Below are 72,089 nucleotides of genomic sequence, written 5' to 3'. Positions count from 1 at the left end.
CACAATTTTAGAAATGGAGCTAAAGAATAATGGTTGCCATATATCCAGACAAAACTATAATTTGAAAAGCTACATGCATCCCAGTGTTCATAGCAGCACAATTTACAATAGCCAAGACATGGAAGCAACCTAAATGTCCATCGACAGATAAATGGATAAAGAAGATGTGGTATATATGTATATACACACACAAGGAAATATTACTTAGCCATAAAAAAGAATGAAATAATGCCATTTGCAGCAACATGGATGGACCTAGAGATTATCATACAAAGTGGAGTAAGTCAGAAAGAGAAAGACAAATACCATATGATATCACTTATATGTGGAATCTAAAATACAACATAAATGAACATACCTATGAAACAGAAACAGACTCATAGAGGACAGACTTGTGGTTGCCAAGGGGGAGCAGGGGAAGGATTGGGAGTTTGAGATTAGCAGATGCAAACTATTATAGAATGGATAAACAACAAGGTCCTACTGTATAGCACAGGGAACTATATTCAATATCCTGTGATAAACCATAATGGAAAAGAATATGAAAAAGACTATATGTATAAATGAATCACTTTGCTATACAACAGAAATTAACACAACACTTTAACTCAACTATACTTCTATAAAATTTTTTTAAAAAGAAGAAGAATGGTTGCCTGAGGTCAGAGATAGAGGAGGGGGCAAAAGGGAAGTGGGATGGGTCTTTGTGGTGATGGATCTGTTCTGTATCTTGACTGTGGTGGTGGATACATGAACTTACACATGTGATGAATATTGACAGAAATAAATACACACATACACACAAGTGAGTACCAGTAAAATTGGGGAAATATGAATAAATTTGGTAGATTGTGTAGATTACATCAATGTCAATCTCCAGGTTGTGATATTCTACTAGAGTTATTTCAATATTAACATTAGGTAAAACTGGTTAAAGTTTCACAGGAGATCACTCTGTTTCATTTCTTATAACAACATATGAATCAACAATTATCTCAATAAAAATCTCAATTTAAAAAACCACTATGGTTCTGTATTATAAAGTAACTGAGGTTTCCTTTAACATAATTTAGGGATATTTTTAGTTCTTTTTATTCTGTAAGGATTTATTGAGTCCATAATTTCAATTGCAGCCTGATATTTGCCATTTATATCTCATGTCAGCTTACCCTGCTGGGGTCAACCTCTCCTTCCTTCGGCCACTACCATGCATTGTAGTCTATCTCTTTAATAGTAACTATGTGCTGATTGGGGTCCCTTTTCTTCCTATGCTATGGCAGACACCAAGTGTGTTTATGAGAATGTGTTTCTGTTACCCCCTAGGCACAAGGCTGCTCCACGTTCCCCGGCTTCCCTGGCAGTTAAGTATGACTTTGTGACCAAGTTCTGGGCCATGGAATGTGGGCAGAAGTGATGTATGTCACGCCCTGTCCTGACCCATAAACTCTTCTGGTGTGATCCTCTGCACTCTGTTCTGATTAGATACCAGGAGCCAGCAGAGGACCCCACAGTCCTAGGAGAAAGCAAGCCCTCAATGCAAGAAGGCTGAGACTCTGAATGACCACCCAGAAGGCCACTCACCAATAAGAACTAAATTTATATTGTGTTAAGCCATTGAATTTTGGGTGTTTGTATTAGAGAACATAATGTTATTTACCCTGATAAATAACGTATGCTTGGACCTCCCTGGTGGCTCAGTGGTTAAGAATCCACCTGCCAATGCAGGGGACAGGGGTTTGATCCCTGGTCTGGGAAGATCCCACATGCCGCAGAGCAATTAAGCCCTTGTGCCACAACTACTGAGCCTGCACTCTAGAGCTCGTGAGCCACAACTACTGAGCCTGCAAGACACAACTACTGAAGCCTGCATGCCTAGAGCCCACGCTCCACAACAAGAGAAGCCACCACAATGAGAAGCCCGCGCGCTGCAATGAAGAGTAGCCCCTGCTCGCCACAACTAGAGAAAGCTCGCACGCAGCAACGAAGACCCAACGCAGCCAATAAATAAATAAATAACATTAATAATAATAATAATAATGTATGCTGGTCTCCACACTAGACTCTGGACTCATTGCGAGTAAGAACTGTGTTTTGTTCACCTTTATATTCCTGGAGCCCAGAACAGTGCCTGACACAGAGAAGCTGCCTCATAACTGCTTGCTGACAATCATGCTTCCATCAGTAACAGACTTCTCATCCTTGAATGTGATAGGAAAGCCTAGGATTTCATTCCCAGGTCCAAATTCTCACGAATGGCTTCGAGAAGAAGCAGGGCTCAGATGAGCAAAGGTGCGAATTACTACTTGGTTACTTCATTTCCTGCTCTTCAGCACATTTCATTCCGTAAGTGAAAAACACATCTGGCTTATCAGAACCTAACTGATTTAAATATAATTTATTCTCAAATTCAGTAAGTTTCACTAAATAAATGTTTCTGTAAAAATTTAACAGCAAAAACTCTAGTGAGAGCTCATGTATAGAGACCTTCATTATTTTTTAGAAAAATACCACAAGACACTTACTGCACTATGAAATTGTATAAATAATTAAAATCAAACCTCACATATCAAAAAAAGTTACCTAAATACTTTTCATGATATATTATCCTTTTACTTTGTGGGTTGGCTTGCTTATTAGATAATTTGCAAAAAAAAATCCACCCATCAAAAATAGGTCATCAGGTCATTGGGGTGAATTTATGACTGTGGAATTCTGGAGTTTTGCTTCAGTAAAGAAATGACATATTTTCTTTGTACCTTATCTAAATATGCACACACTTCATATATTCAAATCCCAAGAGAAAAATGCGACTATACTTTTATAAATATGTTTTCCCTTTAACCAGCTTGTTTTGTGTACTATTTAATATCCCCTTATTATAATATTTTCTTAATATTTTGATTGCTGTGGATAGCTACACTATTCACCGTGATAACTACATTGTCACAGTATTTGACAGGTGGAAAAGTCCGGGGCTTCCCTGGTGGTGCAGTGGTTGAGAGTCCGCCTGCTGATGCAGGGGACACAGGTTCATGCCCCGGTCCGGGAAGATCCCACATGCCGTGGAGTGGCTGGGTCCGTGAGCCATGGCCGCTGAGCCTGCGCATCTGGAGCCTGTGCTCCGCAACGGGAGAGGCCACAGCAGTGAGAGGCCCGCGTACAGCAAAAAAAAAAAAAAAAAGATCTCTAGTCCAATACATTTATTTACAGAGAAAAAGAAACCATCTTCCAGAGGTTATGTGACTGTAGGAGTTCACATTGCTGATAAGTAGAAAAGCCAAGTCAAGAACCCACACTCCTAACTCTGGCCTGTGATGCCTTGGATTCTAGAAAATGAATTCAATGTTGATTATAAGACCTTGTAAGCTAAAATATGAGTTTTGCTAAGAATAAATTATTTGTATGACTTTATTCTTCTGATTAAAACTCATATATAATTACATATGAGTGGCAATTGAATAGATTTTGGTTTCTTAATATTTAATTCAACATTTATTAATTTGAATTTTATGGGGCTTTCTCTGGGTATTAACTTTTGTCAGGTCCAAACTCTTTTTAAGACCCTCCAAAACATACAGTCCTATGCAGAGTTTTAGTAATCACCCTCATTATTCTTTGTATTTTTAAGGCTTGAGCTTTTACATTTAACTCTTTAATCCACGTGTATTTTTTTCTATAGTGTAAGGTGAGAATTAAAATTTCTGTTTGTCTAATTAACTAATCTTTGTGCTTTCCCCACTTATCTGTGATGCCTCTTTATCACATACAGTATTCTTTTGGATAATGGGTCTATTTTTCAAGTTTTTTTCTATGCTGTTGAGTATATTTTTATAGTACTGTATTATCAATCAAGATAGACTAGATAGTTACAAACGACCTCAGATATCAGCAGTTTAACAAAACAGAAGTTTATTTCTCACTCAAGTAACGTATTCTGGGGTCAGTAGGGGGCTCTGTTTATCATAGTCACCAGGAATCCAGGCTGATCAAAAACCATCTTCACATGTGCTTCCAGGATCACCGAAGTCACCCTAGTGTCTGCCAAATGTACATCACTTTTTCTCTGTACCTTTAATCCTCAATGAATTTTGCAGATTTTCTTATTATAGGCTGTACAATTATCTTGATTTTTTTCTTGCTTTTTATCATTTAAAAAAAATTTTTGCATGAGTGCTATTAAGTCGCTTTTGTGCACGTATTTTTTTCCTCAAAGAATCATACATTTGACTTAGACTCAAATTATTAATATAAAATTGTACATAGTATGCTCATGAAGCCATTATTATAACTTTTTTCTTATTTCTAATTTCATGCACTTGTATTTTCTTTTTAATTATTCATTAGCTTTGCTAAGTGTTTATCTAGTTTGCTGAATTTCTTAAAAAGTAAACCAGTTCTTAGATTCATTTTCTAATCATGCATTTTGTTTTCTAATTCACTAATTTCTACCATTAGTTTTTATTATTTTCATCTTTTTACTTTCCTTGTGGGGTTTTCTTTGCTTTCTTCTAACTGTTGAGTTCAACGATTCAATGATTCACATTCTCTCTTTTAATAACTAATATGTTTCAGAGCATATCTTTAAATTCGTCACATATTTTGATACATAATATTATCATATTTGTGTGTTTGAAGTAACCTACAGCTTCATTGTGCTCTACATTAACTAAGTTATTAGGAAAGCAATTATTTTAGCTTTTCAGGGCCTGGACATTTCTATTTAAACTGTTTAAAATAAACAATTTAACAATTCTCTTCTTGAGAGAATGTGGCCTGATAACCTTACAAATTACAATTCCCAAATTCTCCAAAATTTCACTAAGGGCACATGTGCACATGCACACACACACACACGTGTGTGTGTGTGGGGGTATATGTGTACCTAACCTTTACCTATAACAACATATGTTCCAGGATTCCAGAATGCTTCAGTCCATTGTTCAACTCCAGATGCATTGGATACTAGAAGTAATAGCAGATACAAAAAGAGAAGCCGCTTCTGTTTTGGCCAAAGAGGAAGATAGCTCCCAACCATCACATGACAGTTGCCCAGTCATCTGCCCATACTTCTTTACCCAAGAGGCAGGCTGAAGAAAAGAGTCAGCATGGCCCCCATCCTACTTACTAGCCAGCCGTGCTGTTCACGTTCAAAGTGCATGCGTGGGCTACAACTGGGTTCTTCAAACCAGTGTCTTCAAGCCACAGGTGGCAAGACCCCCTCCCCTTCCTGAGCTCTGCCATATGGTTGAGTGTTAGCTTTACTTTTCAAGCGCATTCAAATTTTCTGTCTACATTCCCTTTAATATACTTTTAATTTTGATTAAAATACATGCATCTTAACCCCCCTTCCCCTTGTTTATTGAAGTGTCAGTCAGTAGTTATTTTCTTCTGGAGTTCTTCCCGCCTCTGTACATTTCACTTCCCCACGACACATTTTGGAAGTTTACAAAAGCCTGTGTTTTCTAAAGGATACAGAGCTCACTGTGGGTATTTTCATGGCAAGTTGGGAAAGTTCACCTTAGGGACTTTCTAGCTTGTCACCATCTTATTACAGAACGTGTGTTGTTTTTTTTTTTTTAACATATGGAACAAATACAATAAGGTAAGCAGATTTTGTTCTTATACCTGCACTTCCAAATTCTCATAGCTAAGAGGAGTAATTACACAAATAAACAAAATATGTCCAGGGCTTATTATCGGAAACACTCTTCAGCCTTTAAATAATGCTTGATACTTTCCCTTAGTAAAATTCAGGACCTGGTAATAAAAAGAGCCAGTGCAATCCTCAGTATTAGAGATGGTAACCAAGTGTTCATGGAAATTCAAGGTCTTACTCCATAGAATTATTGAAAGATCTCTAGCATTAATAGTTTTCATTACAGGCTACATAGAAACTTTAAAAGTAACTGCCAAATTCTATGCCTGCTTATTTAAAGCCTTTACAATATTTTGAGTGTTGAAGCAATCATAAATTTCATGTAAATTAGTAAATTGTCATCTATGGTATTGTTCCACCTGTTAACATCTTACTCAAGTGATATTATCTGGGATATTTTGAACACATAAGCATGTTTAAAGAACTATGTAATTCCTTAAGAAAAGCAAAAATGTTTCACAAAAGGTATGCCTATAATTTTCAAAACTTAGTAAAGGAGTGGGGATCACACATTTTAAAATTTAAAATAAAAGTCTGCTCAGAGACCTACAGGATAGCAGCATTTGATTCAGACTTAGCTCCTCGATGGCCCCAAACTTCTACATCTATGAAGGAGGGCAGAAAATCTAAAAAAGGTGAATTACACCACAAAGTTTTATACCTGGACTACAATTCACAAAATATAAAAATTTTAAAAGGATACTGATACAAAACAACATGTTAGAAGTTTTCTTTTTTTGGTAACATTTTGTGTCATGTTTTATTCTCAAGTACACAAAGCCCCGGTCCAGGGGCTGGGACCAATACAAACACGGGTAAGACTTCATGTCAGCTCTTAAGGACTAGAAATAGACACAAAAACAAACAACTCCAAAACAAAGTCGCTTAAGACAAATGGTATAATAGGAAAACCTTAAAATTTCTATGAAACTCTAGGAAAGGGAGAGAGAAATTCTACCTCAAGGGACCTGAGAAAGAAATTATGATTTAAATTAGGGCTTGAAGGACAGGGAGGGCTGTTTAGGGCACACAACTCCGTACCGATATCGTCGAGTACTAAGTGCCTCTACCAACACCAGGAGGCACGGCTGCAAAGGACACTGATGTGGTGCAGCAGTGGTCCCAAATTTGGGGCCAGTCACCACCACAGGGTTCCATCCACTGGCCCTCCCCTTTTCTGGAAAATGTGCAGTGAATGTGGACCCTGCTTCACTCAGCGATTCCCAGAGGCCAAAGGCACAGTTGGCCTCCAACAAATAGAGTCAGCCTTATAGAAAACCATGTATAGAGCCGAAGCCCTGCCCCAGCAATAGCCAGACGGTCCTCTCCTTCAAAGACCAGTGATCACTCTGCTCACTTTCCATATCGGAGAGAATGCCATACAGATCAAATGCTTTACAGATCAAATGACATCAAGCACGTGTTAAGAGCCTTTCAAACCGTAAAATCCCACATACGTGTCAGGTGCTGATATTACCATAAGAAACCTGGGTGAAAAGAAACACAGTAAGAAGGGAAGTAAGGAGGTGCTTCTCACCTCCGCCCGGAGCTCCCATTTGATTCCTGGGTCTAAGGGAGATGGAATACCTTAATGACCTGGTGTTTTTTCCACGTCCCTCCCCTCCTCTCTAAGACTCCTACATACATTGAAAATAGTAGATGAGCCTTTGGCTCCTTGGAAAACTTGCAAATTTTGAACTAAGAGAGCGTTTCTCAAATTTTAATAGTTCACATACTCACTCTATGATTTTTTGCTATATCTTTGTACAGCCTGTAACATTACTTACTTAACAATTTTCTCTGCCTTGACTCCCTTTTTTTAAAAAATGCATTTTTTAAAAATGAAATTTTGTATTTTGTATTGCCACCATAAATGGAAATAATAGTTCCACGGGTCATAATATAAGCTGGACATGTAACATATACAATGAAAACCAAAAAAAAAAAAAGTTATAAAACTCTTGTAAAATACAGTTGGTTTGCAATGGCTTTGTGAAGACAGTCACATGGGAGAGCCCAGGTGAAACCAGCAGAGCAATGGCCTGGGCAACCCAGAGCATCATGAGAAATAATAAATAGTTGCTCATTTAAACATTAAGTTAGGGGGTGGTTTTGAAGGCAAACTGAACAATTCACTGGGGCTTTTCTCACACCTTAACATGCACACACATCACTTGGGGATCCTGTTAAAAGGCAGATTTTCATTCCAAAGGTCTAAGTGAGGCTTGAGAGTCTGCAGTGCTTACAGGCAAAGGTGATATGAATGCTGGTGGCCTATGGACCACACTTTGAATAGCTAAATTTTGTAAGAGCATAATCTTTTTCTTTAATTACTTTTTGGCTATTATATTAGTCTGCTAGGGCTACCATACTAAAGTACCACAGACTGGGTGGCTTAGATAACAGAAATTTATTTTCTTACAATTCTGGAGGCTAGGAGTCCAAGATCAAGGTGTCGGCAGGGTTGGTTTCTTCTAAGGTCTCTCTCTTTGTCTTGTAGATGGCTGTCTTCCCCCTGTGTCCTCACATGGCCTTCCCTCTGTGCCTGTCTGTGTCCTAATCTCCTCTTCCTATAAGGACCCCAATCATACTGGACTAGGGCCTACCCCAAGGACCTCATTTAACTTTAGTTACCACTTTAAAGACCCTGTCTCCTAATACAGTCACATTCTGAGGTACGGGGAATCAGAACTTCAACATGTGAATATTGTGGGTTAGGGGAATCAGAACTTCAACATGTGAATATTGTGGGTTAGGGGAATCAGAACTTCAACATGTGACTATTGTGGGTTAGGGGAATCAGAACTTCAACATGTGAATATTGCAGGGGACACAATTCACTCATAATAGCTATTTAGAAAAGCTTAAAGAGAAAATCATGGTATCTACGCTGGGGCTTAAAAGATAACTTGAATTTTGTAGCAGCCAAGAAGGATGAGGCTTATTTGGGGGCACTGAGAGGACAACTGGAGCTCAATCTGGTCAGCTTGGGAGGTGCATTTATTTATTCATTTGTTTGTTTGTTTGGGGCCACGCTGCTTGTCATGTAGGATCTTAGTTCCCCCACCAGGCATCGAACCCACGCCCTCTGCATTGGAAATGCGGAGTCCCAACCACTGGACCACTGGGGAATTCCCTGTGCATGCATTTTTTTTTTTTATTAGCTTGGCACAATGATGCCACTTTTGTTTTTTTAAACATCTTTATTGGAGTATAATTGCTTTACAATGGTGTGTTAGTTTCTGCTTTATAACAAAGTGAATCAACTATACATATACATATGTCCCAATATCTCTTCCCTCTTGCATCTCGCTCCCTCCCACCCTCCCTATCCCACCTCTCTAGGTGGTCACAAAGCACCGAGCTGATCTCCCTGTGCTATGACGCTGCTTCCCACTAGCTATCTATTTTACGTTTGGTAGTGTATATATGTCCATGCCACTCTCTCTCTTCATCACAGCTTACCCTTCCCCCTCCCCATATCCTCAAGTCCATTCTCTAGTAGGTCTGTGTCTTTATTGCTCTGCATGCCTTTTATCAATACAAATAGAATCGGGCAGAACTCGACGGACTCCGGCTCAGATGCTACTGCACTGAGCACTTTGTTTTTAAGAGTGCTTCATTACTGCCAGATACTCAAAATCCATCCCCTGTCCCCCACAAACTTCAATTCCCAAGGTACAGAGCACAGCTTCTGGTCAACAAGAGAGAGTGCCCTGGGCAGACTCAGTCCCAGACTCTGTCCCTCCTCACCTGTGGCACCGTCCCTAGAGTGCTCCCAATGCAGCCTGCTTCCTTTCAGTCCAAGCTTGCAGGTGCTGGAACATTCCCCCAGCTGAAATCTACCTAAGCCACTGCACTGCTGTAGCCAGGGAAGGACACAGAGGCACTTCCTGCCCGTGCTTTACTCTCGGGCTGATATAATACATAATAATACATGGTATTGACGTAGCACCTTTCTCAAAGGAGCTCAAAGTGCTTTCCAGACATTACCTCACAACATCCCTATGATGCTAACCCGAGAAGTGGCTCCTACAAGTACAGCCCTATTCAATCAGCACAAGAAATCTAGAAACCAGCAGGTAATATATATTCTTTTAAGGATAAAAGTGGAACTACTTAAATACCACTGAGAGTTTTTTTTTTTTTTTTCAGAGTGCTTAGGTAGCACAGGCAATAAGCATCTTGGACTGAATGATTATATATACTTTGTGCATCACATGTGCCAGTCTGGGGCACAGGAAAGATGAACAGGCTCTGCAGGCTTGACTCAGACAGCTGTGGACTTTGGAAAACTATCTGATTGACTCCGTACTTCCTATTTAGCCTTTCAGGTATTTGAAAGAGATCACACAGAGATCCCACATTCACAAGAGCCAGCAGCAGTGATGAACATGGAAAGGTGTGTTAGCCTCAAAATCCCTGCTGTTGAGCAGCTCCTGTGCCTACTCTTTTCCTTACCCCTGTGCTGCAGGAAATACACACTTTCACATTCACGTCAGAGGACAATCCTTCTTCCTCCTGCTTTCTTTTCAAGTCTTTCTAGAGGTGAGGCTTTAAGGTTGTTTAAAGACAGAGTAATAACTCTCTCCAAGAGACCAGCGCTATCCCCTCAGGCCATTCATGGAAAAGAGCACGAGTCCCCGAGTCCCACAAACCCAGTTCACATTTCCATTGTCACTCACAAGCAGTGTGACTTGGGAAAAGTAGTTTTAATCCTATGTCTCCATTTCTCATCTATGAAACTGAGATAATGACGATCTCTACACCAGAGGGCTAGTAAGAGTATTAACAAAAACCACATGTAAAGAACTTAATGTCATTCCTGGCATGTCTTCAGTTTTCAACAAACATACAATTGCACGCAATAGTAATCACAATGATGACTATTTCCCATTTTATCCATGAAATTAGAAAGGGCTGGAGGGAGAACAAGATTGTGAGAGAATCTGGGAGCCCATGTGCTCAGAATTCCATATTCCCATATCCCCAGATAAGAAGTATCTCTGAGTCCACATCCCTCAGGATGTCAAAAAGAATTTCATTTTGTTTTATTTTGCTACACACTTCAAAAGTCTTCTCAGTCCTCTCACTGGAGTTTTACACAAGGTAAGGTTCTTTGACATACAGTTTAGAGAATTAAAAACGGTAAGTGCAATTTTAGGCAAAATTTTATTTTTAAATAAAATAGAGAATAGCTAAACTTTCTGTGTAGTTTAAAATGAGAACCCCTTTGTAGCTGCTGATTCTGATCAATAGAGAACTTGAGTTCCCATCTACTCTAACAGGCTGAGCTAGCTATTTTTCTATTCCAGGGTTATACACGTTCTAAATAATGGAAAGTGGCCTGTGTAATGATACATATATATCCGAATTAGAGACTATTATTTTCTCTGTCTTGAAAACCCTTGATGGTATTTACATTCTAAATTAAACTGAACACTGCATATTGATTTTAATATGTTAAGATGAAATTCAATTTCATGACGACTACTAACATCACAGAACATGAAGGATCAATGTGTTTGCTGATTTCCTGCTTACGACCAATACCTCCCTAAGGGTTTGATACAAGATTTACAAGAATATTGTTTCTGAAGATGTGTGCATAAATACGCTATCAAATAAGCTACAATGCATTGCACATTAGGCAATGAATGATTTGCTTGCTGCATTTTAATCAGCCTGGCATAAATGCTGACACATCTGTTGACGAGTTCACTGTAGTCGGGCCACCGCGTGGAGCTCAGTTCCTTTCCCAAGGAGCAGGGCTGGCGGGAGAGGTCTCCCTATGACTGCTCTTGGAATTCACCCTGCCTGAAAAGGAGGAAGTGTGCTTCAGCTAAGATAGAGCTAGGGGTGTGCAAGATGCAACTGCTGAGATGGCAGCAGACCCGATGGCTAATTAAGTACCAGTAAGTATATGTGTGTGTGTGTGCATTGACTTAGCTCCTTAAAGCTTTCCTTTGACAATAAGAGAGGCACTTTAATGCGGTGGAGATGAGTATGGGCTTGGAGTTGACCAGCAATGGGGTCAAGTCCAGATTACGTCATTTACTAGCTGGCTGACCTTGGACAAATTACTGAACCTATTTGTGACTCAATATTCTCCTCTAAAAAATGGGAAGAAGAAGAAGTACTTCATAGGGTCATGAAGATTGAATGAGACAATACACATCAAACCCTCCTCACGGTACTTGGCACAGAGGAAGAGCTCAATAGATGGTAACTATTATTATTAGATAAAACTCACATCCCAGTCATTCAAACACAATTTTTATCGAATTCTCATTATGAGCAAGACACTGTAGAGACACTTAGGGAAATGCAGAGATTAACACAGCATAGTCTCTACTTTGGAGGGGCTTAGATCCTGGTTGGGTAGATGAATACGTAAATAACTATAATTGATGGGAAAACATGCTGAAGTGCTGAAAGAGAGGTATAATAAATTGCTATGGGAGTCTACAAGGTAAATAGATTACTTCCCGCTGGGAGGGTCGGGGAAGCCCTCTTGAAAAGGATGCCACTGGGTTTTGAGACTTGAAGAATAAATGGAATTAGAATGCGTGGGAAGTGGAATGTGCAGAGCAATAAAGATATGCAAGCAAGCATATGAGACACAGAGGCTGTCTAGCAGCTCTTGCTGGCTGGGGGTGTATGTGGTAATCTAATGGAAAAGAAGTTTGTAAAATAGACTGGAGGAAAACAACAGAGAACACTGAAGGCCAAGTTCAAGAGTTGGGTCTTGGGCTTCCCTGGTGGCACAGTGGTTGAGAGTCCGCCTTCCGATGCAGGGGACACAGGTTCGTGCCCCAGTCCGGGAAGATCCCACATGCCGCGGAGCAGCTAGGCCCGTGAGCCATGGCCGCTGAGCCTGTGCGTCTGGAGCCTGTGCTCCACAACGGGAGAGGCCACAACAGTGAGAGGCCCACGTACCGCAAAAAAAAAAAAAAAAAAAAAAAAGAGTTGGGTCTTTATCTGGTACAAAATGGGGAAGCTTGGAAGTTTGCTTCACTAAGAAACAAGCTGATCTGAACTCTGAGTAGGAAAAATGAGCTAGCAGCTAACACCTATTCAGCGCATGCCTGGCACCATCTCAGATGCTGTATGTGCATGAATTCCTTTCGTCTCCATAAAATCCTATGAGGTGAGTACTAGTATTGTCGCCATTTTACCCTTGAGGAATCAGAGACACAGAGAAATTCAATCAATTGTCCATGATTACATAGTCAGGAATTGACAGAGGCAGGATTTGAATCCAGGGAATCTGGCTGCAGCCTCCATGCCCTTGACCACTAACCCCACAGTCTGCTGCTCCAGAAGAAGGTGAGCGTAGCATAAGGAGGGCCAGGGAGAATGCTGGCGCAGCAGCAGCCGCTGAGACACAGGAGGAGCCTGAGGTCATATAGTTGAAGTAGGATCACGGTGCAGGGAGACAACCGTGAGGATTAGGACAAGGGTAGAATGGATAACATTTAGGAACGAGTTTCCTTTCATGCAGTGAGAACATGAGAAAGAGGATTCAAAGGCAGCCAACTTTGCCTCTAGAAAGAAGACCATCGGGGCGTTCCTGGGATGAGGCAGGACAGCACAGAGCAATACAAAGGCATTAATGTTGGAGTCTGACAGACCCTTGGGTGACCTTGTGTAATATCCATTTATCTATCTACAGAAGTAATGATTTGTAAGGTTATTTAGGAATAAATGAGATATGTAATGTTTATATCAATAGAAGTGGCTGGAACATAGGAGACATTCAATAAACATTCATTTTCTTTCCTGCTGAAAAGAACAATGATCCTGGGAGAGAGGAGGGTGGAAGAGCTGGACGGTTCTGCTACGCCAGAGGCTTAACCCCACTGCCTCTGGCCAAAGTCGCTCTGTCTTTAGAGATTCCACGGGGGACTTGCACGGCAAAGCAAGAGGAAGAAGAAGACACTGAGGTTGGAGGTGGCCCCAGGCAATGCTGGATATCCATCTGCATGGAGAGGGAGGGTAGAGAGGAAGAGAGAAAGGAAAATGGTAGGGTTCTACCTTGGGGCTGACAGGCTGATAGCAGAGCAAAGCCATGTTGAATAAGAGGATGATGCCTGTATGCAAACTTCCTTTACCACCAGCCAACCCCCCGGGAGATGTCTTTGGCCTCACACCACAATTGTGACCTTGCCATTAATCTGGAATATAAACCTAAAATCTCGAAAAGGGCCAATGGATTTTAAACCCATTTGAGCGAAGCTCTGGAGCCTCATGCCGAAGGGAGTCCTTCCTTAATAGACTTTACAGCTGAACCAGTTGGCCATTTTAATTACTGGATTCAGGAGGCTGAAGCAGGAACCAGGGAGAAGGGTCACAGAATCGATGAGACTAGATCAATTCTGCCGTCAGATTCCCAGGACGAGGAGACAACTTGTGAAAGAATTGAACCTACACGCTATGCCTTGGACTGCTGAATGGGCTAATCTATGGACAAGAGAGAACACGGGAAATCATTGCTCAAACATAGATGAGATTGTAAACTTTCTGGAAAAGGCAAAAGAGGGAAGAAATTCCCTCAGAGAGAAAGCTTGATAAAGCTAATGGGCAATCTTCCACTTAAAAAAAAGGCTCCGGGCTTCCCTGGTGGCGCAGTGGTTGAGAGTCCGCCTGCCGATGCAGGGGACGTGGGTTTGTGCCCCGGTCCGGGAGGATCCCACATGCCGCAGAGCGGCTGGGCCCGTGAGCCATGGCCGCTGAGCCTGTGCGTCCGGAGCCTGTGCTCCGCAACGGGAGAGGCCACAACAGTGAGAGGCCCGCATACCGCAAAAAAAAAGGCTCCAACCTCAGAACACCTCAGAAAGACATCTCAGAAATGGTGAGCAAGTTTTACTGAGTCAACTGAATGCTCTAGAAAGACTAAACAGAATTTTTTTTAATGCCTAAAGCAGTGGCCTGAGCTGCCCTCAGATTATAAAGCAGCAGAAACGTTGTGCAGCAACTCCCTTAGATGCCTGCACTGGAGACTCCCCACCCCATCCCCACCCCAGAGATGCCCCTACAACGTCCCCCATCACACCTCACTCTAGGGCCCACACCACTTCATTACTGATAGTTTCCTCCCGGCCAACCTGGACTCCCTAGACATGCTTTGTCCTTAGCTCCGAAACCCTCGTGACTTGATCCAGCTCCACAGACCTCAAGGCTGAGTGCCTTCAGCTGATGTTGCCAGGTCATCATCACTGTGAGAGTGTTGCAGTCATTCTAGAAGAGTAGTTCTCAAAGTATGGTCTGATGCCAGGTCCCCGAGACACTTCCCTGGAACTTACAAGGGACTCCCTTTTCCAATTATGTATCTGTCTAAAGCTGTTTTCTCCTTTATATGCTTCAATCAAAAGGATATAATGCAACCCATTGAATGTAGAAGCAGATATGAAAATTCAACTATCATTTGTAAAGCCAGACACTTTTAAAAAATGCCAAAATACAAAACAACACTACTCTTCACAGATTTTTGTTGTTGTTGTTTTGGAAAATATAATTATTTTTCCAAAAAATATTGTTTATGCTAACATATTATGGATTTATGATGTTATTTTTATGTTATTCTTAAATAAATTAAAATACTATAAAAGTTCTCAGTTTTAATTGCTAATATGGTTAATATCAATTGATGTAACCCATCCCCCCAAAAAACCATTTGGGGTCCTCAATAATTTTTGAGAATGTAAAGGGATCCTTTAAAAGCTTGAGAACTGCTATTCTAGAAGAACGTTGCCTGTTTTGCTTTCCATGTTGGTTGTGATTTCATCTTGGCTGAGAAGATAAGATTCTTCAGACACATTTATTATAGAAAACTGCCAGCAGGGAATTGCGGGGAGACCCTTGTTCTGGTAATACAACTGTCAAACCAACTGTCTTTTGGTAAATAAATACAATGCCATTCTCTATACTCTTTAGAACTTCTTATAAAGAAATAAAAAACCGACCATAAATCTTAACCACTACTGGGATAACTTTCAGATACTGGTTAACTACAGGCTCTAGTCCGGTCCAATCTGGCTTATTTCAGGGTAAGTAGTTAAAGTACAAGTGCTAATTACCAATCTTATATTTTATTGCTTCTTGAGCAATGATTCCCAAGGCACTATTCTGAGCCCCACCCCAGATTTCCTGAGGCAGAATCTCCCAGTGTGAATCCAGAAAACCTGCATTTTTGATAAGGGTCCCAAGTGATACACTGTGCAGCCAGGTTTGGGAACTAACTTAGAGTAATTTGCCTGAACAAAAGCTCTCAAATTACCCACCCTAATTCATTTTTTTCATCAGGCCTTGGTCATTACCAAGAAAAAAAAAAAAAAAGAAAAAAGGAAAGGAGGTAGAAGAAGTTGCAACTTTACCAGAGCTAGAAGCAGTAAAAAGTTTGATGGGAACAGCTGGGTCAAAGAATATTTCCTTTTAAATGCTTCCCAGAACATCCCTGGTGGTTTTATCACCACTCTGGGATCTTCCACTCTGGTTTTAAAGCCATCCATCCCTTTGGTGAGGAAGAGGGAGACAGACTCACGTTAGACCTCGGGAGCGGACTGTCTCAGGAATGAACTCTGGCTCCCCTGGGGCCTGGGACTTGCACTTGACATTAGACTGAATACCATACTGAGTTGTTTCTTCCCCCTTTGTTTTGTTTTTGTTTTTCTTCGTATCACATCAGTGTGGGAGAAACAGAGGACCGCAAGGCAGAGCAAGCATCCATAAATGTGCCGGGTAGACGAGTTATCTTCAAAATCCTGGATATGGTGGTAATAACGGCCTTTGATTTGTTTTAAATTATTTATCCTTCGCTCATTTTTAAAGTAGGCAGCTAATTTATAATAGAAACAGAGACTTGAGAGGGAGACCATCATTCCTCTCTCCCTGTCAGTGCGGGGCTGTTTCCTGAAGAACATCTTGGAGTGCTGCGTCTTGCAGACACCCTGTCTAAGTCGGCTCCACTAGAAGCCTAATGCACCAGCCGTGCCTGATCAACGTGCAGAATGCGAGAGCAGCCAGGGTATTAATAGCACAAATGGGCAGAGTCCCAGTGACATGGCTTTACGCTCGCTCTGGAAGGCGACCTCCCATTCATATTGACTCGCTCTGGGAAAGTATTTCCTGAGACCCTTTCTCAAGGCCGCCCTTGCTCCCCATTACGCCATTGCCAGTAGTTAGGGCTTTCTGTTGTTGTTGATGGAGAGGTAGGGGATGCCACCGCTTCTAAGTGCTCCTGGGAAGTGCTGACTTGGCAAACCTGGAGACAGAGGGTTTTATGTATCCCCAGAAGAGGCAGAACCTCAGCGATGGCAGCAGGAGAGTTCCAGGTTGGCTTGCCAAAAGGTTTCAAACTTGCTTGGTAAAGCGTAACGCTGGACTTTCAGTCTGAGGGCCTGGAGAGGGGATAGCGAAGTGGAGGGTGTGATAGGACAGCTAGACAAGGCTGTGTTAATTTCTCAGGAATCAAAGAACAGCCAGCAGTGATTATCTTGAATGCTTAACGCCTCATTTAACTATTCTAGAAACGCTCTACTGACTGCTCTCAAAGACTCATCTGATTTTTGAAAATACCATCAGGTTGAGGTTTGACATTTTGACTTAAATTAGAGCTAAAATGTAAGAATATAAATTGTGGAGATGCCTTTAGCGATAAACCAAAAAAATAATTATAGAAAAATTCCCTAAGACCTAGCCCTCCTCCCTTTTCACCTCCCATATCCAAGGGAGAATGGGGGAGAGCTATCCAAGTCTATTCAGAATTGTTTTACAAGAAAATCTTTGAGACAAAGAAGTGACTATGATAGAATTGTATCTAACCATGTTGAATTCCCTCAGAAACTGCCTTCTGGGGAATTCTGATTCTTCTGTTTTATTCCAATCTCTCCACAACTTGAAACAAGCTTCCTGCTAGGAATAATAGTATTAAATTAAAAGTATAAACAATTATTAGAAATATATAGGCTTAGAAACCATTAAATTTGTTCCATAAGCAGGTTTATTACTTTTCTGCATTCTTGCATGAAAATTTGTCTTCTACCAATTTGACATATAATAGCCAGGATCAGATTTATTCATCTTATCAATACCATTATTTTGTCCTGTCAGGTGTTTGGAATATTATCTGGGCAGCAAGTATAGTGCTTCAAAAATAGACTCTCCCCTCCCCCTCCCACCAACTCACCAATGTTGAGCAATTATTTTGTTTGCTGAAAAATAAGCTTAGTCTTATATCAAAGGCTGTGCTGCATCTATAGTGATTTAGAATTCAAATGTGGCTAATTTATAAAACAATCATATATCACTGTTCACAGCAGGAGTCAGGTACTTAAAAGAAACTCCACTCAGAACACAGTTTCTTTTCTTGGGTCTTTTGCTTGCAGAAAAACTTGTAACTAATACTAAGGAACCTTCCCTTCTTCCAGCCTTCACATATTTTGATTTCATGTCCAACTACTCAGATCAAGCCAGAACAGAGCCACCTGCATTTTGGTTGGCTGAGAGAGCTCTTAGCATCTGACAAGGGGTGCAGTTTATGAGAGTTCCAGGTTTTTCACCCAGTAAATCTACTAGAATTGTAAATCAGGCCCAGAAGACACTGATCAGAAAGCAAGAGTGGGAGAGAGAGTGTGTGCATATAATCTGGCTTTTGTCTCCAACACAAGTCAAAGATGAGTTTTGCAACTGGAAGGCACAGTACATGCTCAAAGAGGAAGAAGGAAACTGGAAGTTTTCCAAAAGAATTTTATTTTAAGAGAGGTTCATCAGAGGAACTGATGGGGAAGAGGAGATAGGGAAGGGGGTTGGGAGGAAGAGACAGAGGGAGGATTAGAGGATTTAGCTCTGGGACTTTGAACAAATCACATTTTCCACACCTCCGGATGCTTGCCTAGAAACCAGGGTTAATGATACCTGCTTTAAAGAGTTCACAAGGAACAAGAAGGAAAATCTGCAAAAATGTTTGGTAAATTAAAAAAACACATTGAATTATCATCAGCAGCAGCCTCTTTTCTTTCTTCTTGAAACCGATAAGAATGCTGTGGGGTCTTCCCAGGGGCAGATATCCCCATGTTCCCCACCTCTTGCTTGTAAAAAAGTTTTAGCTTCCTAAGCCTTCCCCCAAGTTCCAAAGAGCAAATTTAATCAGAGAAGTGAGAAAACGCAGAAACAAAGGAAAGCAATCAAGCAAGACAAAATAATAATACTTTAGCCATAAAACAAAGTCAAGGAGTTTTGGCTCCTCCTCAAGGGCTATAGATACTAACCTGAGCCATATCCTTGAGTTGTTTTGCAGATACTGAAACCTCCACCAAGCAGAGGAAGTTAACTGCATACTGCCCACAAGCATGGAGACTCCAGACAGGTTGGAACCAGAAGGTTGATGATTGAGATTCCCAAAACAGCACCCTGTTACCTCATCATCAACCAATCAGAGAATTGTGCACAAGCTGGTCACACACTCCCAACCCTCTCTCTCTCACTGTCTTGAAAAACCCTTCTCTAACAGCCATTGGGGAGTTTGGGTCTTTTGAGCCTGAGCTGTCTGTTCTCCTTGCTTTGCACCCTGTGATAAACACTATACTTTCCTTCACCACAACCTGGTGTCAGTAGATTGGCTTTGCTGTAGCTTGAGCAGGTGGACCCAAGTTCAGTTTGGTAACACTCTTCTTGTAATTTTACTTCTTTTTCTTTTTTTTTTTTCAGATTATTTTCCATTATAGGTTATTACAAGATACTGAATATAGATCCCCGTGTTATACATAGGACCTTGTTGTCTATTTTATATACAGTAGTATGTATGTGTTAATCTCAACCTCCTAATTTATCCCTCCTCCCCTTTCCCTTTGGTAACCATAAGTTTGTTTTCTATGTCGGTGAGTCTGTTTCTGTTTTGTAAATAAGTTCATTTGTATCATTTTTTAGGTTCCACATAGAAGTGATATCACATGATATTTGTCTTTCTCTTTCTGACTTACTTCACTTAGCATGATAATCGCTAGGTCCATCCTTGTTGTGCAAATGGCACTATTTCATTCTTTTTTATGGCTGAGTAGAGTAATATTCCATTTATATATATATATATGTAATCTTCTTTATCTATTCATTTGTTTATGTGCCCTATGCTATTTTTAATAGGATGCTGGTCTATGTACCCACTTCCATTGCATCCAGCACAGACTCTCCCAAGGCTGCTTATAGACAGAGTTAGAAGTCTCGGCTTCCAATCCTCACACTTCAACTCTTAGCTGAGTGACTATAGGCCGGTCCTTTTACCTCTCTGCATCTCATTTGCCTCATATAAAAAAAATGGATTCCCCCACTTTGATCATACACATCCTCCTTTTAAAATCACTCGAACATCACGAAAGGATGCTAAGTGTTCTAATTAATTGCTTTCAACTGCTACAAATGCTAGGTGCTATGATAACTTTGAGCCAGTTCTGCAGAAAGATGTCATATTTTCAGAGCTGTCAAAGGGACATTTCCATTCACACTGGATTCCGTTTAAAAAATTAGTAAAATTCTGTGAGCTTCTTGAAGGGGTAAGAGCAGAAAGAATATTTAGTATTAATTCCTTCTTAATTCAGTCCTCTTCCTGCCTAAGATTAATAAATCTGGGTGAGGAGCAATGAAAGAAACCTGAACTCAGGACACTGTCCTTTCATTAAAAAAAAAAAAGAAAAAAATATTCTACTGGTTAATCTATACCAACACCCTCAAGGTCTTGAATTTCTTTTCTCAGGCAAATTGTGCTCTTCCCTATTCAAATTCTATTTCTTTGCTGGCATGCAGTCATGCCACCATAGGATTAAAAAAAAAGAGAGAGAGAGAGAGAGAGAGATTTTGTTAAAACGTTTGCCTAATGGAACTTTGACTCAATTTTGTTGATGGGTATAGAGAATTGAACTAATTGGTGGAATTGCCTGGTCTTAATTATTAATTACATTTTTAGAAAAATATTTTGTTTTATTGCTTTCAAGTAGATGCTATAGCTATATTTAACACTTAGATGTCCTTTAATGAATAGATGTTAGATTTTCATCATGCCTCCCTCTCCTTTAAAAGCTGTTTGCATTCTTAAAATGGTTTTAAATGGTGCTCTCTGATCCTGTTTATGCTATCTACTTTCTCATCAAACACCTCATTCATCGTTAATATAAAGATAAATTTGACCCCGTGTGTAATTTTCATAAGTTCCAAATAATTGGAGGGAAATTTTGGAGATTTCTAAGAACTTATCATTTGTCTATGAAAATATATATCATCCCAACAAAGTATTAAGGAAAATGTGTCAAAAGATTAGGCTTAGAGTAAGTCAGACAGAGAAAGACAAATGTCATATGATATCACTCATATGTGGATCTAAACAAATGATACAAATGAACTTACTGCCAAAACAGAAATAGACTCACATAGATAACAAACTTATGGTTACCAAAGGGGAAAGTGAGGGAGGGGGAGGGATAAATTGGGAGTTTGGTATTAACAGATACACACTACTACGTATAAAATAGATAAACAACAAGATCCTACTATATAGCACAGGGAACTATATTCAATATCCTGTGATAAACCATAGTGGAAAAGAATATGAAGAAGAATATATAGATAACTGAATTACTTTGCTGTACACCTGAAACAAACACAACATTGTAAATCAACTATACTTCAATTTAAAAAAAAAGATTTGGAGTCAAAAAATGCTCAGAGATGGAAAGAAACTTAGGAATCCACTAGATTGTGTATGTTCCTTCACAAATGAGAAAAAGAAGCTCAGAGAGGTGAATCCAAATATACAAAGTGTAATAATCAGGTTCCAAGTGGCCAAGTCCCAGTTGAAACTAAGTGGATGTGTTGCTCAGCTTAAAAATGGATTCCCAGAGTGACCAACTGCAGGGGTTCAAATATGTATCAGCCAGCTCTGCTTCTCCCTGGGGTTTCTCAGGTTTGCCTTCTCTTGGTTGCCTTTCTGTGACAAAGACAGAGACCAGCAGCTATCAGCTTGGATTAGCCTTCCAATTCATAATTCCTGATAGGTCCAGCAAAATCCCAGGGAAGTCCCTAATTGGCCTGGCTTGGTCATGTATGCATCGTTGAGTGCATCACTGTGGCCAGGGAGGTAACATACAAACTCGTGTACCATAGGTTTACAACACAACCAGTTGTAGGGTGGGGATGAGGACAATTTCCAAAGGAAAACCATGTTGGGCAGGCAAAAAATAACAAACGTCCACCACCCATGTCACACAGTTAGCTAATGACAGTATCAAGAATACAGCCAGAACTCCTGACTCCTGGTTCGGTGTTTCCTTTCTTAAAGGTAGTTTTGATTTTACTTTGCTTTATTTTTAGAACCCATTTGATTACTGTTTCTTCTGTCAAATTTTAGGGATTGGGAATGGGGTAAATCTTAAATAATATCATCTTGTGTCTGACAATGTTTCTTATTTTTATTTCAGAAGAGTCAACCTGCCTCTTTCTCTGAGCTCTGCAGAAATATATGCTCCTCGGGGGGTGAAATTCCTTATGGGAGAGATGTTCAAGAGAAGAGTCTTAATGTCTGTTTTTCCAGTTTCCAACATATGGTCTGACATGTGGCCAAAGAAAGGCTTGAGGGTGTCTGGTTCCGTGACTGGGGTCTGCTGCCTAAAGTGGGGGAAACACTGATCTATGTCCCCAGTGACCCGAACCCTTAGAACCTTTTAAATCTTCTTTCAAGAGCCTCTGACACAGCAGCCCACATTTGCCCTAAATGGGGCTGGTTTGAAAAGGGCCGCCTCCGGTGATCTTGCTGGGCTTTCCCTGAGACAGGCACGTGGTCTATTCACTGAGAGTCAAGGGACTAAGTGCACTCCGGCAGCCTTCCTCCTTTTCCTATCAAATGGAAGTGGTGCTATAATATTGATATGATCAGGACTAATGAACCATTAATTCTAATTCAAAAAAATGAGGTAACTGAACATGATCTTTTATGGCACATTGATCTGACATGCCAGATGAAGACAAGGGTACATTTCCTCTTGGAAAGATGCCGGCTCTTCACAAGCAATTTTAAAATGGTCCCCCCATGGATGTGCTCTTCTGTGTGCCAAAAATAAATCTCATAGAAGGAGACAAATATAATGTCTGAGGAGAAAAATACGTCCACCTTTTAGCGTTTCTTTAGCGTTCCTTCTCCTCTTCCCTCCAAGGGTCAGGCCTGGTGGCAAGTCAATCTGCGTGTCACCAAAATGTGCTTGGGGGAAAGCACTGATTTCTTTTTCTTTTTCTTTTTTTTCTTTTTTTTTTTTTTGCGGTAGACGGGCCTCTCACTGTTGTGGCCTCTCCCGTTGCGGAGCACAGGCTCCGGACGCACAGGCTCAGTGGCCATGGCTCACGGGCCCAGCGGCTCCGTGGCATGTGGGATCCTCCCGGACTGGGGCACGAACCCGTGTCCCCTGCATCGGCAGGCGGACTCTCAACCACTGCGCCACCAGGGAAGCCCCTGATTTCTTAATGAATGCAAGTATATGCAGAGGTCAAAAAATGTGTACATCTGTTATCTCTTCCCCCATACATACAATAGTGATCATCAAGAGAACTGAGTTTTAATTAGAGGCCATAAATACCATTTAGGAGCTACCTTCACAGGCATGTGATTTAGGGTGGAGCTGACAACAAAGACCTTTTATTCTGCCGTGTTTCAGAGGTAATTGACTATGTCAACTTGAGGCTGCAAAAAAAAGACTTGGGGTACATTTTCAGAAGATTTGGGGTATACTTTTCATAAAAATACTTTGTCCCTCCTTTGAAGGAACTGAGAGCTATTCAAAACCAATCCCATTTTCTTACATAAAAAAGAGAAATGGGGCTTCCCTGGTGGCGCAGTGGTTGAGAGTCCGCATGCCGATGCAGGGGACGCGGGTTCGTGCCCCGGTCCGGGAGGATCCTGCGTGCCGTGGAGCGGCTGGGCCCGTGAGCCATGGCCGCTGGGCCTGTGCGTCCGGAGCCTGTGCTCCGCAACGGGAGAGGCCACAGCAGTGAGAGGCCCGTGTACCGCAAAGAAAAAAAAGAGAAATGAAACATAGGGTATAAATTCAGAAATAATGGTTCTGGTGACTAAGACAAGTAGAATGCTGGATGCTAATCCCACAAACATTATTTTAATTGACTGTCACATTCTAGTCTCCCAGGTGCTTTGATCAAACTACCTTTGCACATACTTGAATAGCAACGTGTATGTGTACGCTGTTTTGAACTGAACTGTGTCTACCCCAAATTCTTAGGTGGAAGTCCTAACCTCTAGTACCTCAGAATGTGACTCTATTTGGAGATAGAGTCTTTAAAGAGGTAATAACGAGTTAAAATGAAGTCATTAGGGTGGGGCTTAATCCAATTTGACTTGTGTCCTAACAGGAAGAGGAGATTAGGGCACAAACATGCACAGAGAAAAGGCCATGTGAGGACACAGGGGGAAGGTGGCCAGATGCAAGCCAAGGAGAAGGCCTCAGAAGAAACCAGCCTTGCAGACATCTGGATATTGGACTTCTAGACTGCAGAATTGTGGGAAAATAAACTTCTGTTATTTAAACCACTCAGTACTTTGTTATGGCAGCCCTAGCAAACTAATACCTACAACAACAGAACCTTAATAGGACCCTAAATCCCTTAGTGATTATCCTTAGTATGTGAGTATAACATTTTCAAAGAACTAGATATTAATTATAACAAGAGTACAGTGATTAGACTTATCCCTAAGAGTGGGGATAATCTAGTTTTCAAATGTCAACTCTACTTTTAAGAGCAAAAAGTCATTTAGAATATCCAACAGAAGTGGATCACCCATGAATGTTTGAAAGGAGATTTTAGAAAACCGAAGCATGTCAGGAATTTGGCTATTTACTGGAAACTTATGTCAGAGCAGTAAAATTAAAAATAAAATGTTCTTCCAAACAATCCTAAAACAATCCTAAAAATAAAAATTTCACAATTTCCCCCTAGCTCTCACTTGCAAAGGGGACACAGCCAAGCACAGGGGTATCAGCCTTACTACACAGCTGGCCAGAGAGCAGTGAGTCTGAGCTGTTCCCACCAGAAGACCAGAAGAAAGTTACAGATCTACTCTGTGGTTCGGTTTCCCACTGGAGAAATTCAAATGAAAGTATCTGTCCCTGTTTTGTGTGTGTTTGGGTAAATTACATACCCTAAATAGTTTTAACAATTCAATTAATATAGAATTAATTTACAGGAAATTATCACTGCTGATATTTTCAACATGTTTTACCACTAGGTTATAAGCTCCTTGGCGGCAGAGACCATTCATCACTCACACACTGTGTGTTCACAGAACACATAAAAGACTCTCCAAATATGCTGATTTGGCTGCATTCTGGAAGTAGCCTGATATTACTGACAACACACTGCTCTGAAGGTAGCTGACATATTTTTGCTACAAAATCTTTACTAGGCTCTATGAGGACAATGGAGCAATTCCTCTCCTTGAGACAGAGTCTAATAAATGAAACTTTCATAGGAATGATAGTAACAGAGAAATTACCCCCCCCCAAAAAAAGAAAAATATTTCTACAGGTTTTCATTAATATATCTGGGAAACTAGAAAGCTAGAATAAAGGAGAGTATCTCAACTATACTTGTAGTATAAAATAAATCATTAATAGCTTTTTAAAGAATTTAAATTATGCCTCTTGGTGAGGGGAAACCTACACAGTGTGATATACTAACAGTGAAAAACCATGGGCTTTGGGGAAAAAAACAGGTACAAACCATAGTTCTACCACTTACTAGCTGTGTGTCTTTGGCCAAATTGTTTAATATCTCTGATCCCCAAGTTTCTCATTATTCACATGGGGATAATGACACCATGCCTGACACCATGACTAAACTAACTGAAGGCTCAAGAAATACCAGGTGCGAGAGGAAAGAGCTCACACAGGTGATGACAGGTAGGTGTGTCCAGCTGGATTCGACTGTCCTGGGAAACAAGGTAATTAGAGTAAGGAGTGAGTTGGAGGCTGGTTGTACACCCCAAGATGGAAAGCTTATTTTGATGGGACTAGAAGTTAATGTAGGATCTTAGGAGAATTACAGTATCAAAGTAATACCTCCAAAAGATAACATCTTGCCCATAGGAGAGGCTGAGGCAGAGAGAGGCTGAGAGAAGGGGGTGGTGAGGTCATGGTGAAGGTCTAGGTACATGAGTGATGATGGTGGTAATAGCCCAGGACTACTGGCATGAGACTGTTTATACTGCAGTGTTTTAGAGCAGCCAACTTGAGTCAGTCCCAGGCAGTCCTGGCCCAAGCTCTTATTTATGTGCTCAAGTTTGGGCACTTATGAGGCACTTTATCTTTTTGTTTTAGTGACTTTTCTCTCACAATAGAAAAGCATCATATTTAACAGCCAAATTCACTGACCACTAGAGAGCCTTACTTTTAAAAAAAAAATCACATTTCTTCATGAACTAACCCATTTCAACCAGCTCCTGAGTGAGAATTGGTACAAGCCCACCAGTCTCCCTGGGTCCTTGTATTGTCATTTCAAACAAATACTTTTCTCATAAGACACATTTCTTCTTCAAAGGGAATAACGCTTGCTTCTGAAACTGGGAAAGTCTCATTATACCTCAGCTCTATTCTATATAAAATAACATCCCCAGGCTTCCCTGGTGGCACAGTGGTTGAGACTCCGCCTGCTGATGCCGGAGACATGGGTTCATGCCCTGGTCCAGGAAGATCCCACATGCCACGGAGCGGCTGGGCCTGTGAGCCACGGCTGCTGAGCCTACGCTTCCGGAGCCTGTGCTCCACAATGGGAGAGGCCACAACAGTGAGAGGCCCGCGTACCGCAAAAACAAAACAAAACAAAACAAAACAAAATATCCCCTCATACAGTCCTTCATGGGTTTAGACTTTTTAAAAATATAGAGTCTACTTTTCCAGGGTTTGGCAGAGCCTTCATGGGTGTGGAGTTCTCTCACATGGACCCCACCTTTCTAGAGTTTAGGCATTTCAGAAAACACAAAAATAATGACTACTCTTGATCAACCTTTTGCTATAAGCCGAACAGCTATATGAAGTGCTTAACACATATTATTTCATGAAAGCATCATGTGCGCACACACACACACACACACACACACACACACACACAAGCTATGAAGTATTATTCCCACATCGTAGATGAGGAAGCGCATCGAAGAACGGTGGTTCATCATTCTGGCCTCATGTTACAGTCACCGGAGAAGCTTCTTACTAATAGCTCCCTCCCAGGCTGCACCTCGGTCCACTGATTCAAGAAGCTCTCAGGGAGAGAGCTACCATGTGTAGTTTTAAAAACCCTGCAGGTGACTCCAAAGTCAAAGTTGAGCACGACTTTCATCATCACTCACCCAGGGCCATTCAGGTTGAAAGTGGCAGAGGAAGTCTTTCTAGAAGCCCATGATCTGTCTGTACAACTATACTGGAGGTTCTTGAAACCCTGGCAGCCTGATTAGAATTGAATGGAGAGATTCATGAAATTACTAGCACAGATCCCATCCCCAAAGATTCTGAGTCCATCAGTATAGGTTGGGGCTCAGTCATGGTATTTTTAATATGATATTTTAATATGTAACCAGGTTTGAAAATCATTGCTTTATATTAGTCTTATTGGTTTATTTTAAAAACCCTGTGATATGTATTTTCCTGAATACCTTGAAGGCATTCTCAAACCAATCTGTATTTCTACGTGCTTTCTCATTGGTCTTTTTTTGCCCTAAGGGAATGTATTTAGAGTTCTTGACCTCCATTTGCTAATTAACATGATCAATGACTTTAATAATGAGTATATATTGAATACACCCAATATAATACATACATCCAAACATCAGAAAATGCCTCAAAAAACAAAGGCTTATAATATAAATATTTCACTGGTGTTTATTTTGTTGATTTTCACAATATACAAGTCTAAAAAAAAAAAAAGGAAATGGCCCAAGTCAAGCCTAAACAATTTTTAGAAATGAGAGGGGTAGTGACCACCAGTGATGAGAACCCCAAAAGCAGAAAACTTAAAAGAAGATAAATGTCACATATCTGGAGGGTCTCATACAGGGCCAGTCATTAAATCACTCTTACAAATGGAAAACATAACAAAAAGTAATACAAAGAGGGGGACAAAATTCTCAAGTACAAAAATACGAATGAGCTTATAAAGTGCTAAACAGCTAAAAATGCTGATAGTTTTACAAATGATTCTTATTATTTTTTATCCTTATTTATACTTTTTTTGTTCTTGGAGTTTTTTAATGGCTTTATGGAGGTATAATTGACATATAATAAAGTGCACATAGTTAAAATTTGTAATTGATGCTTTGATATATCTATGCACCCATGAAAGCATAACCACAATCAAGTTAGCTATCCCCAGAAATTTCCTCACGCCTTGCTATCATCCTTCTCCGACTCCTAAGCAACCACTTTTCTGATTTCTGTCATTATAGATCAGTTTGCAATTTCTAAAGTTTTAAATAAATGGAATTATACAGTATGATATACTGTATGGCGTCATATAATATGTACTCTTTTTTTGTTTTGGCCTATTTTACTCAGCATAATTATTTTGAGATTCATCCATTTTTATTGCATGTATCATATATAGTTTATTCTTATTCTTTGCTGAGGAGTACTCCATTACATGGAAATACCACAACTTGTTTATCCATTCATCTGTTGATGGACATTTGGATTGTTTCCAGGGTTTTGCTCTTACAGATGAAGTTTCTATGAACATTTATATATGTCTTTGCATAGACATAGGCTTTCTTTTCTCTTGGGTAAATATATGGTAGGTGAATGGCTAGATTATAAAGGAAGGGCAGGTTTAAATTTTTAAGAAACTACCAAACTCTTCCAAAATGGCTATAGCATCTTACATTCTCACCAGCAGCATATGAAATTTTTGTTCCTCCACATTCACATCAACAATTGATATGGTCAATTAACTTGACTTTTTAAACATGAAATACAGCCATAAAATTTTATTTTAATGTCCTTGTCTGATATTCTAACATTTATGTGAGTTCTGGATTGGTTTTGATTTATTGATTTTTCTCCTCATGAATGATCATATTTTCCTGCTTCTTTGCATGCCTGGTGATCTTAAGATGCCAGACATTGTGAATTTTCCCTTGTTGGATGCCGGATATTTTGTATTCCTATAAATATTAAATATTCTTGAGCTTTGTTCTGGGATGAAGTTAAGTCACATGAAAACAGTCTGATCTTTTCAAGTCTTGCTTTTGATATTTGGTAGATGAGATCAGAGCTCTATTTATAACAGGGCTAATTTTTCCACACTACTGAGGTAAAATCTCTTCTGAGTAATCTACTGATATTCCATGAATTATAATGTTTCTCTGGTCTGGCTTTTGGGAACAGGCATATTCCTAGCCCTATGGATATGGCAGGCATTTTTCTCTCTAATTCTTTCAGGTGGCACTTTCCCCAGTTGTGGGAAGTTTCTTCATATGCATGAATACTCAAGGAAGTATCTCTGAAGTTCTTTCTCAAGTACTCTGTCCTGTGAATTCCAGCCACTTTGAATTCCCCAGACTCACAACTCTGTCTCCTCAATTCAGGGAGTCTGCCCATTACAGCCTGGGTTCCTCTCTTCTGATTTGGAGCCTAGAAACTCTCTCCATGCAGTTAGCTGGAGCAATCATAGAACTCACCACATTTGTTCCCTGCCTCTTAGGGTTTATTGTCCTTTGTTGCTTTAAATATTTTGCCTGGTTTGTTTGGTTTCAGGTGGGAGGATAAATCTGATCCTTATTACTCTATTTTGACTGCAAGCAAAAATATTTTCTGGTTATTTAAAATTCTCTAATTATAGATGTTTAATACACTTATGGAATTAGGATTGCACCAAGGAGATGGAAAATATAAAATGCCCAAATAAAAGCAGGAGTCCTCTTGTGGTATACAACATACACATTGAATCCACATGGAGATTTGGTCTGCTCTGCTGGATTACAAGTACCACAATAGCAAGGATTTCGTCTTGCATTCTTCATGTATCCTTCCTTTGTCTCTCGTCTGTACCCAGCAGGAGCAGGATAAATGGTGGTCATTATTAATTTGCATTCTCCTTTCACAGCTGAAGTCTGTTTCTTTCTGCCTTAGCTGAGATAATGTATATTACAAATGCTCACTAATACACCTTACTACATAGATCTTGAAAGATCTTCTTTAGCATTTTTTAAAAAAAAGAAATTGTCTGTTTCTTTCTGCCTTAGCTGAGACAATGTATATTACAAATGCTCACTAATACACCTTACTACATAGATCTTGAAAGATCTTCTTTAGCATTTTTTTAAAAAAAGAAATTGTAATAAAAGATCCCAAATGTGGTTCCTTTTTAATCCACGTGAAGGTACAGGAGTTATCTCACATGCCTTTAATAATTCTTACTGTTGATCTGAGGAATGTTGGTATATAATTGCTGATTGGAAGAATTAAACATGGATAATACATGGTGAGGTTTCTTTTGGAAGCCAGTGGAAAGAACACAGAGGCAGCATGGAGTTTTAATGCAGCGTTGGGACAAGCTGTGCCTCAGTTACAATCCAATACCACAAACTGCGCTATGTCGGGCAAGCCTCTTGACCTCTCTAAGCTTTGATCTGATCATCTCTAAACGAACATAATAGCACCATCTTGGAGGACTGGTGTGAGAATTGTACAGTATATTCATAAAACACTTAGCACAGGCCCTACTACCTAGTAACAACATACATCCCAGAATTTGGAATCAGGCTCTGCTGTTAACTGGCTGTCGGGTCAATGGTTGGTCATTTCAACGTGAGGTTTAGTTCCTACTTCACAGAGCTGGTGTACGGATGACACTGGATAATACAGGCAAAAAGCACTTAGTAAATGGTCTGTAATAAATATTTGTTGATTAATCCCTACCTAATAACAAGCACTTTGACAACCCATAAACCCTCTGTGGGCTTCTTGAAGAAAATTAAAATACTTGGGGGTAAGAGGTGAGAGTTGATATTTTAATCTCCCTCCAACCAAGTCTTCATTTCTTCCAAGTCAACAGTGCATTCTCCCCAGAACCAAAGCACAGTTATTCAAGGACTGTCAAGATGAGCACCCCAGTGTTCATCAGACCTAATTAATTTTTGCACTATTATTTTAAAAATATTTTATGCATTTTCAATACAAATTGATACAATAAAAACCAAGCAAGCATACAGCCTCCTGCATTATTATTTTATCAGGTCTCACATTTTGGCATTAAATTATGATATAAATCAGCTAGAAAACAGCATGAAAACAGCAATAAAGACAAATATTATCTTAACTTTCTCATATTTTTCTCTTACAATGTCTTGTGTTAGAAGTGGTTAGGAGGAAAAGAAAAATACGTCTTAAAATGATCCCTACCATAAATATTTAAATTTTGATGCTGTTTATGCTAGACAAAATAAAATCTAGGGTAGAGAAAATGCATTACTGCGTTCAATAGTGATGTAGAGGTAAACAGTAATAGTAATAGCAGTAATGCACCACATAATATATGGAGAAATAAAATTGATAAAGAATCAGAAAATAAAAGTCCCTCAAGAAAACTTTTCATAGAGTACACATAAACAGGAATTCTGAAGCAGTTAGAAATCTTCTTTTATTTAATCCCATGCTGACTATACTCAGAACTGTCATGAATGCAAAAGAACAAACACTTTTGTTCTATTAAAATCGCAGTCACAGAATAAAATAGTCCAAATATACTAAATATTGCAGATACCAATTTCAAAATATAAATTTAAGGTATTAAGATAGCCTGCTACTAGTTCTTGCAAAAAAGCCTCTGACACAACAAAACCTAGTTACAAAAAGCTAAATTCATTCTGAGATTTCAGAGAAAAAAAATCACTTGATCATTTTCCAATAATTTGCAGAAAGAATTGAAAAAATTTATTCAAAAATACACAGGCACACACACACACTTTCTACTTCTTATTCTTTTAGCCTTGGCGCTCTGCAGCGGGCAGAGGGGAGGGAGTGGCCGGACTGTTGGGGGAACGGGGTGGTCAGGTCTCTGTGGTTGAATAGGCTCCCTGTGTGGATTCTGAGAGCACCCAAACACAGCAGCTTTGCTTGAGTTTCTACTTTTCAAAGGAAAAAAACAAAAAGAAAACAATTTATTGCAAAGTTCCTAATTTCCACCTACATAATTCTTGGCTGTATCTAAGTTCCTGCTAATTTAATCGCTTTAGCCTAATTAATTATTTACACTTGGGCTTTGAAAGTTTCCAAGTTAAAGTATGACCAACCCCCTTCCCCAAAAAAGCAGTGTGCATGAGCTGGAATGAGGTGGGGAAGGGGTGCCTGAATCAGGGTGAGCTGCAGTCCTGGACAAGAACAGCTCAAGAGTACAAGACATACTAAGTGAAGTAAGTTAGAAAAAGAAAGATCAATCCCATATGATATCACTTATATATGGAATCTAAAATATGATGCAAATGAACAGAAACAGACTTACAGACATAGAAAACAAACTTATGGTTACCAAAGGGGAAAGAGGGTTGGAGAGGGATAAATTAGGAGTTTGGGATTAGCAGATACAAGCTACCATATATAAAGTAAACAACCAGGTCCTACTATAGAGCACAGGGAACTATACTCAATATCCTGTAATAAATCATTATGAAAAAGAATATTTATGTATATGTATAACTGAATCACTTTGCTGTACACCAGAAACTAACACAACATTGTAAATCAACCTTATTCAATTCTTAAAAAAGTAGAAGACAAAAGACAGTGATCCCCAGCCTCTGGCTGCCTTGAAGCAGAAAGGAAATACCAAACTGAGGGTGTGCGTGAAGAGGAAAGTGATGTGGACCAGTGAGATGGGACAGTCCAGTGTGTGCTCAGGTCATGAACTATGACGAAAAGAATCCTCCCCTTCTCCTTCTCTTTCCTCCACCAACTTACTCTCCCATCTCCAAAAAAAACAGCATTTCCTAAGAATAGGACAGAATCCATCTAGGTCCTAAAAAAGAATCTCTATTTAGTAAAATGACTAGTATCAAGTCAGTCTTTAAACAGAGAGAAAGAAAGGGGAACTATCAAAGGACACGGTTCCCCTGAAGGTAGGGGAACAAGAATAATGATGTAGCCTAGTATTCAGCAAACATCGTCGAGGGTCTACTATGTCCAGAGCTGAGCTTAATTTTTTTTTTTTTTTTTTTGCAGTACACGGGCCTCTCACTGTTGTGGCCTCTCCCGTTGCAGAGCACAGGCTCCGGACGCACAGGCCCAGCAGCCATGGCTCACGGGCCCAGCTGCTCCGCGGCCTGTGGGATCTTCCTGGACCGGGGCACAAACCCATGTCCCCTGCATCGGCAGGCGGACTTCTCAACCACTGTGCCACCAGGGAAGCCCTGAGCTTAATTTTTTTTAACGTGGCTAGCATTTATGGAATATGCTAGCATGTGTCATGCACTGCCCCAGAAGTTCATCATGAACCATCTCATCTAATCTCCATAACAACCCTATAAAGATGACTTTGTTCCCATCTCACTGGTGGAAAAACCAAGGCTCAGGAAATATAAGCCATTTGCCTGATGTCACACGGCTATTAGGAACAGAAGGCAGATTTATACCCAGATAATCTGACTCCAGAGCCCTGTCTTTATTCACGCTGCCATATTGCAGACTAAGGTTTTACTGCAGAGTTTGATAAGGTTTGGAAGGGTTGGCTGGGTAGTGCTGGTATTCTCTCTCATGCATGTACCTTACCATGGCCCTTACACTGCCCTTCTGATTTTCCATAGCCTCATAAACTAAATGTAGGTTAAGTTTCAATGTCTTCAGTGTTAAGTTTTCTCTACATCTGTCTGTCAGCTCACACCCACTCACCCTTCACATAGCTATGCTAATGAGGGCAGAGGTAGTTCAAAAGAAGGGATCTGAGTGTACTGTGTAATGTTAGCATTGGTAGAGGTTTCCTCCTAATTAGGTATTCTCTGCATTATTCGTAAAAAGCACTTGATTTCCTAAGCCTATGGCAGCTGATTAGCAAGGAAGCTGCGTGAGGCTCCCACTGGGCAGCAGAGAGAAACCAGTGCAGGGCACTGTGGAAGTAGCTGGGAGGTAGTGGTTTGAATCCCAATTCTGTCATTTAATTCCTGGGTGATCTCCAGACAGGCACAAACCTCTCTGAGCTAATTTACTTATCTGAACAATGGAAAAAATAAGACACCTGCCCCCACAACAGCATTGTGGGAGCTAAAAGGGACAATATCTGTCAAAAAGCCTAGAACCACAGCTGACATCAAATGATGCTATGAGTGTGTTAGCCTGAATTTCATAGATATTAAACGGATATTTCTGTATGTCACTGCCTATTGGCCAGTCCAGTCTCCTCTTAGATTAAATGCAAAGACTGTTTGCATTGTGAAAGTTCTGTACCGGCAGGTCTCATATTTTGCTGTATGTAAGTATCAACCAGGGATATTGTGAAAAGTGCAGATTCTCTAAACTCTACTCGTAGAAATTCTGATTCAGAAAGTCTATGGTAGGGCCCAGAAATTTGCACTTTTAGCAAGTTCTGCTCAGAAAATCACACGTTGAACATTTATAGAAATATATAAATAAATAAATATACAAATAGTATGTAAATAAACACATACATACATAATAAATACCGACACAGTTGACCCCTGCACAATGCAAGGGTTGGGACACCAATCCTCCATGCAGGTGACAAGTCAAGTATAATTTATAGTCGGCCTCCATGTAGACTCAGTTCCTCCATATCTGAGGTTCCATATCCTTGGATTCAACCAACCCATGAATTGTGTAGTACTGGAGTGTTTACTTTTGAGAAAAATCGGCATGTAAGTGGATCCGCACATTTCAAGTCCGTATTGTTTGAGGGTCAACTGTATATATCTTTCACATCTTCCATACAGTATTATTTACTCAGTGCAGACTAGACCCAGATTAACTGATGCTGCCAAAGCCTCCTAAGGTTCGTGTTAAGACTTCACTTTAATATCTTTTTTTTTTTTTTTTTTTTTTTTTTTTTGCGGTACGCGGGCCTCTTACTGTTGTGGCCTCTCCCGTTGCGGAGCACAGGCTCCGGACATGCAGGCTCAGCGGCCATGGCTCACGGGCCCAGCCGCTCCGTGGCATGTAGGATCTTCCTGGACCGGGGCACGAACCCGTGTACCCTGCATCGGCAGGCGGACTCTCAACCACTGCGCCATCAGGGAAGCCCAAGACTTCACTTTAATATCTTGATGACAGTTGAGAAGGTAGGCCAGGGAGCCCATAAAAATGCAAACCTATACTGACAAAGGATGTCTGAAACTTAATTTTGAAATGGTATGTGATGAAATGAGACCAGTATAGCTGGGAGGCTCTCAATGTGTAGGAGAGTATTCAAAAGAAACTACCCAGGTTACCATACCATTTTTTTTCCATGAGTGTGCTTTGGAAAAAGCAATGTAGGAGAAAAGCTAACTCTGAAGGAAGCTTAAACAGAAGGAAAGTTTTTACTCAGAAAAGATATCAATGAAATTTTAAAAGCAAGGCCAAGGAACCAGTCACCTGAAAGAAATTCTCAGTCCTTAATTATGTTGGCAAGTCTTCAAAAATATTTAAGTATGATTCTTCACTTGTAAGAAGTATTGGCAGAATTTTGCTGGCATTGCCTTTCATGTTTTTCAGGACTGCTTTAGCATTCTCCAATTTTCCTTGGACTGTGAAAGGCTATATTTATGTAGAAGTCATTGGTGTTCATTGAGAAAAAATGTTACTTTGGTCAAAAGATTTTATATTCAATAAATGATGGAGAAAGTGTCAAGTTCTACAAACTAAATCTGCGTGCATGGAGCCAGATATATGAGCACTACTTCCAGGAGAATTTGGCCACAGATAGGAACTTCCCAAGACTCTGAAATAATTTGAAATTTAAATGGAGTCCATACAAGTGAGATGTTAATTTCCTTGTACTGGGAAGTCAACCTTCAACCCATCTGTATCTGTGTCGATATTCCTACAGATTGATGTTCTGGGAGAGTGTCCCCACTAAAATGTATCACTAAGCTGTCTCCTAAATTACAGAGTGGACTGAGATTCTTCATTTGATGCTGAGACACTCTCCTCTTTATAAAATGGTTCCGTTGCATCCTCACTTCAGTCCCTTGACTTACTTTCTTTACTCTCTCCTGGAAGTTGACATTCCTATCCAGCCCTGCCACCTGAAATCTGTGTTGATGTTCTAACCCATGGTGACCACTCTGGTGTCCTTTAGCCCTTGAGGTCTGTCATTCAGAACCTAGCCATATCTTTATTTGTCTCTCTAACAAAACAGAAGCTCCTTGAAAGCAGAAACTGTATCTCCACTTTCTTCTGAATACCCCACAATGCCTAGCCCACACCTTGGCACATGGTAGACATTCAATAAAGATTGAGTGATGGGAATTGAACATACTGAATATCGTGACTATCATCAATGGTGCCACAGTATTCCTGAAAGCCACCTAGCCCATTGCTAGGACCAAGAGCCACCATGACCCCCACCATTGCTGCCTAGCTCTGTATATCAGCTTGGCATTACAGGAATCTTGTCTTTGTATGATAGAAATCCAAACCTGGGTCTTGACCCCAATCTTCTCCATACATGTCTCTAGATAGTGTGTGAAAGAGAGAAAAATATCCTGCATCCATTGCTGGGTTTTTATTTTCTCCTGCTGGGCTCCCAGCAGGTAAAGGCTAGTAGTGCTGGCAGACAGATAGATACCAGTATTTTCAATACATGAAAAATATCACCACAAAAAGCATGCTTCCATATAACTAAAGCTTCAAAGTAAAAATAAGGAGAGTATATCTGATGTGAAATATCATTCACCCACTTGCCATGAGTGAAGCACACAGTGTGAGAATCAGTGTGACCAAAGAAATAGGGAAGCAAACCTCTACTCCTTTCTCAAGGTTTCACGGTGCCCACATTCTCTTACCAGTAAAATCACAAGACAACCTCATACCACCATTCACGACAGCAGGACATTATATGTAGAAAAATCATGTGTGTGTGCACGTGTGTGTTGGGCCCCTGTTCAAAAGGATTGTTTGCTTAACCCTTAAACAGACTTACTATAAAATTGTTTTGCCTACAAAGGCTCTCCTTCACCAAGAAAGCACAGGAAAAAAATCATTGAGAAAAGAGCCTATTTTATAAAATCAAAAGTTGCTTTTCATTCATTATCTCAGGCTTTCAAAGGAATCAACTTGCTTGAGTCCACATGACAAGAAGAATTAAAAGGACAGTAAAACAGCGCTCTCCTGCATCAAGCAGTGGAGGCTTGCATCAGACGAATAAGTTCCCTGTTAGCACCAATCAAGTTGAGTATTTGTGTTCTTTTTTGACTAAACCCTGAGACAGTGATTGGAAAAATGAGAAAGTGGTGAAAAACAATAGAGAATTGCTGGCTTTCCCCCCCTCTACTAGCACTTCCAAATGATAGCTATAATTCAGTAAAGATCATAGAGGCTGGCATTTATGTTGATCATCACTTCCTACCAGCCTTTGATTTACTAAATTCCTCCTAAATGAATTTCTAGCTGAGAGGAGTAAATTATATCTGAACACCCCTATCAAGAACAAGCTAAAATATATTGGCATGATATCAAATAAATAGGTTGGATAAATATATTAGTGTGGCACAAGATTGCACATAGTGAGCTGTTTTATAGGTCTATGGCAAAGAAATAGAAGACGTATTACAAATAAAAATACTGTACTTAATATTATTGTCTTGTGTGAGAAGGCTGTCTTGCTGAACCAAATAAGAATTTAAAGGAAAGATTTGAGCCATACTCCTAAGTTTTTAAATCAGGAGGTAGCTCTCTTTCTAAGGATGCAGGAGTTCATGTCTTGATGAAGAAGTTGGGTTAAGACTCGCTGGAATAATGAAAGCTGAATCCAAAAGAATGAGTTGTAGATTCTCTATCGAGAGAGACATGGAAATGTTTGCTGATGAATAAATTTAAATTCATTATTGAAAACTGAAACAGCAGAGCATTTGTTAAAATTAGCCTAAAACTTTAAATTGAGGAAATAACTTTGTGCTCCAGATGGTAAAAAGTGCTAATTTGTGAATTATTGACATTTTAACACTCTTTTACATGATATGTCTTCAAAATCCGCAATAGAAATATGACTCTTGTTATTAATGTTTCCAGAAAGGAAGCCCAGACAGAGGAAAACATTTCTTCCTCAATTAAGAAGGCTTTTAAGCCCTTTTGCCTGAATTTCACTAATGCCTCATTTCGCCAAATCAATCATGTTGCTCTACTATTGTATTAAAATGTACTTTAATAACAAATGCTTGAAATCAGAAGTGACATTTTTTCTAAGATGCATTACTAATAAAGTAACACGCATTTTCATCCTGCGTGAAACAGCTGGACCATGACGAGATCACATTAGCACTAATTAAAATGATATTTTTTGTGCAGTTTTTGCTAACCCAGCTTCATTGGACTCAAAAGGATTTTTGAAACCCATAAGAAAAGCTATTATGTAATCTTACCATGATTCTCTTGAATCAGGCTACTGTCTAATTTCTCCACAACGATATTTTCTTAAAACTCTCAGTCAATAAAATCAATATTAAGTTTCTCCTCTTATGGCTCTTTTTTCAATATATGATCCCCATTTAATTTTAAAAAATTAAAGCTTTTATTTATTTTGCTTGATGAACAAGAAAAATATAATATTAAAGGCAGCATTTTGCAATGTTTCTCTTTTTCCCCACTTTACTGGGTCCCTGTTGTTCCCAACGGATAATTTGCAAAACGTATTGCTTCAATACTTACAATGAGAGAGGCGGCCCAGCTGTGGGAAGGAGAGGACAGCAGCCTCCAATATTACCATAATAATCTGCCTAGAGTCCCAGGAGCCCTCTGGTATATACAATTCTCTGTACTGCAGGCCCCAGCTGGAGAACATTCTCTTGACATGTATGCCAACCTTTGCCTGCAGGCAAAATAAAAAAAGGCAGAGAAGTAATCATGAAAATAAAAAATCTTGTCAACTGCGTTGGGATGCAGTTCCCATGTTTTTGCTCACGTAGGCAGGCATTGTGCTAACAAAATGATATGAGACTTTAAAGACTGCAGCTGGTATGTATTTAGATTAAAAAAAAGTGCCATGTTAATTCTGCAGTCCTAAAATTTGGGGGGGGAGGGGCAGTGGGCAGTGATAGTTTAGTTATTTCTGTCAATATGCATGACAACTTTATTTACCAACTATTACACAGAAGATTGCTTATTACAGAAATTGAAACAGAAGGAGCAGCATTAACATCTTGAGGTTAATCATGGATGAAACTTTCAAACAAATATTATTTATATTCCTTGGCAAGTGAAACTATGAGGAGCTTGAGCAGTTACTGATTCACACCTTTCTTAATTAATCCCACAAAAACTAATGTTATTATGTCCGGTCCTAAAATTCAATCTCAAGTCAAAGGAATATTAACCTTTAAAATAATAAAGTAAAACTTCAAAAGCACTTCTTGAACAAAACATGTATGTTTTGAAACTGAAAGTTCAGGTTGGGTTGTATTTTACTTTAAAAGCCAATAAAACTCAATGGGCTTAGAATATTCTACAATTAAAGCTGAAAAATCTGGGGTTTCCCTGGTGGCGCAGTGGTTGAAAATCTGCCTGCTAATGCAGGGGACCCGGGTTCAAGCCCTGGTCTGGGAAGATCCCACATGCCGCGGAGCAACTAGGCCCCTGAGCCACAACTACTGAGCCTGCGCGTCTGGAGCCTGTGCTCTGCAACAAGAGAGGCCATGACAGTGAGAGGCCCGTGCAGCGCTATGAAGAGTGGCCCCCGCTTGCCACAACTAGAGAAAGCCCTCGCACAGAAACGAAGACCCAACACAGCCAAAAATAAAAATAAAAAAATTAAAAGAAGGCTCAACATTTAAAAAAAAGCTGAAAAATCTGATATCCTTGCTGTAGCACCAAAAGTTTCCAAACTTCATTTGTTGAAACAAGAGGCTCTTCTGAAAACGAATTAATCCAGAATATAACTGCTGTCACACACTTCTAAGCACTTTAATCTGGGTGGCATCCACTGGATGAATATTCTGAACAGGTAAGAAAATGCCATTATATGTATAAGATACTAACTTCCTTTGTCAAATTAATTTTCCAAATACTAGGCAGACTGGAAGAGGGCAGTATAGTGTTATATTAGCTCTTAAACCTGTCTGTTTGCCAGAAAATGTTCCATTTTACTGTCTTTACCAATATGGTTATGATAAATCTTTCTACTTTGCAGATAAAGAGATTTCGACAACTGAGAGTTTACAGCGTAAAGTGGGTTGCTATTAGTTATTGATCACTTTAAAGGACAGGATGTACAATTAGGTTTGTAATTGAATATTTATGTAACTATTTCATTAATGTCAATCTCTCTCACCAAATGTAAACTACATGAGGACAGGATCATGGAAGTTCTATTTATCATTTCCTCCCAAGTGCATGGCACACACTAGGTATTTGTTGAAAGAATAAGTGCATGCATTTAGTTATTCATTCATTCATTCATTCAACAAATATTTACCAAGGCACCGGGGATCCAGCAATGAATAAAGCTGGTGAAAATCCCGGTGGTCATGGCAGAGAAGACAGATAATAGATAAGAAAATTAAGTAAAATATATACTGTGTTAGATAATGATAAATACTAAAAAGAGAAGTTTAGCAGGGAAAGGGGACAGAGAATGTGTCTGGGTGGGAGGCTGCTATTTTAGAAAGGGTGGCCAGGGGAGCCACCCCCCACAAAAGTGTGAAATGAACTGGTTTTCTCCACTAGGTGAAATTAAATAGGTCCTCAGTAAGAATCTAAAAAAAGGCCAAGAAAGAAAAGACTTAAAATGCCAACCCTGGACTTCCCTGGTAACGTGGTGGTTGAGTCCACCTGCCAATGCAGGGGACACGGGTTCCAGCCCTGGTCCGGGAAGATACCACATGCCACGGAGCAACTAAGCCCGTGTGCCACAACTACTGAAGGTCGCGCACCTAGAGCCCGTGCTCCGCAACAAGAGAAGCCACCACGATGAGAAGCCTGCGCACCTCAACGAAGACTAGTCCCCGCTCACTGAAACTAGAGAAAAGCCCACACGCAGCAACGAAAACCCAACGCAGCCAAAAGTAAATAAATAAATAAAAATTTTTTTACTGCCAACCCTTTCATTATTTATGCAAATATCTGTATCCTTTATGAAATTATAAGCCCCTCTAAAACAGAGACAGCAACTGTTTTTGGATATTATCTCTGGCGCTTGGCACAGTGTCATACACAGTAGATGCTCTTCCAATTATGCTGAGTTGACTTAGATTCCTGTTAGAATAAAAGGACAAGAGTAAGTGGTAAAATAGTCAAGGATGGAAGAGAGCCACCCAACACACTCTGGATGGCCAGAGAGCAGAGAAGTGAGGCTGAGCATACACCATTGTCCAGCATATAGCTTGATGCTGCCTGAAACTCCCTACAGCCAGCTACTCAGCCCTGAGATGACCACCTTTGTTTCCAAAAGAAAACAAGGCAAATGCACTATTACAACTAGGGAAATTAATTAAAGCCCTTGTCTTACTAATGGGGGTTCACATTGGGATCATTTTCATCTAAGAAAGAAGGCGTACACATGTTGCTTTTGTGAAAGTGGTCTTGAAGAGGAAGTTCACGCCCCTTTGTATCCATATATTCAATTTGTGGAGCTGGATACAAGTGAAACGCTCACATTTTAATTAGGGGTAGAAAAAAATACACATCAGATGATAGAAATAAAAGGGACAACAATAATCCTTAAAAATAAGTAAATTTTCGAAGTAGATGGTGGTTAAGAGTGAAGGGAAACCATTAAGTTAATCCAGTAACATGTGTTTTGTTATTACCAGGAAAGTACAGGTCACATCGTTGCAGAGAATAATGCAAAACAGAGAAAGGGCACATAGGCATAGTGAACAAGAAGAGAATTAATTTAAGTGTCAGTTAGATGTTTGTTTGTTATTCTAAAGGACTAAAACATTCACACTAGCTAGCTACGAGGGCTCCTTTCCTAGTGAATTATCACATAACAGGTAACCTGTCCATATCTGTGCGTTACTAACTTTGAGTTTCCTCTACTCTTTCTGGGTGTCTCAACTTCACCCATGGCTCTACCTAAGCTCCTCTCCACAGAGGTCCCCCATCTCTCTCCAGCTCACATGACTCTTCTGAGCTCCACATACATTGCCTCCTGGACATCTCCAGTTATATTCCATAGACCTTCAAGTTCAATATACTCATAATTTCACTCCCAAGTCCTCTTCTTCTGTATGCTAATCTTAGTAAAGGTCACCACTGGTTACCCAAGCCAGAAACCTGAAAATGATTCTTGACTCTCCCATCTCTCAAGTTCTCTCCCTGCAATATAATCATCCTCCAAGCCCTAAAGGATCTTTCTCTTAAGTAACTCTTACGGTCTCTCTCTTTATCTGCAACTCATTGTTAGTAGCTGGGCTCAAAAACTCTTCCTATCTCAGCTGGATTACTACGTATCTCCTTACTGATCTTCTCAAAGGAAGAGCTTCCTCTCACCCCAAGGAACACACCCTCCTCCACCTTACCTGAGTGACTTGAGAAAACGCAAGTACCTCTCTCCACTCACTCACTTAAAATGCTTCAATGCCCATTAGTTTGGTTTAAAGTCCCCCTTGCTTTTGGATTAAAGTCTGCACTCCTGACATGCAAGGCCCAGCTGATGGCTCCTTTCTAGCTCATCTTCCCCGACCCCCATGCTCTGCCAATGCTTCAGCCATAAAAAATGACCTTCCCCCATTGCCACCATTCCTTTGCTGATGCTCTACTATTGACCTAAATACTCTGTCCAGTTTTCTCCACCTCAACTAAATCTCCTTCATCCTTTAAAAACACAGCTTAATCACAACCTCCTTCTTTTCTAATCCCCTCCCTTCTTCAGCTAAGTTACAGGGCTCTTTCCTGTGTTCATAAAGCACCCTTATGCAGGCATCAGCATAGCATTCACCATACTGAATTAGGATTTCCAATTTCTTGTTCACATCCCCCATTGACTATGAGTTCCATGAGCACAGAGAAGATTGTTCATGTCTGTACTCCCTATGTCTAGCATTGCAGATGTTCAATCAATGTTTGTTTAGCATGTGAATACGAGAATGAGTTTCCAGCGATAAAACTGGCTTAGTGGAACGGAAACACACCATCTACTTCTACATTAGAAATAATTTATTAGAAAAGGTAACGAAACTAATACTTTCTGTGTTACCATGTATACCCAGCATTGGATCTGTTGACTAGGAGCTTAAGGTCAGAGAGAAAGAGATATTGAAAAAAACAGAGACAGAGAGACAGAGAAATCTTTTTGTACTTCATCATTTGTTTACATGTTCCAGAAGTCTCCTGCATGAGACAAGGTGATTAGGAACAGATCTGGCAGATGGGGCCTCACAAGACTAGTGCTGCTCAGAACTCTAAAACCAGCAGGTCTTAAAGTGGAGCAAAAATATGTGATTTAAAAAAAAAATTGGGCTTCCCTGGTGGCACAGTGGTTGAGAGTCCGCCTGCCGACGCAGGGGACAAGGGTTCGTGCCCCGGTCCGGAAAGATCCCACATGCCGTGGATCGGCTAGGCCCGTGAGCCATGTCCGCTGAGCCTACGCATCTGGAGCCTGTTCTCCCCAACGGGAGAGGCCACAACAGTGAGAGGCCCGCGTACCGCAAAAAAAAAAAAAAAAAAAAAAAAAAATGGAACTGGGTACCAAAACGAATTTTCTGAAGGTCATTATACATTTGCTAAAACTACCTGGTTTTATGTGATATATTTTTTAAAGAGCTATTTAAGAAAATGAAATCAGTTTTAGCCTAGGATAAAATATGAAGCCATGCCAATTTTTAATTTTATGTTTTTTAAAAATAAATTTAAACTAAAAAACAAAAACATTCACCCATTTCTCCCACCCACCCACCACCTCTGGCAAACACCAATTTGTTGTCTGTGTCTATGAGTTTGGTTTTATATATATATGAAGAAAAATATATAAATATATATATAGTTTTTATATGTGGAATATAAATATACTTTATATATATTATATATATTCATATATATCTTATATATCATATGTATTTATATATGATATATTATACATTTATATATTTAAAATATTTTAATATATATTATATATATATGTTTAGATTCTACATTCCACATATAAGAGAGATCATATAGACAGTATTTGTCTCTCTTTGACTTATTTCATTTAGCATAATGCCCTCAAGGTCCATTCATGTTGTTCTAAATGGCAACCAATTTTTTTTATTGAAGTATTGCTGACTTACAACATTTCAGGTGTACAGAAAAGTGAATATATATTCTTTTTCAGATTCTTTCCCATTATAGATTTTTACAAAATCTGTAATATAGTTCCCTGTGCTATACAGTCAGCCCTTGTTGTTTACTTTATATATAGTAGTATGTACCTGTTAATCCCAAATTCCTATTTTATCTCCCACTCCTTTTCCCCTTTAGTAATCTTAAGTTTGTTTTCTATGTTGGTGAGTCTATTTCCATTTTGTACATATGTTCATTTGTATCATTTTTTTAGATTCTTATAACTTATAACTGATATCATATGATATTTGTCTTTCTCTGGCAACCAAGTTTTTAAAGGAAAATAGGGGCTAAACTAAAATGTTGCTTGTTTAGTCAAAGGAGCATACCATATATGTGTTAGAACCAATATTGGTTCTAAAGCATTTGCAGAGTCTAAAATGCAGAATTAAAATTTCTTGTCTGAGTTTTAAAATTTTTTTAATTTTTTTTTTAAGTTTTAAATTAAGGCAATTCCCCCCATGCCCCCAGAATCTCTTGCAGCACCGCCTGCTCTTTTGGAAGTCTATCTGATAGGCCCTTATGCTTATATGCTGCCTACTGTCCTTGGCACAGAAACACTTCTTTCAGGCCTGCTTTCTCCAATGGTACCCTCTAATTCAGATCTTGGTCACAACGTCAAAACTTACCAGTCCTGTGTTCCAATGCCTCAGGCTGTCTCAGTAGTGCAATCTAAAAGAAGTTCCAACTAACGGTTCCTAACAAAAATTCAGTGGACTTAAAATCACAATATATTGTATAAGTAGCAGCTCCCACTACCCTGTTTAATTTTTTAATGATTAAGCAAGCTTTGCTCTTTCAACTCTTTACTACAGCCATTCTCTTCTAACCAAACTCATTCTCAGTTCAGCCATGCAGGCACCATTTCATGAGCACCTTCGTTCTTTGTCCACTGTGTTCCTAGGCATTCTACCTAGCCTGAGCTAGCCATGTACTCACAGGACTGAAAGCTCATGTTTCTGTTTCATCAGACTTCGGTGAAACTAGCAATGATAGGCAAAGAATAAGACGGTCTTAAAGCACAAGCCAACTGATTGAGTCAGACTTCATATTGCGAGTACTTAAACATGTGTCCCCCAAAGTTCATGATGACAATATGCATCTGTACAAAGTTACCACTTTCCAATTTTTCAGTCTTTGGATCTTTTTATCTCTCAAACATATCAAATAACTGGAGATTACAAATGCCACGTGATACTAACAAGCTGTCTTACTATTGGTAGCTTCCTTCCACTTTCTCAGAATAGTGAATGTTTGTTATTCTTTTGTTTTGTTTTTGTCTTTTAAATGAAGAAAGGTAAATATTTCCTATCACTTTCTTTCTGATCACTACTAAACTCTTCTAAGAAATCTTTAGGAAGCTACTATTATAGTACACCTGGCAAACTTGTTATCGTTTTGTAAGTTGATTTTTTTTTTTAACTCTGAGGATTTCTTTTTCAAAATTTTCTAGAAGCAAAAGATCATCAGTGGAATTGGCAACGCAAGAACAATTGTTTGCCTAAGGAAATGGAAGGTGCAAAGTATTTGAAATTTTAACATCCTAGGTACTTTCCAAGCATCTTAGGCCCATAGGGTTGGCAGCTCATGGACTCAGCCTGAAGACTTAGGAAGGAAAATGGCAATTACAGGCACTGAATAAGAAAAATATTTTATGTTAAAAAAAGGAAAATTCTCATAAAACTCTCTCGGTTTTCTATTTAGAATGTTTAAAAAACATTGTTCACATTTTGGGGGCTTCCCTGGTGGCGCAGTGGTTGAGAGTCCGCCTGCCGATGCAGGGACACGGGTTCGTGCCCCAGTCCGGGAAGATCCCACATGCCGCGGAGTGGCTGGGCCCGTGAGCCATGGCCACTGAGCCTGCACGTCCAGAGCCTGTGCTCCGCAATGGGAGAGGCCACAACAGTGAGAGGCCTGCGAACAGCAAAAAAAACCCCAAAAAACCCCAAAAACACTGTCCATATTTTTGTGTGTTCATCTTTTCTACATATGGGTTGAACGGTTGGTCTCATTTTCAGTTTCATTTAACTGTTTATTGTATTTAAATATATGGAGCACATTTCATTACCCATAAAGAAACTCAACAAATATTTGTTGAATTGAATTAAATGAGCTTATATCACAATGTTGGTATTGAGGAATAAACCTGACTTATCTTAGACTACTCGTCTATATCGGTCTTTTACTATAAGTAGATAGATACTTCATATTATTTCAGATTAAAAAATTTTAATGTAACAAATAATCTTTCTATGTTTTCTGCATTCCTTCCTTTTCTATCAAAATAAGAGACTTGAAACAAAGGAGGAAATATGTGAAAGGGAAGGTGAATAAAAATGGATAAAGATGAACATCTAGGAATCTACACTGTCTTCAGTATGACCTGTATTTTTCTAATTAAAAAAAGGGTAGTAGTTTTATCCTCTGTGTTGGTTGTCCCCTTCTCTTAAACTTGTATCTTTCTGAAGATGTGGACAGCGTCTAGATTATAATGCTAAAATCTACATAAATTCTCGTGGCTGTGGCAGCCAAAGTCAGCACTGCCCCTCAGTTTCCCTATGGGCAACAATCTCTCAGCAAACTTAGTGGCTGCATAGCTTTGGATGCTTCCAGAGTCCCCATGGGCGAGCAGCCACAGAGGGGAGTCAAAGCTAGAAAAGAGTCAATCTCTCAGCAACCAGGGGGGAAAAAACGGTGCTGATAACTGTTTGCACGTGTGGGAGCTCCTTTCCTGTCCAGTTTCTCAGCTTATCTTTTTGTATATTTTCTGCAAAATTTATTTATGTGTTCAGATTATTGTATTGCAATAAAAAGATACTATGTATTCATAACAATCAAGTTGAATACTGAGGGGAAAGTATTAGTGATCCTGTAAAAAAAGGAAGCCAATCACTCAATTAACATGCACTCATTCCTTCTACAAATAGCTCATGAGTGTCAAGTGCTCGGCTATGTGCTGAGTGTACAGTTTTGAACAAGACAGAGAGAGCTTACGGTCTAATGGGGGAAGATGGACGACCAAACAAGCAATTTAACAATCAAGTGCGGCAAGATATTACAAAATAAGCTTTAAAAAAGTGGAAAGGAAAGGAAGGAGACAAACAACATTATCATGAAAGATGATGCAAAACAAAGAACCTCTCTTGATGTTTTCAAAATCTGTTTAAGTGAAAGAGAGAGGGGACAAGAATTTTATAAGTAACCCTTCTAACTTTGATCTAGTTGTTCATCTACTGTAAATATCTCAGCCCCTGTCATTGGGCAACAGCAAACTTCCTGCTGTACTTGTTCTCTGCAAAGCTAACAGGTGATACAGCCACAATATGTAAATTAACCAAGAGAAACGGAGTACAAAGGCTATATTTGAAATTCTATGTGCAGAGCTAGTCTCCCAGTGAACTTACTGCAGAAAAGCAAACATTTCCACCTCAGAGAAGGAGCAATGCACATACCAAAATAATCCATGCTACTTCATCATTTTTTGATCTGAAATAAAGCCCTCAGAGGGAGACAGACTCTACGGTGAATGTTGCATCAGAAAGTCAAAATGCATAGTGAACGGGAACATCAAAGTGTGTAATGTGGTGTAAAGATAACCTCCCTCACATATTTTAGATTACTCAAAATGATGACTATGAAATGCATTTATTCTTTAATAAGGAAACTCATTTCATGTGCTATTGTATGTAGCAGGCCAGTTCTGTCTTTTTTCATTAATTTGCTCTTCGGGGCCCAAATCTAGATATTATTGTATTTTTATGTTTCATATCACTTGTACATTTTGAACAAAGTTGTAAGTTAGCTGTATGAGTTGAAGTGAAGAAAATGAGCACCTCCTTTCTTTCCTCTACCATAATGGTCAAAATACCTTTTACAGCACTGGCCAGTGTATAAATCAAGTAGGCATAGGAGAATGAAATGGACTTTGTAGTTAGAAAGACATGGCTTTAAAGCCAAGTTCTACTACTTATTACCATGAGATCCTGAGCATGAAGCTTCGGTTTCCAAATCCATAAAATGGAGTGGAAGAAAGCTACCAAATTCACTAATTGTAAGAATTAAATGAGATACTACAAGGAATATACCAAACACAGTGCATGGCATGTGGCACACATTTAGTATATGTATGGTGTCTACCTTTCTAGGTTCTTCTGGCTGGCCTAAGAATTAAATTGACATGAGACAGATTAACAGGAGAAAATCAAACAAAAGTTTAATAGTATGTGGACATGGGAGAGACCCAGGAGAACTGAGTAACGCACCAAAATGGCTGAAGCCCTCACCTTAAATCCCATCTTCAGCTAAAGACAAAAGAGGATGTCGGGGTAGGGGGTTGGAACTTCATAGGGGAAGAAGACAATTTACATGGAGATGGAAAAGCAAAAGTTTGGCAAACAAATGTTTGCCGGGCCCTGCAGAGACAGTGGGAGGCAGAGTGGACTCTGACCACTAGGCCTTGTAGCCCATATTCTTTGCAGGTATCTCTGGTGATAGCTCTCTTCTGGGAACATACCCTCTACCTAAATTATGTTAGGTGGTTAGCAGGAAGGTCAAAGTTTCTTCCTGAGTCTTTTGGGCCCTGATTGTTTTTAGCTTCAAATAATCCACATTCTGAAGAGAAATCTGGGGGTGGCAAAGTTTGCTCCCCTACAATAGCAAGTGTTATCCTGCTGGTGCTTCCAGAATTCTTTTCCTTCATTCCTCTTTGGTCCACCTCTTCTTCCTTTTTTTTTTTTTTTTTTTTTGCGGTATGCGGGCCTCTCACTGTTGTGGCCTCCCCCATTGCGGAGCACAGGCTCCGGACGTGCAGGCTCCGGACGCGCAGGCCCAGCGGCCATGGCTCACGGGCCCAGCCACTCCGCGGCATATGGGATCCTCCCAGACCGGGGCACGAACCCGTATCCCCTGCATCGGCAGGCGGACTCTCAACCACTTGAGCCACCAGGGAGGCCCGTCTTCTTCCTTTTATTAAGGCTGCTCCTGCTTCCCCGTGATTATCACTGGACAAATGGATTTCATAATCTAAGCATCCGGATTGTTCTTAATTTTTTTTAACTGAGCTGAGTGAGCCCTTTAACGTTTTCTCAAAGTCACTTTAAAAGGTCTTTCTAAGTTCTTTACAAATATGGCTAAGAGAATATCACGAAAGAGAATAAATGTAAATTTGGGTTTCATCAAACTATGACAAAGCAAGAAATAAAATGGCTGCAATTTTCTGGAAAAAGAGAACCACTAAAATGGCCAAGGGGCCCAGCAATTAATCAGTCCATCATTCTAGTACTCAGAAATTGTCTCTTTCATCAGGGACTGGGTGAGACCATGTTATAAATGGGCTTTATCAGGCCCTTGGACAGGAAACAAACTAAATGAGAAGCAATCTGACTTTGGTAGCAGAGGGACACGGTGAGGCTCTCGTTAATCCCACAGTTTCCTGACAAGACATGAAAAAGGTGTACAGATAATATGATTGACATTTAACTAAGCAACCTAGAATGCATTCCTACAAATGAGTTTTGACCTTACAAAAGCAACGTTGGGAACGAGAAACCTATACATCTATATAAACCCACAAGGCTGCCCTTATGGTTAGCTCCCTGGTCATTAAGGCCAGTAGAAAATCCAAATAAAAAGCCATTTTATCCCATCAGGGTCACATTTCCATCACCATCAAAAATCCAGGTATCTATTCTGTTTACAAACTTTGCCCAGTAGATTTAATTTCCAGAGAATTTTGGCTATTTCCAGAAATCGGAGCTACCCTAAAAGGAACTAGATGAGACTCCACTGAAAATATATGAAATATATAATGAAGGCATGTTCTGAAAGAAATCTCTCAAGAAAGGTTAGAAAGTCATGTAAATTCTACTGAGATGATTGACTCTGAGAGCACAACGCTTGGTTATACAAGTTTCAGGGTATTTGTTTTTTTTAAAAATAAAGCTGTTAGGGCGTCCCTGGTGGCGCAGTGGTTGAGAGCCCGCCTGCCGATACAGTGGACACAGGTTCGTGCCCCGGTCCGGGAGGATCCCACATGCCGCGGAGCAGCTGGGCCCGTGAGCCATGGCCGCTGAGCCTGCGCATCCGGAGCCTGTGCTCCGCAACAGGAGGGGTCGCGGGGGTGAGAGGCCCGCGTACCGCAAAATAAATAAATAAATAAATAAATAAATAAATAAATAAATAAAATAAAGCTGTTAGATGAACTTTGCTCCTGATGTTTTCCTGCGTCACCTTCCTATACCTGCAGATGGAAAGATGTTTTATCCTGTCATAAATGATTCCCTTTCTGTCCCTCTCCAGGCTGGTTCTTCATCAGCATCCTGGTTATACTGTAGTTTCTGTGGCTGTGGAGCCAGGCAGCTTTCTGAGGGAACAGCAGCCAGCTGAGGGGCAGAGGGAACCCTCTGCAAAAGCTTATCCATCTGGGGGAATGGCTGTTCATCGTCAGTCGAGTTGGGAGTGAATCACAACATACATCAGTGTATGGCGGTGACAGCGTTATTCATATAATATTTAATACGTTTATGTAATTGGACCAAGTTTCACTAGGACTTGTTGCAATAAAACCACAGACATTTCTCAAAAAGCAGGGCATCCAGCTGAAGGATGTAGACAATTTATTTAACATTGGTGAATACACAGCCACAGGGATCCAGAAGCCAAAACAAAAATAAGCACAAGCAGTAAAAAGTGCAGCAGCCAAAAAAGGGGCTGAGTGGGCAACAACAAAACCAGGAAATCCAGTGAAAGCTCATCTTGCATTCAGTCATTCAATTCACAGAGGTCCACTGAGCAATCACTACTGCAAAACAATCGTGCTGATCTTTTTCATTGCTTTTTAATTAATTGCATGTATCTTCCACTTGTTTTTTGTTTTTCAAAAAATGTTTTGGACACAAAGATCAGTTCTCACAGTATTCTTTCTCCGTTACAGCATTCGGCACAGTGCTTTGTATTCTAGTTCTTAGCGGTATTTTTTGGTCTTTGCCAAGCGTCAGAATATGATGTAATGGAAAGTGTATTGTACCTTAAGTAAAAAGACGTGGGTGCGAATCGTATTCTCCCACTCCACTGTACAATTTGGGTATAGTACCTAACCATTCCAAACTAAGTTCCTCAAATCCAATGTGAGGATAAATATGCAAAAGTACACCAGCAATAACCAATTTGAAGATACAGGAGGGAAAATAAGATATCAAAACTTTAAATAATCATTAATTACAAGAAATAATACAGTTCAAAATACATGAGATTCATGTAGATAAAGCTATAAGAATCTATTGAGAAATATAAAGATGATATAAGAAAATAAGAGAATATGCTTCTTCTGGTTGGGATTATCAATTCTTTGTCAATTATTTCATGAATCAGCAAAATTCTAAAAAAAACACTTGATGAATTTTTAAGAGCATTTAATAAAATGATTTTAAAGTTCATTTAAGGAAGCAATAAGTAAAAATAGGTAAGAAACTTCTAGAAAAAAGAGTTGATGTGGAAGTTACCCTACCAGTTCTGATAAAATATTAAAAAGCCAAGATTAAAAAAAAAAGGCAAAATCACTAAAATAATATTGTATCAATACAAATATGAAAAGTGTTAATCGATATTAATCCTGGGTAGTGGGAATCTGAATAACTGTTATATTATTCTTTTGCTTTTTTACATTTAAATTTTTTTCAAATATAACTTAAAGGAGCCAGTTGATGAGATGGCCAAGTAGTTAAGGCAACTGACTGCTAAAAGAGCCAATAAAAATATAGTTACCACTTAAAGAAGAAATGGATGAATTAATATAAATAGTCCATGTAAACCTTTGCATATGTAAAAATTTAATACATGATAGAGTAAGCATCATAAAACAATGGAAAAGGAATGAAATATTCAAATTATGTCAATAAGAGAAGTGTGTATATAGAAGCAATTCTTTAGATTCCTCATACCGTACACTGAAATACATTTTAAGTTGCTTTCAGAAATCCACACACCAAAAAACTATTTTAAAATAGAAGAAAATTTGAAAGAATATCTTATTTCTGAAGGAAGAAATGCTTTCCATGAAACTAATGGGAGAAAAGTGTCAGTGTATTTTAAATACAGGCACTCCTTGTTTTATTGCCTTCATTTTTATTGCACTTCACAGATATTGCGCCTTTTACAAACTGAAGGTTTGAGGCAACCCTTCATCAAGCGAGTCTATCGGTGCCGTTTTTAAAATAGCATTTGCTCACTTCAAGTCTCTGGGTCATATTTTGATTATTCTCCCAATATTTCAAACTTTTTCATCATTACTATATTTGTTATGATGATCTGTGGTGACCTGGGGGCACCGTGCCCATATAAGACAGCAAACTTAATCTGTAACTGTATGTGTTCTGACTACACCACCAACCAGCCATTCCCCCATCTCTCTCTCTCTCCCTGGGCCTCCCTATTCCCTAAGACACAACAATATTGAAATTAGGACCATTGATAACCCTACAATGGTCTCCAAGTGTTCAAGTGAAAGGAAGACTCACACATCTCTTACTTTAAATCAAAAGCTAGAAAATATTTAAACTTAGTGAGGAAGGCATATCAAAAGCTGAAATAGGACAAAAGCTAGGTCTCATGTGCCAGTTAGCCAAGTTGAAAATGCAAAGGAAACGTTCTTGAAAGAAATTAAAAGTGCTATTCTAGTGAATACAGGAATAAAAAAACCTTATTGCTGATATGGAGAAAGTTTTAGTGGTCGGGATGGGAGATCAAACCAGCCTCAACATTCCCTTAAGCCAAAGCCCAATCCAGAGCAATGCCCTAACTCTCTTCAATTCTAAGAAGGCTGATAGAGGTAAGGAAGCTGCAGAAGGATACTTTGAAACTAGCAGAGGTTGGTTCATGAGGTTTAAGGAAAGAAGCTAGCTTCGTAACATAAAAGCCCAGGTGCTAATGTAGAAGCTGTAGCAAGTTATCGAGAAGATCTATATAATTAATGAAGGTGGCTACACTAAACAGCAAATTTTCAGTGTAGATGAAACAGCCTTATGTTGGAAGAAGATGCCATCTAGGACTTGTATAGCTAGAGAGGAGAAAATGTCTTGCTTCAAAGTTTTAAAGGACAGGCTAACTCTCTTGTTAGGAGCTAATGTGGCTGGTGACTTTAAATTGAAGCCAATGCTCATTGACCATTCGAAAAGTCCTAGGGCATTTTAGAATTATGGTAAATTTACTCTGCCTGAACTCTATAAATGGAACAACAAAGCCTGGATGACCTTATATTTGTTTACAATATGGTTTACTGACTATTTCAAGTCCTCTGTCGAGATCTACTGCTCAGCAAAAAAGATTCCTTTCAAAATATGGCTTATTGACAACGCATCTGGTCACCCAAGAGCTCTGAGGGAGACGTTCAGTGAAATTAATGGTGTTTTCATGCCTGCTAACACAACGTCCACTCTATAACCCATGGAACAAGGAATAATTTTGCCTTTCAGGTCTTATTATTTAAATATATTTTGCAAGGCTATAGCTGCCATAGATAGTGAGGCCTCTGATGGATCTGGACAAGTAGACTGAAAACCTCTGGAAAGGATTCACCATTCTAGATGCCATTAAGAACATTCATGTTTCATGGGAAAAGGTCAAAATATCAACATTCACAGGAGATTAGAAGAAAGTGATTCCAATCCTCATGGGTGACTTCAATGGGTTCAAGACTTCAGTGGAGGAAGTAGCTGCAGATGTGGTGGAAATAGCAAGAGAACTAGAATTACAAGTGGAGCCTGAAGACGGGACTGAACTGCTGCCATCTCATGATAAATCTTTCACAGGTGAGGAGTTGCTTCTTATGGGTGAGCAAAGAAAGTGGTTTCTTGAAATGAAAACTACTGGTAAAGACGCTGTGAAGATTGTTAAAATGACAACAAAAAATTTAGAATATTACAGAAAATTGGTCGATAAAACAGCAGGGTTTGAGAGAACTGACTCCAATTTTGAATGAAGTTCTACTGTGGGTAAAATACTATCAAACAGCCCTGCATGCTTCGGAGAAATCGGTTCATGAAAGGAAGAGTCAATCATTATGGCGACAATGTCAGTCATCACTGTCTTACTTTAAGAAATCGCCACAGCCACTCCGACCTTCAGCCTCCACCACCCTGATCAGTCAGCTGCCACCAACATCAAGGCAAGACCCTCCAGCAGCAAAAAGATTATGACATGCTGAAGGTTCAGACGATAGCATTTTTAGTAATAAAGTACTTTTAATTTAAGGTATGTACATTATATTTTTAGACATAATGCTATTGCACACTTAATAAACTACAGTATAGTGTAAACATAACTTTTATATGCACTGGGAAACCAACAAATTCATGTGACGCACTTCTTTGTGGTATTTGCTTCATTGCTGTGGTCTGGAAGTAAACCCACAATATCTCTGAGGTATGTCTGTAGTTTTTTGTTTGAAATTTTAGTTTCTCAAAAATATCTAAAGTTAAAAGACAGATCAAATCAGGAAAATACATGCCATAATATTATAAAGGAGAATTCTCAACATGTGAAGAATTCATGGAAATTGAATAATGTAAACATATCTAAGAATCAATAGATATATGAGAAATGAATATTGGTAAAGTAATTAAACAAGGAAACCATTAGACTGGGATGGCTCTAATACCTTGGCAGCCTAGTAAGCAAAGTGAAACCACCCTAAGCCAGAGTTGATTCCTATAAATGCCTCAAGTTAAGAAATTGAAAATTAAGACCAACCAGTCACAAACAGCCAAGCAGATTTACCCAAATAGGCTAACTGCTTAAGCTATGGCCAAACAATTCCCTTGCTTGTTTCCGCATCTGCTCTATGAAAGCCTTTCCCTTGGCTGCTGCTGGTGAAGCACTGCGAACCACTTCCGGTTTGGCATTGCCCTATTCAAATTGATGTTTGCTCAAATAAACTCTTCAAAAGTATAATGTGTCTCAGTTTATCTTTTAACAATATGAATAGCCAACTTATGGAAGAGAAATGAGAAAAATTATTCCACATCAATAGTCATTTTAAAAGTGCAAATTGAAATAATAATAAGATTTATTTTCACATATCTGAGTAGCAAAAACATTTTTTAATGTTAATTATCTTGGTAAGGCGATGGGAAAACATACATTCTCCTATGTTTGTGGGCATATAAATTAGTACAACTTTCTGGAAGCAATTTATCAATTTTTAAGAGCGTTATTCTCTTGCTCAAATAATAGCTAATTCTAGTGATCTACCCTAAAGAAATGGTCAGAAATGTGGTCAAAGATTTATATAAAAAGATGTTCATGGTAGTACTATCATAGCAAAAGCTGTCCAAAAATGAGAAAATGACTAATGAAATTATGGTAGATGCATAATGGAATACCAGTCATTGTTTAAAAGTATAATCATAGATGTACATCTTTTGACAAAGAATGACAGTCACAATATATTATTTAGTAGAAGTAAGTATATAGAAATGAAAATAGAGTATAAATCAACCATACAAAGATATTCACACAGAGAAATGACAACTAAGGGCCACCCTAAAATATTAATAGTGCTTATCTCTTGGTTGACAGGAGTATAGGTTAGAATGCAGATTCCACTCCTGTATAAAGGCCCAAAACTGAGCATAAAGAGTTTTTGGCTGATACAGTGGCTTCACACTTCAGGGACTCGAGCTCCTTCTATCTCGTTTGTTTAATATCCCTACAATAGTTCACATCTTCTTAATGTGAATGAAGAGTGTTGCCTTCATTCACATCCAAAAAAGTTCAGCCCTGCATTTACATTCCAGATAGCAGAAAGGAAGGAAGACAGATCATGATGGCTACCCTTCCTCTCTTTAAGGCTACAACTCGAAAACTCCATACATAACATCCACTCATATCCCATGGGCCAGAGCTTAAACACATGGCCACATGCAGGTATAAGTGAGGCTGAAAAATGAAGTCATACGTTGGATGATTTTGTGATTAACCAAAAAGTCTATTACTGTGTAAAAAGGAATAACAGAATATTAGGAGACAATTTCTGCCACAGTCTACCTCTTTGGCCACCTCAAGACCTATGTGTTCTTTTCTTCACATACATAGAACACGTTCACCCACTTCTCAAAAGAGACAACCCCAAAATTTCATCTAGTTGTTAAATGTAGCATGAAGTCTAGGAATTCTGGGAGAGCTCAGTCCTCTCCATCAGATTGAGGTCCTACAAAATAAAAGACAAGTTACCTTCCTCCTCCACCTAACACACATAATATCCAATGGTTGGATAGAAACGGGGCAGCTGCATCAAAAATTCCCATTCATACAGTTGCTCCCAATAAAATAAAACTTACTAAATCATGTACACAATCTGTATGCTGAAAATTAAAATGCTCATGACAGATATCAAAGGAGACAAAGAAATGGAGAGATAGACTGTATTCATGGACTGAAAGACTCAACGCAATAAAGATTCAATTCACCCCAAATTGATTTATAAGCTTAATGCTCCTATCAAAATCTCAGCAAGGGAATCTTGTCTATGTTTTTGCAGACAGAGACAAACTTACTTATTCTAAAATTTGTATGGAAAGGCACAGGTGCTAGAATAGCTAGTACATTCTTGAAAAATAAGAATAAAATGGGAGGAATTACTCTATCCAATATCATGGATTACAATATAGCTATACAATCAAGACAGTTTGGTGTTGGCAGAGAGATAGACACATAGACCAAAATAAAAGAATAGAGGGCTTCCCTGGTGGCGCAGTGGTTGAGAGTCCGCCTGCCGATGCAGGGGACACGGGTTCGTGCCCCGGTCCGGGAAGATCCCACATGCCACGGAGCGGCTGGGCCCGTGAGCCATGGCCGCTAAGCCTGCGCATCCAGAGCCTGTGCTCCGCAACGGGAGAGGCCACAACAGTGAGAGGCCCGTGTACCGCAAAAAAAAAAAAAGAATAGAGAAATTATAAATAGACCCACGCAGATATTTCCAACTGATTTTTGACAAAGACGCAAAAGCAATTCAATGGAAGAAGGCTAGCCTTTTAACAAAATTATGGTAGCACAATTTGACATCCATAGACAAAGAAAAAGAAAGAACTCAACCTAAACCTTACACATTATGAAAATTAACTCAAAGGGATCCCAGATTAAATGTATAATATAAAACTGTAAAATTTTAGAAAAAACATAGGATAAAATCTTCAGGATCTAGGTCTAGTCAAAGAATTCTTAAACTTAACACCAAGCCATGATCCCTGAAAGGAAAAATTTATGTTAGACCTCATCAAAATTTAAAACTTTTGCTCTGTGAAAGTCCCTGTTAAGAAGATAAAAAAGACAAGCCGCAAATTGGGAGAAAATATTTGCAAAACACAAATCCTACAAAGAACTAGTATCTAAAATACACAAGGAACCCTCAAAACTCAGCAGTAAAAAAAACAATCCAATCAAAAAATGATCTAAAGACATGAACAAACACTTCATGGAAGAGAAAATATTTGTGGGAAAGAAACACATGAAAAGAAGTTCAACATCACTAGCCATTAGGGAAGTGCAAATTAAAACCACAATGAGGTATCACTACTGCAATATTGTGATTTATAGGAAAAATATATATTTGATCTTCATTCACAGTTCCTGGTTCACAGCTTACAAAATCCTTGAAATCTCCCCAGTGATCAGAGCAATGGAATAATAGTTGGTCTCTTGTCCTCAGTTCCCACCCAAAGGTGGGGGGCTGGTTGCAGGAGAATCAACCATGTGATTAGGGGGTTGGCAATTTCAGTCTCACCCCTGATTCCCAGGTAGGGGAGAGGGGCTGGAGGTTGTATCAGTTGCGTTGACCAATAACTTGATCAATCATGACTACCTAACGAAGCCTCCATAAAAACCCAAAAGGACAGATTTTTGGCCTTTTTTGGAGAGCTTCTACACAGCGGAACCAGAATTCTTCTGTGTGCCACACGTTCCACGAGGAAAGAAGCTAGTTTGAGACCTCACCCTATGAATCTCTTCGTCTGGCTGCTGATTCCTGTCCTTTAATATCTTTTTATAAAAAAATCAGTAATCTAGTGAGTAAATAGGTTTTACAGAGTTCTGTGAACCATTCTAGCAAATTAATCGAACCCAAAGAGGGGTCATGAGAACCTCTGATTTATAGCAAGAAATAGAGGTAACAACCTGGACTTGTGGCTGGTGTCTGAAGTAGAGGGCGGCCTTGTGGGACTTGAGCCCTTTTCCTGTGGAATCTGATTCTATCTCTGGTAGATAGCTTCAGAATTGAGTTGAATTCTTGGACACCAGCAGGGTGTTGGTGTGGGGAAGCTTCCACATGCTTTAAAATTGGGTTTGGGAACCCTTTTCCAGTACTACATGCTTATCAGAATGTCTAAAATAAAAATAAAAAATAATGACAACCCTACATGCTGAAGAGGAGGTGGAAAAACTGGACTATTCACACGTTGCTAGCAGGAATATAAAATGGTATAACTGTTCTGAAAAATGGTCTGGCAGTTTCTTACAAAACTACATTTGCAATGCAACTACCATATGACCCAGCAATTGGGCATTTATCCCAGAGAAATGAAAACTTAAGCTCATACATATTTGTAGAAGCTTTACTAATGATAGCCAAAAACTGGAATCAGCCCAGATGTCCTTCAACTGGTGAATGGCTAAACAAACTGTGGTACATCCATAACAGGGACTACTACTCAGCAATGAAAAGGAACATCACTGATACATGCAACGACTCTACTGGCTCTTCAGAGCATTGTGTTGAGTAAATAAAGTCAATCCTAAAAGGTTACATCCTGTATGATTTCACTTATACAGCATTCTTAAAATGACAAAATAATAGAAATGAAGAACAGATTAGTGGTTGCCAGGGGTTAGGGATGGTATTTTTAGTGTTTATGGCAACTCTATTCATAATAGCCAAAACCTGAAAACAACCCAAATGTCTATCAACAGGAGAATGAATGAACAAATTGAGGTATATCCATACAATAGAATACTAGTTCACAATTTAAAAAGGACTACAATACACACAGCAACATAGGTGGACTTCATAAACATTGTTAAGTGAAAGAAGTCACACATCTATTTCTATGAAATGGAAACCAGGTTCCATTTACATGAAATCCAAATAGAGGCAAAATTAATCTACAGAAGTAGGTGTGGAGGTGGGAGCAGAAAGAGGCAGAAAGGGGCATGTGGGAACTTTCTGGCATGATTAGAATTATATCTTCTTCTGGTAGTGGTTACAAAAGTCTATACAATTGTCAAAACTCATTGAACTGGACACTTAGAATCTATTTATATCATGTAATTTTATATCACAATATTTATATCATGCTAATTAATAATCTTTTGTGTGTTTGTTTTGTTTTGTTTTTGCAGTACGTGGGCCTCTCACTGTTGTGGCCTCTCCCATTGTGGAGCACAGGCTCCGGATGTGCAGGCTCAGCAGCCGTGGCTCACGGGCCCAGCCGCTCAGCGGTGTGTGGGATCTTCCCGGACCAGGGCATGAACCCGTGTCCCCTGCATCGTCAGGCTGACTCTCAACCACTGTGCCACCAAGGAAGCCCAATCTATTTTTTTAATGTAACTGATTGTGAGGTTAAATTGAGAGCCAATCTCCATATGACTTCACTCTGGTATCTCCACAGTCTAGGACTGTTGCCTTCCTGAGCCTCCAGCTGGATTCAGATAACTGCATGTTCATTTCATAGCCCTTGAGTTATTCATTCATTCAGTAAACATTTCTTGAATCCCTACTATGTGCCAGGCACATTCTGTAGGCACATTCTTCTTTCTTCCAACATCTCAAGGTTGGTGGAATCTGGAAAGAGAACTAGTTTGGGAACAGTGCCCTGACAGTCCTGACCCACATCATCCTCCTGAGCCCGGAAAGAAAGACTGCAGTCTTGCTAAAGAGCAGAGAGGCCCAACAGACGCATGTTGCTTCATGTCCTTTTATTGTAACTGGTGACTAACTAGACACATGCCATTAAATATATTACCACCTCCTGTAGCATATGCAATGGCTGAGCACATCCACGAGCCCTGTGGGCTGCTTAAGAACAGCAGAAATTCCCCACAGAACTCCAGAGCAGAAGAATGTCAAAGATGCCAGGTCCTGCCTTAGAAAGACAGATGAAGTTTTCAAAGCTTCTTTGCCTCTCCCCCTCTCTTCTCCTTTTGTTTTCCTTTGTTTTCTTTTGCTTTTTCATCCTTTCCAAAACAAGTCTACTCTCGCTTCTCATTTCCCATCTTGTTTTTAAAATAATTTGAATATCATAAAATAAAATCATATTTAAAGTTGGAAATGTCCTTTACAGGGTCTTACTCCTCTAAAAGGAGGCCCTGATAGATGAACATATTTTCATAATAAATAAAACCACATAGGGAGGATCCCAACATGAAAAGAAAGCATAAAATACAAATTTTGAAAAAAGAAGACAAATCAGGGCAATATAGTTGAAAAGAAATAGTGACCTTCTATCAAAGCTTAAAATGAGAAGCTAAAAAGGGTGAAACTTTTAATAGCATTATGAACAATGTCATACACTGGAACTGTAGAAAGAGTGATCCATTCCCCTAGTATGGAATAATTCTAAGTTTTAAAAGCAGGGGCTTCCCTGGTGGCGCAGTGGTTAAGAGTCCGCCTGCCGATGCAGGGGACACGGGTTCGTGCCCCGGTCCGGGAAGATCCCACATGCCTTGGAGCGGCTAGGCCCGTGAGCCATGGCCGCTGAGGCTGTGCGTCCGGAGCCTGTGCTCCGCAACAGGAGAGGCCACAACAGTGAGAGACCTGCATACCGCAAAAAATTAATAATAATAATAAAATAAAATAAAATAAAAGCAGAGGTAATGTTTAACAACAACAAAAACTGCCAGTGAAAAATATGAGCGTAATACTATCAGTAATTTCAAAGGGTAGATGTGAAATCAGATATAATTAAAGTTTCAGGAAACATAACATGCCAAGACATAATTATAAGCAGTAGTTTCTTAATACTTGGCTTATTCACATATTTAGGAGGTAAGCATTCCCATAGAACATGGCACAAGGTCTTAATAACTTGCTTTGATGATTGGACAGTAACTGAATCATGGATAGAACCTAGATTTTCTAGCTCTTGGTATCATGGCCTGGCTCCAGACTAGAGAAATATACCTTGTCCTTTTAAGACTCAACTTTGCATCTAAGAGTTCTCTAAATGATTTCATGGATCACCTCTAGCCAACAGCAACTTAAATAGCACTTCCCATTGTACCAAGCTAGCAGCTTTTCTAAGCAATATCTTTGTTACTCATTTCTCATTTGACTCAAAGGAGATCATTTAATATCGAATTTTTAAAATAATTTTGTGCTGTTAGGATCCAAGCCATGAATTCAAAAAGGATAAATCAGCTTATAATTTTTTAAAGAAAAAAATCAGGAGCTTATGTTTTAATATGTAAAATACAATAAAGCCATTCTCAGATCATAACATCAGTATTGATTTTTGGATTAGTTGTTGTAGATAATCATCCAAAGAGCTCAGAGGCCCCCAAATCATTCTACAGGAGGCAAACTATCGGTTTCTTTAGAATCTTCTTGTTCATGCCCAGCAGGAGACCATGCCCTAAATAGGGACAGAAAGCTTGCCTTAATAAACTCAATATTTCATAGAAGCCAAAGATGGGATTATTTAATCTAATAGGAAACAAGCATTACAAGAATATAGGAAAGGAGCACAACCTGCGGCATTGCTTGTGTTACCACTCATTTTACTAAACAGAATTCTGGCCCAATAGTGCCAGCCTGAAACAACAGTGGCATAATTTTGAAACCGATGCCTTGGAAGACACCACTGCATAGGAATTCTCACTCAGGTTAATTTAATCTCTCCCTAAGATTTCTTATTTTTCTCTCTTATCTGTAAACACAGTAAGTAATAAGAATGATCATCCAGAAGTTGGTTTACTAGCATTTGTAAGAAAACCACCAAGGACTTCCCTGGTGGTCCAGTGATTGAGACTCCATGCTTCCAAATCAGGGGGCACGGGTTTGATCCCTGGTTGGGGAAGTTCCACATACCACGCAGTGAAGCAAAAAAAAAAAAAAAAAAAAGAATTCCATGTAATTTACACAACGTATATAAATCTATCAAAGTTGTTGACGTGGGTAATTCTGCAAGAAAGGAAGGAGTTATAATAAGACCAAGGGGTCACTGGTATAGATGTTAATCAGTTCAACACTATCCCATTCTGCTTTAAGAGTGAATAATCTATTTCTTACTGATTACTGGGAGATAATCTACTTTAAAAGTCCATACTTTGTAAAGTTGTAATCTAAATCGAAAAATATGGACACATAGAAACGACCAGAAACAGTACTATTTCACATAGATAATTTCAGGAAAATGGGGATACTTCAGCTTTGCTAGTAAAATACCATCAAGATTCTACAAGACAGAAGACAGTAGTAGAATAACAACATTACCAGGCAGAGGAGGGCCATGGTAACACTTACATACAAGATGCTTTCCAAGAAGAGCAATACCCTCTTCAAGAATCTTCCTGGATTAATTCTAGGTCACGTTGATTTTTCTAGCATCCCATCAACATTTATATATTGGTCTAGAAAAGTTGTGATCAAGGCAAAATGTCTACATGTATGTTATATTTCTTTCTAATGGAAAGGCAAAGTTTTGATATAAGAGAGACCAGACTTTGAATCCTGGTTTAACTCTAATAAGCACTATGATATTGAACAACTGACTTTTCCCATCTGTAAACAGGGATAGTACCTGTTTCAGGGGCTTGTCGTATGGCTTTTTTTTGGGGGGGGGGAATAACATTTTCATGTTATTATTATTCATAAGCCAGTGGTTGGTAGAGAGTGGATATGTTATTAATATTAGTTCCCTGTCTTTTCCCCTCATGCTGAGAATCAAGGTTTCTATAACTTTTCTGATTCCTCCACAACTTAAAGAATTCTACATACAATGGACACTCAATAATTGCTGAGTGATGACATCAAAATATCTCAGCAAGACTGAATATGCAGGTTTTAGCCACTGCTACCTCCTGTAAACCGGAATTCTACAGTGTGATTGCAACTATAGATACACAAAAAGGGTTAATGATCAAATTAAAAAGCATAGAGGGCTTCCCTGGAGGCGCAGTGGTTAAAAATCTGCCTGCCAATGCAGGGGACATGGGTTCGAGCCCTGGTCTGGGAAGATCCCACATGCCGCGGAGCAACTAAGCCCGTGAACCACAACTGCTGAGCCTGGGCTCTAGAGCCCGCGGGCCACAACTACTGAACCCGTGTGCCACAGCTACTGAAGCCCGCATGCCTAGAGCCTGTGCTCCACAACAGGAGAAGCCACCGCAATGAGAAGCCCGTACACGACAATGAAGAGCAGTCCCCGCTCGCCACAACTAGAGAAAGCCCGCGCTCAGCAATGAAGACCCAGTGCAGCCAAAAATAAAATTAATTAATTAATTAAAGAAAAAAAGCAATAGATATCTATGGCTTATATTGAAACAAATTTTAACGGTTCTAGAAAAAAATTTTTGAATTGGTTATGTAAGATCAAGAGCTCTCCCTCCTCCCCTCATACCTAAGTTAAATAGTGCCCAAATATATAAACATATAGTAGACTAACAATACAATTCAATATTGATTTGTTCGTTCAAAACACATAAAAAGCAAACCTTATGGAGAGTTTTATGATATTAATAGTTTGCCTAATCACATCATTTGGCATACAACACTTTATTTTAAAACGAGCATAAAAAAATCAATATTCTCTCCCTGCACTATCTGTATGCTGCCGCCACACTATGCACTAAATTTTCCGACAGTAATTTCAAATCAAAACTGCATCAAAGAGCCACCTACATTGGCTTCATTCGGACTTGCCATGAGATTATTGTTACAATACAAGCTACATTTGCATACATTAAGATACAGCAGAAAAGGTAACCACTCTGCATGCCAAATAGTTGTTTTTCCTAAACTTAAATATCTCAGGTGGTTCGCTTTTATTCCCCAAGCCCCTAAGGTTATTTTTCTACATTAAAAATTGCCTGGGCTTCCCTGGTGGCGCAGTGGTTGAGAGTCCGCCTGCCGATGCAGGGGACACAGGTTCGTGCCCCGGTTTAGGAAGATCCCACATGCCAAGGAGTGGCTGGGCCCGTGAGCCATGGCCGCTGAGCCTGCGCGTCCAGAGCCTGTGCTCCGCAATGGGAGAGGCCACAACAGTGAGAGGCCCGCGTACCGCAAAAAAAAAAAAAAAAAAAAAAAAAAAAAATTGCCTGCATCCCGGGCAATTATTTGCAAAAACGCGAATCAACAATACCTTTGCTTATTCGCGATATTGTCTCTATTTTTCTATGTCTGATTTCAAGCTGCAAGGCTGCCATGAAAGTTGAATCTTTACAAGTTCATGTTCTCCTGCTGTTTCCCTCTCACCTCAAGTCAGCCTCCTCTGTTGCAAAGGGTATGGGCTAATGGTCCAAGTCACAAGTGAGTAAGTATACAGAAGAAAAAATGAAAAGGCTATAATCACATTAATGAAACGAAGAAGGGAGGTTTCAGGCAGAAAGTCTTCCAAGTTTTGAGTAGTGCCCCATTGTCATTCACACTACCTCTTCTACCTACTCCTAATCAATGCCGGTCTCCTACCTACAGCCTGGTTGATCCAGGGCCACAAGCTTGTAGATGTTCATACGTGGAAATTGTTATTCATTAAATACACTGTTCTATTTTAAACCACACCTCTTATTGCAGGCAGGTGTTTGCCTGAAGGTAGGTCATTGAAAGTCAATGCAAATGAAGGCAGTTCCACAGTAGGGAAAAAATTAACTTGGGGAACTTTGTGGGCACAGGTCTTTCTCAAAGCAGCACCAGTGGTGCTCTTTAGGATGTAGCCCCATCACCCAGGTGCTGAGCCAAAGCCTCCAGACTGATTACTGAGAGTGAAGGCTCTCCCAGTAGATGGCTCCCATGGTGATTTACATGGACTCTGGGCTGCCATCACTGTAAATGAAAAGAAGAAGAGTTACAGTGAGAGACACAGGATACCCTGTACAGTATGGTAACTACCTTGCTAGTCACTATTCTACCTTGAGTAACATTCACTAGAAACTGTCAAACACAAATCACATTAGAGGAGACACTACCCCTAACTAACCCTATCTTACGAGCTCTTGAAAGTCACAGAGAATATAGAGTTGAATGCTTGAGTTTCTGGGGAACCTGAGTCTTAAGTTCCATAGAGAATGCAACCTCCTTTCTCTAGTCTCGGGGGCTCCCGGCTCATATGAAGACATTGCTGTAGCTCCCAAACTCCAATTTGAAATTGGAGGCTTATAAAAAGCCACAGGGTTGGGAAGGGGTTCTCTCTGAAGATTTCTCAGCTGGCTCTAGACCACTGGATCTCAAACTTGACTGTACATTTGGAATCACATGGGGGAGTTTTCAGAAATGCTGAGGCCTTGGGTGTGACCTTCAGAGATTCTGGTTTACTTGGTATGGATGCCTGGGCAGAGTTACTAGACAATTCAATTCTACAGAAAAGTTCAAGAGCTACTGCACTAGACCAGTGGTTCTCAAAATGTAATGTACATGTGAGTCATCTAGGGGTCTTGTTAATTTGATTTGATTCAGCAAGTCTTTGTTGGGGTCTTAGATATCACTTTTTTGACAAGCCCCAAATAGCTGCCAAAGCTCCTGACCTGCAGACTGAACTTTAAGTAGCAAGGCTTTAGGGACTTCCCTGGTGGTCCACGGGGTAAGACTCCGCACTCCCAATGCAGGGGGCCCGGGTTTGATCCCTCGTTGGGACATTAGATCCCACATGCATGCTGCAACCAAGAGTCCACATGCCGCAACTAAGAAGCCCACATGACACAGTGGAGATCCTGCATGCCTCAACGAAGACTTGCCCCGCCAAAATAAATAAATACATAAATATTTTTTTAAAAAGTAGTAAGGCTTTAGACTAAGTTGGTAATGCACGCAATGCAATAATCAATCCCCTTTATCAATAACCTGAATCCTTAGCTTTAATCACACTAGTAACCCATTCTGGTGAATGTACAATGACATAAGCAAATGATATGCATTTACACTTGCTTGTAGTTGAAGAAGATACTGTACTATAACAGCCAGCCACTAAATCTGGTACTGCAGTATCATCTGCCAGTGAATATGATTCTGTTCTATATTCAATTTAACACAAAAATATTTATTTTGATATCAGGCAGATGTTTTGGTCTACTACACCAAAAATTTAGGCTGAATCTTAAAAAAATAAGTGCTACGGAGAGTAGTCATACAAGCAAAGGTATTAATTAGGTGGTAATATATCCATTATAGTATCTTTTGAATTCCTAATATTGTGTTTATATAAATGACAAGTTCAGTAGAATCACCAAATCTATCTTATTTTTAATCCTCATTACTTTATCCCCACATCCCAAGATTGGAAGCAGGTTTGTCAATGACATTGCCTATCAGATTCTAATAATCTCTCCTATCTTAATGCTAAAATACATCTAGAGTATTTTATACCTATTAAAAAATAAAGTACTTTTAAGAACGTAAAAATTCACACCACAACTAAGACCTAAAAGTGACAGTTTATACTAGTAATTGGGGATATTTTTCTCCTAAAAGGTCAAAGGAGTTGGATTAAGAATAATAAATAGGAGAGGAGGAAGATGGCGGAAGAGTAAGACACGGAGATCACCTTCCTCTCCACAGACACATCAGAAATACATCTACACGTGGAACAAAACTCCTACAGAACGCCTACTGAACGCTGGCAGAAGACCTCAGACCTCCCAAAAGGCAACAAACTCCCCACGTGCCTGGGTAGGGCAAAAGAAAAAACAGCGACAAAGAATAGGGACGGGACCTGCACCAGTGGGAGGGAGCTGTGAAGGAGGAAAGGTTTCCACACACTAGGAAGCCCCTTCGAGAGCGGAGATGGGTGGTGGAGGGGGGAAGCTTCGGAGCCACGGAGGAGAGCACAGCAACAGGGGTGCGGAGGGCAAAGCGGAGAGATTCCCGCACAGAGGACCGGTGCAGACCAGCACTCACCTACCTGCCTGAGAGGCTTGTCTGCTCACCCGCCAGGGCGGGCGGGGCTGGGAGCTGAGGCTCCGGCTTCTGTCGGGTCGCAGGGAGAGGACTGGGGTTGGCGGCGTGAACACAGCCTGAAGGGGTTAGTGCACCACGGCTAGCCGGGAGGGAGTCCGGGAAAAAGGTTTGGAGCTGAAGAAGAGACAAGAGACTTTTTCTTCCCTCTTTGTTTCCTGGTGCACGAGGAGAGGGGATTAAGAGCCCTGTTTAAAGGAGCTCCAGAGACGGGCGCGAGCCGTGGATAACAGCGCGGACCCCAGAGACGGGCATGACACGCTAAGGCTGCTGCTGCCGCCACCAAGAAGCCTGTGTGCGAGCACAGGTCACTATCCACACACCACTTCCGGGGAGCCTGTGCAGCCCGCCACTGCCAGGGTCCCGGGATCCAGGGACAACTTCCCTGGGAGAACGCACAGCACGCCTCACGCTGGTGCAACGTCACGCCGGCCTCTGCCGCAACGTCACGCCGTCCTCTGCCGCCGCAGGCTCCCCCCGCACTCCTTACCCCTCCCTCCCCCAGGCCTGAGTGAGCCAGAGCCCCGAAGCAGCTGCTCCTTTAACCCCGTCCTGTCTGAGCGAAGAACAGACGCCCTCCGGCGACCTACACGCAGAGGCGGGGCCAAATCCAAAGCTGAGACCCAGGAGCTGTGAGAACAAAGAAGAGAAAGGGAAACCTCTCCCAGCAGCCTCAGGAGCAGCGGATTAAAGCTCCACAATCAGCTTGATGTACCCTGCATCTGTGGAATACCTGAATAGACAACAAATCATCCCAAATTGAGGAGGTGGACTTTGAGAGCAAGATTTATTATTTTTTCACCTTTTCCTCTTTTTGTGAGTGTGTATGTGTATGCTTCTGTGTGAGATTTTGTCTGTATAGCTTTGCTTTCGCCACTTGTCCTAGGGTTCTATCCGTCCGTGTTCTTTTTTTTTTCTTAAAAAATTTTTTTCTTAATAATTATATTTTTATTTTAATAACTTTATTTTATTTTACCTCACTTTATTTTCTTTTATCCTCTTTCTTTCTTTCTTTCTAATTTATCTCCATTTTATTCTGAGCCGTGTGGAGGAAAGGCTCTTGGTGCTGCAGCCAGGAGTCAGTGCTGTGCCTCTGAGGTGGGAGAGCCAACTTCAGGACACTGGTCCACAAGAGACCTCCCAGCCCCATGTAATGTCAAACAGCAAAAATCTCCCAGAGATCTCCTTCTCAACACCAACACCCAGCTTCACTTAACGACCAGCAAGCTAAAATGCTGGACACCCTATGCCAAACAACTAGCAAGACAGGAACACAAACCCACCCATTAGCAGAGAGGCTGCCTAAAATCATAATAAGTCCACAGACACCCCAATACACAATACCAGGCGTGGACCTGCCCACCAGAAAGACAAGATTCAGCCTCATCCACCAGAACACAGGCACGAGTCCCCTCCACCAGGAAGCCTACAAAACCCACTGAACCAACTTTAGCCACTGGGGACAGACACCAAAAACAACGGGAACTACAAACCTGCAGCCTGCAAAAAGGAGACCCCAAACACAGTAAGATAAGCAAAATGAGAAGACAGAAAAACACACAGCAGATGAAGGAGCAAGATAAAAATGCACCAGACCTAACAAATGAAGAGGAAATAGGCAGTCTACCTGAAAAAGAATTCAGAATAATGATAGTAAAGATGATCCAAAATCTTGGAAATAGAATAGAGAAAAGGCAAGAAACAGTTAACAAGGACCTAGAAGAACTAAAGATGAAACAAATAACGATGAATAGCACAAAAAATGAAATTTAAAATACTCTAGATGGGATCAATAGCAGAATAACTGAGGCAGAAGAAACGATAAGTGACCTAGAAGATAAAATAGTGGAAATAACTACTGCAGAGAAGAATAAAGAAAAAAGAATGAAAAGAAGTGAGGACAGTCTCTGAGACCTCTGGGACAACATTAAAGGCACCAACATTCGAATTACAGGGTTTCCAGAAGAAGAAGAGAAAAAGAAAGGGACTGAGAAAATATTTGAAGAGATTATAGTTGAAAACTTCCCTAATATGGGAAAGGATATAGTTAATCAAGTCCAGGAAGCACAGAGAGTCCCATACAGGACAAATTGAAGGAGAAACACGTCAAGACACATATTAATCAAACTGTCAAAAATTAAATACAAAGAAAACATATTAAAAGCAGCAAGGGAAAAACAACAAATAACACAGAAGGGAATCCCCATAAGGTTAACAGCTGATCTTTCAGCAGAAGCTCTGCAAGCCAGAAGGGACTGGCAGGACATATTTAAAGTGATGAAGGAGAACAACCTACAACCAAGAGTACTCTACCCAGCAAGGATCTCATTCAGATTTGATGGAGAAATTAAAACCTTTACAGACAAGCAAAAGCTGAGAGAGTTCAGCACCACCAAACCAGCTTTACAACAAATGCTAAAGGATCTTCTCTAGGCAAGAAACACAAGAGAAAGAAAAGACCTATAATAACAAACCCAAAACAATTTTAAAAATGGGAAAAGGAACATACATATCGATAATTACCTTAAATGTGAATGGATTAAATGCTCCCACCAAAAGACACAGACTGGCTGAATGGATACAAAAACAAGACCCATATATATGCTGTCTACAAGAGACCCACTTCAGACCTAGAGACACATACAGACTGAAAGTGAGGGGATGGAAAAAGATATTCCATGCAAATGGAAAGCAAAAGAAAGCTGGAGTAGCAATTCTCATATCAGACAAAATAGACTTTAAAATAAAGACTATTAGAAGAGACAAAGAAGGACACTACATAATGATAAAGGGATCGATCCAAGAAGAAGATATAACAATTATAAATAGTTATGCACCCAAAATAGGAGCACCTTAATGCATAAGGCAAATGCTAACAGCCATAAAAGGGGAAATCGACAGTAACACATTCATAGTAGGGGATTTTAACACCCCACTTTCACCAATGGACAGATCGTCCAAAATGAAAATAAATAAGGAAACATAAGCTTTAAATGATACATTAAACAAGCTGGACTTAATTGATATTTATAGGACATTCCATCCAAAAACAACAGAATACACATTTTTCTCAAGTGCTCATGGAACATTCTCCAGGATAGATCATATCTTGGGTCACAAATCAAGAAAACTGAAATTGTATCAAGTATCTTTTCCGACCACAATGCTATGGGACTAGATATCAATTACAGGAAAAGATCTGTAAAAAATACAAACACATGGAAGCTAAACAATACACTACTTAATAACGAAGTGATCACTGAAGAAATCAAAGAGGAAATCAAAAAATACCTAAAAAGAAATGACAATGGAGACACGACAACCCAAAACCTATGGGATGCAGCAAAAGCAGTTCTAAGAGGGAAGTTTGTAGCAATACAATCCTACCTTAAGAAACAGGAAACATCTTGAATAAACAACCTAAGCTTGCACCTAAAGCAATTAGAGAAAGAAGAACAAAAAAACTTCAAAGTTAGCAGAAGGAAAGAAATCATAAAGATCATATAAAAATAAATGAAAAAGAAATGAAGGAAATGTAACAAAGATCAATAAAACTAAAAGCTGTTTCTTTGAGAAGATAAACAAAATTGATAAACCATTAGCCAGACTCATCCAGAAAAAAAGGGAGAAGACTCAAATCAATAGAATTAGAAATGAAAAAAGAGAGGTAACAACTGACACTGCAGAAATACAAAAGATCGTGAGAGATTACTACAAGCAACTCTATGCCAATAAAATGGACAAACTGGAAGAAATGGACAAATTCTTAGAAATGCACAACCTGCCAAGACTGAATCAGGAAGAAATAGAAAATATGAACAGACCAATCACAAGCACTGAAATTGAAACTGTGATTAAAAACCTTCCAACAAACAAAAGCCCAGGACCAGATGGCTTCACAGGTGAATTCTATCAAAAATTTAGAGAAGAGCTAACAAACTCTTCCAAAATATAGCAGAGGGAGGAATGCTCCGTAACTCATTGTAGGAGGCCACCATCACCCTGATACCAAAACCAGACAAGGATGTCACAAAGAAAGAAAACTACAGGCCAATATCACTGATGAACATAGATGCAAAAATCCTCAACAAAATACTAGCTAACATAATCCAACAACACATTAAAAGGATCATACACCATGATCAAGTGGGGCTTATTCCAGAAATGCAAGGATTCTTCAATATACGCAAATTAATCAATGTGATACACCATATTAACAAATTGAAGGAGAAGAACCATATGGTCATTTCAGTAGATGCAGAGAAAGCTTTTGACAAAATTCAACACCCATTTATGATTAAAACCCCCCAGAAAGTAGGCATGGAGGGAACTATCCTCAACATAATAAAGGCCATATATGACAAACCCACAGCCAACATCATCCTCAATGGTGAAAAACTGAAACCATTTCCACTAACATCAGGAACAAGACAAGGTTGCCCACTCTCACCACTCTTATTCAACATAGTTTTGGAAGTTTTAGCCACAGCAATCAGAGAAGAAAAGGAAATAAAAGGAATCCAAATGGGAAAAGAAGAAGTAAAGCTGTCACTGTTTGTGGATGACATGATACTATATACATAGAGAATCCTAAAGATGCTACCAGAAAACTACTAGGGCTAATCAATGAATTTGGTAAAGCAGCAGGATAAAAAATTAATGCATAGAAATCTCTGGCATTCCTATACACTAAAGATGAAAAATGAGAAAGTGAAATCAAGAAAACACTCCCATTTACCACTGCAACAAAAAGAATAAAATATCTAGGAATAAACCTACCTAAGGAGACAAA

This window comes from Mesoplodon densirostris, chromosome 17, assembly GCF_025265405.1.
Source record: "Mesoplodon densirostris isolate mMesDen1 chromosome 17, mMesDen1 primary haplotype, whole genome shotgun sequence".
Lineage (NCBI taxonomy): Eukaryota > Metazoa > Chordata > Mammalia > Artiodactyla > Ziphiidae > Mesoplodon > Mesoplodon densirostris.
This window is presented reverse-complemented; position numbering follows the sequence as displayed.